This window comes from Rhamphochromis longiceps, linkage group LG11 (assembly GCF_057381845.1).
Source record: "Rhamphochromis longiceps isolate RC_006_pf linkage group LG11, R_longiceps_female_GT1.1, whole genome shotgun sequence".
In the NCBI taxonomy this organism is placed as follows: domain Eukaryota; kingdom Metazoa; phylum Chordata; class Actinopteri; order Cichliformes; family Cichlidae; genus Rhamphochromis; species Rhamphochromis longiceps.
The window spans coordinates 36,638,884-36,710,972 of NC_140567.1; the positions used below are offsets into that span (position 1 = coordinate 36,638,884).

The 72,089-nt window shown below is 39.8% G+C and overlaps 5 protein-coding genes across 5 annotated transcripts; all 5 read left to right on the forward strand.

The window, feature by feature from the left end:
- Positions 1 to 743: 743 nt before the first annotated feature.
- On the forward strand, positions 744 to 7,943 carry LOC146659898 (ferric reductase 1-like). The gene is made up of 8 exons (XM_085423871.1): positions 744 to 905; positions 1,596 to 1,711; positions 1,986 to 2,072; positions 3,606 to 3,697; positions 5,614 to 5,672; positions 5,790 to 5,927; positions 7,481 to 7,512; positions 7,598 to 7,943. The coding sequence occupies exons 1-8, from the start codon at positions 815 to 817 to the stop codon at positions 7,685 to 7,687; spliced, it is 705 nt and encodes a 234-aa protein (XP_085279997.1). The 5' UTR covers positions 744 to 814; the 3' UTR covers positions 7,688 to 7,943.
- Positions 7,944 to 12,268, forward strand: LOC146659899 (uncharacterized). Its single transcript, XM_085423870.1, has 2 exons — positions 7,944 to 9,773; positions 10,062 to 12,268. The coding sequence occupies exon 2, from the start codon at positions 10,557 to 10,559 to the stop codon at positions 11,781 to 11,783; it is 1,227 nt and encodes a 408-aa protein (XP_085279996.1). The 5' UTR covers positions 7,944 to 9,773; positions 10,062 to 10,556; the 3' UTR covers positions 11,784 to 12,268.
- A 7,685-nt stretch (positions 12,269 to 19,953) lies between these two features.
- On the forward strand, positions 19,954 to 27,184 carry LOC146659900 (ferric reductase 1-like). The gene is made up of 8 exons (XM_085421922.1): positions 19,954 to 20,115; positions 20,806 to 20,921; positions 21,196 to 21,282; positions 22,816 to 22,907; positions 24,824 to 24,882; positions 25,000 to 25,137; positions 26,692 to 26,723; positions 26,809 to 27,184. Exons 1-8 carry the CDS (start codon positions 20,025 to 20,027, stop codon positions 26,896 to 26,898), a joined length of 705 nt encoding a protein of 234 aa, XP_085278048.1. The 5' UTR covers positions 19,954 to 20,024; the 3' UTR covers positions 26,899 to 27,184.
- A 14,737-nt stretch (positions 27,185 to 41,921) lies between these two features.
- On the forward strand, positions 41,922 to 44,679 carry LOC146659901 (ferric reductase 1-like). The gene is made up of 5 exons (XM_085421923.1): positions 41,922 to 42,095; positions 42,700 to 42,758; positions 43,136 to 43,273; positions 44,217 to 44,248; positions 44,334 to 44,679. Exons 1-5 carry the CDS (start codon positions 41,971 to 41,973, stop codon positions 44,421 to 44,423), a joined length of 444 nt encoding a protein of 147 aa, XP_085278049.1. The 5' UTR covers positions 41,922 to 41,970; the 3' UTR covers positions 44,424 to 44,679.
- A 13,728-nt stretch (positions 44,680 to 58,407) lies between these two features.
- On the forward strand, positions 58,408 to 66,892 carry LOC146659902 (ferric reductase 1-like). The gene is made up of 8 exons (XM_085421924.1): positions 58,408 to 58,569; positions 59,260 to 59,375; positions 59,645 to 59,731; positions 61,265 to 61,356; positions 63,273 to 63,331; positions 63,449 to 63,586; positions 65,140 to 65,171; positions 65,257 to 66,892. The coding sequence occupies exons 1-8, from the start codon at positions 58,479 to 58,481 to the stop codon at positions 65,344 to 65,346; spliced, it is 705 nt and encodes a 234-aa protein (XP_085278050.1). The 5' UTR covers positions 58,408 to 58,478; the 3' UTR covers positions 65,347 to 66,892.
- Positions 66,893 to 72,089: the final 5,197 nt, after the last annotated feature.

The window sequence follows — 72,089 nt, forward strand, 5'->3', positions numbered from 1 at the left end:
TGACAATGACAATAAAGTTTCTGATTCTGATTCTGATTCTGTTTGCAGATGACATTTTGGTTTACTTATCAAAACCTACCGAATCACTTATGGAGCTCATGTCAGTGTTAAAGGAGTATGGGCTATACTCGGGATATAAATTGAATATACAAAAAACACAAGTTCTTAGTAGCTTTTATAGCCCTCCCCAGAATCTGCTCAACAAATACAAACTAAGCTGGGACAAAAGAACTATCAAATATCTGGGCATAAACTTATCAATGGATATAACTAGCTTGGAAGAAATCAACTACCCCCTACTTAAAAAAGATATCATGCTAAATATTAGCAGATGGTCTATCTAAGCATTTCTTCTAGAGTGGACATCATAAAAATGAATATGCTCCCAAAGATATTGTACTTATTCCAGTCTGTTTCTATAGAAAACCCTGATAGATACTTTGTAGAGTGGGATAGGACCCTCTCAAGATTTATATGGGCGGGTAAAAAGCCAAGAGTTAAGTTCAAAACACTTCAGCTTCCCAAAGATAAAGGAGGATTAGGCATCCCTTGCCTACAGGATTACTACAGGGCAACACAAATAAGAAATCTGGTGGGCTGGTGTAAACCCGGATACTGTTCAACAGAGAGACGAATCTGGCATTAATATCTGACATCACAACAGAGAGACGAATCTGGCAATGATATTTGACATCACAAATTTAAATGTTGGTATGGTTAAATGTTATCCTGTGTGACACTCACACATGCATACACATATACAAGTGTCTGTAAACTTTGATATATCTTTCCTACAGGATCAATAAGAATCCATATGGGTACCTTCACCAGCAATAAAAGGATCAATATTAATAATCCCCTTGTTGTTGGCAAAGATGATGTTCCTGATATCATCAAAGCTCATGGTAAGACCTTGCACAAAGTGATACGTGTAAAATAAAAATGTTTTTTAGTCCAAAATAATCTCAGCAAAGTCCTCTGTCATTTTTTGCTAAGCTGTTCACAGCTAAATGATTTGAAAGTCCTTGGAAGATAAATGCTACCAGGAAGGTCATTTCATTTGTACTTTTAGCACGATTAAAGTGTTTAATCTATAATACTGAGTAGACTTGCAGTCCTTTAAATTGAACTGCACATGTTTCACAGACACAAGTTACACAAACAAGGAACCAAAACAGTGGATGAGGTTGGACACATTAGATGGGTGGTCTCTTAACAATAACTGTCCTTTTTCATGAGACAAGGATATGCAAAACAATAATTTATAACAATCTTCAGATGTTTGAAAACTAATAGAATTTTGAAGATGTGAAAAACATTTCTGTGCCGCTTTTCTGCTAATGGTATACCTGTAATTATGGCAATGGACTCAGTTTCTTGGCCCAAGGTTGCTGTTTGGCTGCTCACTGTCTATATTACCTTTGCTCTGTTGACTCATTAGTTTAAATCCAGAATTTGACGACTACTGTCAAATGTTTCTGCTCTAAATTTTTAGTCAGTTGACAGACCACATGTTTACTCCAGGGGAAGAAATTCATCTTAACTCCTAAAACAAAGAGAAGTGGAGAGAATTTCAATATTTAACTGTGTTTCAGGATCACTCATGCTGATTGCCTGGATGACCACAGGATCACTCGGCATGATGGTTGCCCGATATCTAAAAAAAATGGCCAAGGGAAAAAAAATGTGCGACAAAGATCTCTGGTTTATGGTGAGACATCATAGACAAAACCATGTATTATCTTTTCAATGTGGAACCAAAGTTTTTGTAAACTAAACTAGGCTTGAAAATAACTTAAACTTGGTGTGTTTCCAGAATAAATTTCATGACTAAAAATATTAACTTCATAAGTAATTTCAGATATCCAATCCAATCCAAGATATAATAGACTTGTAAGACAGCTTGGTCCAAGCCTAATGTTATCTGGACAAATGTATTGGTTTAGCTGCCACAGTATCATGCTGTATTCTTTGTGTTCCTCCAGGTCCATGTTGGAGCAATGTGTCTGACGGTAGCAGCCACAATCATTGCTTTCATCCTTGTGTTCGTTCATTCTCAGGACTGGTCTGGGGTTAGTACACTGACTCTGCTAGATTCTAAGAATCTTAGTTAAGTTATGGTTTTGTACTATTCATTACAGCGACAATCAAATGATAAAACCGTGTTTCTCTGTAATAATATTTATTTTCTTATTTATTCCAACTAAATTTTATGTGTTGTTCACACAGAATTGGGGGTAATTGTTGAATACAAATTGTTGATTATATGAATGCAAATACCCTCCAAATTATGTTGCAACATTTAGATTTCATTTAATCCCAGTTTTTAAACCCTATATTTAAGTACAAATGTATTTATATAGCACTTTTCAAGATCATTTCTGCAAAGTGCTTCACAATCAAAATAGTTAAGTTAAAAAGAACTCCAAACGTTCCTCATTGAAGATTTAGTTGATATTGCGTGGACATCAAGAGTTTTAATTACATTAGGCACAAACAAGGACTTTGTTTTCTGTTTGAAGAAAATGATCAGCCATTCATTTTTTTAAATAGTCCAAACACCTATGCAAGACCTGTTGCTTAGAAAGTGCAAAGAGTGTGTTTATACACCACTTTGCATTTAATCCTTAGTTACTCTCTGGCTCTCGTCCATAACATTTTGCCTGTCGTGTCTCCCCATCACCTCCAACCAGTTGCAGCAGATGGCTGCATCACCTGAGCCTGGTTCTGCTGGAGGTTTCTAACAGAAAAGAAGGGAATATTTCCTTCCCACTATCACCAAAAGCTTGCTTCCACCAGTTGTAGTAGTGATGCAGAAACATTATGCCTTTTGACAACCAATCCACATATGAACAGGTTCAAGAAATAATTTGAGGGATAAATGGAATCTGTGGGCTGCATCCAGTTAGTTTCACTTTAGTTTTTTATAAAACAGTCATCTCATGGTGCTTTACATTAGAAGGATGAGCCAAGGGAGTTTAATATAATTCAACTTAATATGAATGCGATAACCATACCAACCAGGTATGGACCCCTCCAACCCTTGGCTTTGGTGTGCAGAAACAACTCCCGTGTAACAGTAGGACCCTCTGGCAAAACCAGACTGAAGGAGGACGATCATCTCCAGCTTTTGGTTGTGATGTGATTGTAGAAGAGAATAGCGACACCATGTAAAACCTAAAGGACAAAATGCAAACTATGGAGATGACAAAAAGTTGGTGCATATTTATAAGCCAATATTGCAAGTCATTAAGACAAAAGGCAAGTGGAGCAGAAGTGCCCCTCATGGGAGGTACATCTAGAAATGATTAAGTTCTCATGGTACTCTCAAAGGTACTCGTACTTTTCACTCTGGGGTTATTTGTGGAGGCTTTACCTTCACTTGGGTAGTAGAGCAAGTCATCTATCAAACAGAAGGTCCATAGATCAATCCTCAGCTCCTCCAGTCTGCAAGTTGCATCCACAGGCAAGATTAATATACCCCTTCAAAGTGTTTTTTTTTCTTTTCTCTTGATATTCATTAAGCACTCTTTAGTTGTGTGTTTCAGCTCTCAGACTGATATTTATGCCCCATGATTAGCACTGTTAATGTGTTTGGTATCCAGGGAGCACATCCAGTGTTGGGGTGCCTGGTTATGATCCTCTCACTCATCCAGCCTATCGGGGCCTTGCTGCGCTGCGGACCACAACATCACCTGTATGTATCCATCTGTGTGTGTTTAATTAATATACTATATCATGCCTATACACATTTAAGAATACTCTGTTCAAATATTATTTAAAAAAAAATTAAAAATGGCCTCACTTTTTTTTTCTCTACAATTATTTAACAAATTTTGAAAACACGATAAACCAAAGGAATGGGGCAGTACATGCTTAATGACTAAATGCACTGCTCACTCGGCAAAGTGAGGTTATAAAGTTATTTGATAACCCTAAGAGTTGTATTCATACTTCAGCCATAAAAGTTTTTAAAATTTCAAACTTTTGAACCCGATAATATCCTTTACATTAAATGTATGGTATGATACAGTAAGGGAGTTCAGGATTGGCAAAGAGCTTGGTTTGCTAAAATGGATAGCCTTCGATGAAGAATTTAGACCAGGAAAATTGGATCTTGGTTTTAAAAATTGGAATGAAAAGGGAATCACAGCAATTTGTTTATTAATCAAAAAAGGAGAAATTAAAAGTTTTGAAGAATTAAAACGGGAATACAACTTAAATAACAAGGATTTTTTCAGATACTTACAGGTGAGAGATTACTTTAATAAAAACATAAAAATAGAGGAAGACAAAATCCATCCTATTATAAAAATAAATATACTGGCATATAAAAGTGTTATTCCAAAAACAGTGTCTACCCTATACAAATGTTTGATGGAATCAAGACAGGAATCAACTGTATATGTTAAAGTAAAATGGGAAAGAGAGCTGAGTGAAGAAATCACTGAGAGGGTGTGGTATGAAACATGGAAAGAACATAAGAATACAACTCACTCATTGAGGTGGAGAGAATTCATCTGGAAAAATCAAATTCGCTATTTTATTACACCTAAGATTAAAAATAAACAAACCAATACACAACAACAATGTTGGAGGCTGTGTGGATGGGATGAACCAGACCATACACACATTTTCTGGAAGTGCAGAAAAATTCACACTTTCTGGGTTAAAATTCACTCGGCTCTCTGTGATATATTAGGTTATATTATTCCTAGAACCTGCCTTGTTTTGTATCTAGGGTACTTGGAAGGTACTGTAGATGTAAAGGATCGTTACCTGGCTAAGATTCTCCTTTTGGCAGCAAAGAAGGCCATCACCAAAAACTGGCTTAAGACAGAAACACCAGGAAAGCAGCAGTGGGTAGCAATTGTGGAGGACATTATGGAGATGGAGAACCTTACATATAAACTGAAATTAAAGGAAGAACGCTTTTTGAAGGACTGGGGAAAATGGTTGACGTACAACGGAAGGGGAAAAAACAGACTGAACTGAATGAAGATGAGCATACAAGAAGAAAAAAAAAAGTGAAATGAACGATGGAAATGTTTGACACCACAGGCATGTTTCCTTTTTTTTCTTTTGTTTTCCTTTATCTTATTTTTCTAATTATTATTCTATATGTATCTATATTTTTATACATATATATTTGTTTGTTTCTTTTTCTTTCTAATTTCACTGTCTTGAGTTTGTGACTCTCTTTGTATTCTGTTATTCTGAAGAAACTGTATGCGTAATGGACAGGTGAGTTGTTCAAATAAATAAAATAAAAAGTTAAAAAAAAAAAAATTTCAAACTTTTGCAAAGTGTAGCCTGCATGTGCTTTATCAGAGCACACTTTCACACTGAAACACCAAGTAGGAAACTAATTTGCACATGACTCGTGAAAGTTATTCCTTCCTCTTAGTAATAATGGTACTTTTAATAAATATAGCCTGGTTGTAGCTTTGGAGGCCAGACTCAGTAAATGAAATATTTTTTAAGTGAAATATAGATTTAGTAAAATTGTATGTTCAGTAATGATACTTGTTTTCATAAATTGGATGCAGGAGAAATCTTAGACAAGAACTTCAGAAGCTGATGATTTTATAGTTCTTCTCTTTTCTTTGATAGGAGGTATCTGTTCAACTGGACACATTTTTTAAATGCGGTGGTAATAAAATCTATAGCTGGTAAGCTTGTGTTTTACTTCATTCTACCATCTTGCATATATGCTAACATTTTCAATAGCAGACACACTGTCACCCATGCTGCTCGTCTTAAAATGCCTGCTTCTTTGTGTCACACAGTGGCAGCCATATTTACAGGCCTGGACAGGATTGACAGTGATGATGGGTGGCTATTGAAAGTGATGGGTGGCTTCTTTGCCTGGGAAGTTCTCTTCATCATCATTTTGGAGGTCCATGATTGGGTAGTTAAACACAGAGGTAAGCCTTTTTTTTTGCATTTCAGTGATGAAGGAAAAAATCATCACTACCCATATACACTTTAATGACAAAAACCAATCTAGACCCAACAGTCCATTTGCACGGTGAAGAGCCACCTGATCAGTTCAGCAGCATTTAGCTGACTGAGCGAAGAGTATAACCCCTGTACACCTCAGAATGTGGTTGGATGGGTAAAATAAACAGCACTGTATCACAAGATTTTCTGTGTATAACACAGCAGCATCAAATATTTGTCACGGTACGGCATGGCACACCGTGGAAGGAGTGGGGAAGGAGGACCCAGGCGCGGTGCTCTACGTATAGACAGTGTTTATTTACAGAGGGTGATATCAAACAACAATAAATCCCCGTGTTTCTCCCCAGACTCCCGTGTCGTGTCCTCCAAGTGCTCTCTGCTCCCGTGTCTGCACTCCCGGTGCTCGCTGCTCCTTAAGCCTTCCACGCTCCTCCTGCGGGAAACAATAGCGGCAGCAGTCAGGACACTGAACAATGGCAGGCATACACTACACGACCAAAACCTAAACTGGGTAACTAACGTGGAGTCCCAAGCAATGATCCCGCGTCAGTGGGAGCTCCAAGACTCTCTTAAGTAGCTCCCCCGACGAGGCCTGATCAGCAGCAGGTGTGTGGCTTCGGGTGTGGCCAGTCCCCTTGCAGGGCCACACCCTCCAGGCCTGACGCCGCCTATAAACAAGTGCTCAGCCACCCACACACACATATACACAAGCACAGGGAAGGGGGAGCAACACCAAAATACACAGCAATAATAATAATAATAATAATATAATACATGACTGCTCAGGGATCCTGGGTCGCCCAGTCCCAGGACCCTGACAATATTGGTATTTATGAATTGATGAGTGAAAACGCGTAAGAATGTCTCAATGGTAGTCTGCTGGAACAAAAGCTGTTACACTTTAACTGTGCTGAAGTACAGCGACAAAGGAATCTTTATCTTTCGATTTATTAAATGCATGAAAATACTCTGGGAATACTATACACGAAGGCTCAGCTCATGCACCACCAACCTAATGTTATCAGAGAGAACTTGCATTGAATTGTCTCAACTGAGACTATCCAATTTTGGACACGTGTAGTTTGACAATGCTGTGGCTCAATGTGTGGCTCAGTCACACAAATTATTAAAAAAAAATATGATCACAACCTCTTTGTGTCTACAAAAACTGGTTAATGTTTGGTGATTTTTAAAAAATGTTTTACCCCCCCGTGCCGCACACACTTTCCATGACCAATGGCAACTTGACATGCTAAATGTTTACATAGAGCTTCCAGCACATTGTTATCGTTCTGAAAGTTGTTGTTTTTTTGTTTTTTTTCAATCACCACAACTACTCAACTCGACTCAATTTTATTTAAATTGATTTCAAATTGTTCTTCTTCTGTTAAAGCTTAAAACTAATATCATAACTCAACCTGTATAAATAAAATGATTAAAAACATAGCTGACTGCTTTAGTTCACTTCAGTTAATGTGCCCTGCAATATTTCACTGTTCTTTGCTCTGGGTTTCAGATGATACTGCTGATCAAATGGAATCAGCATTGGTAAGCTGAAAGAAATATAAAAGCAAGCAATCACTGATTGCCACAAGATGGAGTATTTCTAATATAATTTTACTTTTTTTGTCAGGTCAAAGGTGACAGTTGCCTGATCGCTGTGTACCTTCTGGGAAACCTTTGCTTTTTGGTGGCACTTCTGGTTGGAATTGGAGAAAAATGAGCAGCAGCAGAATCTTCCAGAGTGTTTCCCTGTAGTTTTGTTGAATTTTATCATCAATTTTAACATACTTGATGAGAGACTGCACTGGAAATTCAGACCCACTGATGCATCAGTTGGCGAATCCTGGAAAGTTTCTCAGTAATGTCTTTAAAAAATATTACTTATGTTTTTTTTCTCTTTTGCTTTTAGTTGATAATTAAGGTGTACTTTCAATCAGCATTCAATTTCACTGGGCCAAGCATTACTGTCGTGTGTGTGTGTGTGTGTATAATATGTCTCACAGTTGCAAAGAAAGAAGTAGTTTCAGTCGCCTTTAGCCTCCACTCTGGCTGCCAGGTAAACCAGTTTCATTTTACAAGCTGGTTACATTTTTTAAGCCAAACAGCAATTTTGTATTAAAAAGTACTTTTAACAATTTTTCCTTTTACATTTTTAAATCAGGTCAACTCGACCCACATCATAATGGGAGGGTTAAAGCCCTTTTCACACATTAACATCTGTTAATATGACAGCATCTATGTATGAATCTGCACCTTTGTCACTTTCATTTGAAAAAAAAAAACTGTCATTGATTCAGCTCCTGAACTTCCCATTTAATGTACATTTTTTCATATATTTCTAATAATCTTGCTGTCAATAACAACTGACAATAAGACAACAAATTTTTAACTTCATTAAATTGAAAATTATGTATGTCAGTGTAGTAGTGTTAAATGCTTACCAGGTTCAGATGCAAATGAAGAAACTCCACTCAGGCAAGTCTGCTGGACCAGATGGAGTGAGTCCCCTCAAGGCCTGTGCCCCCCAGCTTTGTGGAGTCTTCCATAAACTGTTCATGCTGAGTCTGAAGAGGGTCCCAGTGCTGTGGAAGACATCAAGCCTCGTCCCTGTACCAAAGACGCCACGTCCCAGTGGCCCCCAGGATTACAGGCCTGTGACACTGACCTCCCACATCATGAAGACCCTGGAAAGGCTCATCCTGGACCAGATCTCACCCATTGTCAGACCACATCAGGATCCCATTCAATTTGCTTACCAGCCCCGTCTCACAGGACGCCATCATCTATCTGCTCAATCGTGTCTACATCCACCCGGACCAGCCGGCGAGCACTGTGAGGTTCATGTTTTTTTTACTTTTCCAGTGCTTGGTGATAAGCTAACAGCGATGCAGGGGGATGCTTCTCTAGTGTCCTGGATTGTTGATTACCTGACAGGAAGACCACAATATGTGCGTCTTCCACATTGTGTGTCTGACAAGGTAATCAGCAACACAGGAGCACCATAAGGGACCATCCTCTCCCCCTTCCTCTTCACCCTCTACACCACAGACTTCAGCCGCTGCACAGAGACCTGCATCTTCAGAAGTTTTGATGTAAATTTGTAAGTTTTGATGTAAGTAAATTTGCGGTCAATTTAGACTCAATTCAAAATCTCCTACTTGGGACGAACACTAAATGTAAATAGCTGACTTTCTAAATAAACCTATCCATCTTTGCAAGGTCAATTTTTGCTTTCACTAAATTCCAAATGTTTAGCCATAATTAGCTTAGCTGTCCTACTCTTGTTACTGCTCTTTCCTACTGCTGTTACAATCAAATGAACATCTCTGCAAAGATAAATTAGCTGAGACCTTAGGTTGATGGTAGTTACTAGCAAACACAGAAACGTACATACACTATATAGTACAGTTCTATGATAAATCACCAAATAGAACAATTTGTGGCAATGCAGACAAGCAGAGAAACAGTTTAATTCGTTGAATTTGTTCACTTGATCGGAGGTGTGTTTCCTGCAGATATACAACATCGGATCTCAATGATTTTAAATGAGTAAAAGCCCTTGTGCGTTTAACCGGATTATTTATACCTTTAACATTCCAGCTTATAAAACGAAGAGCAGATGACTTTGCGAGCTTGCCATTCAGGTACCAAAATGCAGGTGCAGAAAAAATATGTCCCAACCTCTGGAATAATAAATCTTTCGTGCTTGAATCGATACGGTCCAATATCGTCTTTTCAGAGCTAGCAATAGCTCTCATAATCTCACTCATGTCATGGGGTGGTGCCTCCGGTCTGTCCTCAGCATGGTCCTGTCAGGATCTGACGGCGCCCTGACCGGTCGACCTGCCTGTGTGTGTGTGTGTGTGTGTGTGTGTTCACCCAGGGATTGACGGAGGATTTACGGACACTAAGGAAGCACTTGGAGGAGAGACGGGCACTCACTCACTACCACGCACGGGCTTACACGGAAGGAGGGACGCACTATCACCATTGTTGCACATTTGAGCTGTTGTCACATTGCTGCACTGTAAATAAATGCACTGTCATTATTTCTGAGCTCCGCGCCTGAGTCCACTCTTTAACAACCGTGACAGGTCCGAGGCTTTTGCGGCCTGCTCTTTCCCCGATCTAGTTTTGCTCATATTTCGTACACCGTAGCCTTGAAGATGTAAAAAGTGCCTCAGAGCAGCACACGGGCGTGTTATCGTACTGTTGTTAAAAGTTCGTTAGTTTTGGAGCAATGGAATTATGAAACAAGTTAGTCCATTGAGGAGCCCTGTACAACACGTCTTCACATGGCTACCAGACACGCCCCCCGTCATTTTGTTATTATTCAATTCAGAACTGCCCAGACCAGACACAGTGACGTTTCACCAGAATCCCTTTGATCTCTGGTCTTCTTTATGACATCAGCACACGAAAACCTATAAATAGGGGAGAGGTTCTCACTCTTGTCAGTCTTTCAAAGAGAGTGGAAGAATTCACTAGGCAGGAAACTACTGGAAACTTGCGTTTCTGACACAGTTGACGGTATTTTTAAAAAATCTTTTAGTTGGTACAGAGATTTAGCATCAACTTCAATTTGAAATATGAGTCTGTCAAATCCTGTTGTATGCAACATGAGAGCCGAGAACGAAAAACTTAAACAGCAAATCAAAGAGCTGAAAAATGAGAATAAAACTCTCAAACAACAAAACTCTACCATACGTGACCTTAAAGTCGAGAACGCCGACCTTAAGGAGCAAAAAAGAGAGCTCATAAATGAGAACAAGATTCTCCAAAAAAACATTGAAGTTCTCTTCAAACGAAGTGGGTTCTCTAAAAACAAGAGGAAAAGAGACCTGCAACTAGAGAATGAAACAATTCACTTCAAAATTCAAGAGCTGGAATATTGGAACCAAATTCTAAAGGATTTAAACAGCTCCAAAACCAAAGAGATCCAGCAACAGAAAGAGGTGATGCAGGAAATGGAAGCAGAAATCAGAGAGTTGCAAAGCAGCAAGACAGGCTTGGTTATAAAAGTGGGAGACATGGAAAAGGACAACCAGTCTTTAAGAGAGGAAAATGATGTGACGGTAAAACGCATGTGTGAGCTGAAAAGGGACTTTGAAAAGGAAAAAGATGACATGCAACAGGAAATACAGGCTGTTAAAACTGAGCTCCATCAGGCAAACACAGCCTTTAAAGAGTTACAAGAGAGTGAAGAAAGAAAAAGGATCATGAATGAGGAAAACAAAACAACGGACAGTGAACAGCTCAGACAGACCCTGGAACGCCAATGCTTTGCACATGAAATTGACATATTGAGGCGGCATAACGAACTTCTTGAACAGGACCTCCAGGAGCTTTCCAAAAGGAGTGGTGATTCTCAAAAAGAACTGAAACCACACGATGAGGGTGTGAAAGGAGAATCACGGATCTCCAAAGCCACTGAGAAAGACTCCGAACATGATTTTGAAGTGACCAACAGAGAAAAGGAGTTGTTGTGCCATGAATTTGAGGAAATGAAAAGAGAGCTTGAAGAGGTCAAGAAAAATCTGTATGATTCACAGGAAGCCTTGAAAACAGAAGACATGGCGTTGCAAACCCAAGCTCAGACTCCCAAAGTTTCACAGGAAGAACATAACAATCTGATAAACAACTACGATGTCCAAGTTGACATACTCAAACAACAAAATAAGGCCTTGGAAAATACGGTTAGTGACCTTACCAAAAAGATGTGGAATGGACGGGAAGCGATGAGACAAATGGAAAAGAACTTTCAAGAACAAAGGAAGCTACTCGAAAATCTCCGAGGAGAATTCGAGGAAATTTAGCACAACTACGACTTTGGCCCTCCCTATTAAACCTGGTTAACGCAGGTTCAATAGGGCTATAACTTAGACAATGGAAGTTCATTTGATTTAATTGGCCCAAAATGAGTGACTGCACCCAGACACTCAGTAGCAAAAAAATTACAGAGATTCAAGAGAGAAAACTGTTTCTGCATAGACTCCTATAGTACTGCAAGTCGTGTCATCGCTTGGTGTCCTGCATAGAGTGCAGGTTTAAGGTATCTACGTATCTTTCAGAATTAGAAGCTATGCTGCGTCAGGGGTTATAACAGCTGTGCCCCCCCCCCAACCGGTCGAGGCAGATGGCCGCCCCTCACTGAGCCTGGTTCTGCCGAAAGTTTCTTCCTGTTAAAAGGGAGTTTTTCTTTCCCACCGTCACCAAGTCTAAGGAGCTTGGAGAAAAGCGCCTGGACTTCTTTAACTTAAAGAAGTCCAGGCGCTTTTCTTTCCAAGCTCCTTAGACTACTATGGCCTTGATGACTGATAACCTTCACAGACACTGTCATCAAGGGTTTGCTCACAGGGGATCATCTGATTGTTGGGGGGTTTTCTCTCTTATATTGTATGGTCTTTACCTTACAATATAAACAGCCGAGAAGCGGCTATTTTTGCGATCCGGTGCTTTAGAAATACATCTTAGCTGAACTGAACTCCATAACATCTGGACCGAAATGCCTACACACAACGGTAGGCATTTCAATCAAGAGCTCTGTCCAAAACGTTCAATGACAAGCATCAGCACCAGGATTGTTTTTTAGCTCACCAACAGTTCATGTTCCCTACCCATTTTTTATTGTAACTGCAACTTTGTAAGACTGGGTTGGGAGATGTTCTTGTGGTGAGCTTTTATTTACATAATTGGTTTCTTTAATAGTGAAATAAAATAAATTTGTATAACTGGAAACAGCGTTCTCCTGTGTGATTATCACATTGTATTCTTTAAACCATATAACAGAATATATAATATATATAATTTACTCATAGTCATATTAATATCTAATGTGATTGAGTTTCCTTATCTCTACTTATGTGCTGATGTGTTCACTGAGGCCATTGTATGGTCCATTTTGGCTGCATTTCCATGTTTTAAACATGAAATTTGCTTATTTAAAGGGTGTCTCATGTATCTCTTATGCAGAAATATGTGTTGCCTAGCTGGACAAATGTAGCACAGGTCTACTATTATTGGTCACGTGTGTTTTCCCCCCCAGCCATCATGTTCTGTTTGTGCTTAGTTATGTCCATGTCTTATCTCCTGTCCCCTTTTCCCTCTGTATGTATTCACAGTGTACGTGTTCCTCGTCGGTTCGTCATGCTAAGTCTGCGTGTCTTATTCCGTCATGTGTCATGTATCACTCCAAATCTCACTGACTTTAACTAATAATAACTGTTTGCTGAGTGTTGTGTCTAAAAGGTATTGCACAATCGCCTCTAGTAGAGGATCAGGTTTGTTTTCCACTGATAATGGATTTTAACATGACTGACCAATGATTGTGGAGCACGTCAATGTAGGATCTTATAAATACAACGAGCAAACTTAAATGTTTTAAAATGTTCAAAAAATTAATGTATTATATTTCTGAAGTATGACGGAAGGAAAAAGTTACATTTTTTTCATATTTTAAAAAAAAATCCATGGGTTTAATGGGTCCATCATCACTATATTGAGGGCCTTGTATAATAGCCCAACTGAAAAAGTAAAGATTAACGGTGAACTTTCAGATGCTTTCAAGCTTGAAAGGTCCACAAGACAAGGATGCCCACTGAGTCCACTCTTATTTGCTATTTTTATAGAGCCATTGGCTGAAAGGATTAGGCAGAATGGTAACATAAAAGGGATTAATATCACTGGAAGTGAGCAGAAATTGGCCTTGTTTGCAGATGAAATTTTGGTTTACTTATCAAAACCTACCGAATCACTTATGGAGCTCATGTCAGTGTTAAAGGAGTATGGGCTATACTCGGGATATAAATTGAATATACAAAAAACACAAGTTCTTAGTAGCTTTTATAGCCCTCCCCAGAATCTGCTCAACAAATACAAACTAAGCTGGGACAAAAGAACTATCAAATATCTGGGCATAAACTTATCAATGGATATAACTAGCTTGGAAGAAATCAACTACCCCCTACTTAAAAAAGATATCATGCTAAATATTAGCAGATGGTCTATCTAAGCATTTCTTCTAGAGTGGACATCATAAAAATGAATATGCTCCCAAAGATATTAAACTTATTCCAGTCTGTTTCTATAGAAAACCCTGATAGATACTTTGTAGAGTGGGATAGGACCCTCTCAAGATTTATATGGGCGGGTAAAAAGCCAAGAGTTAAGTTCAAAACACTTCAGCTTCCCAAAGATAAAGGAGGATTAGGCATCCCTTGCCTACAGGATTACTACAGGGCAACACAAATAAGAAATCTGGTGGGCTGGTGTAAACCCGGATACTGTTCAACAGAGACACGAATCTGGCATTGATATCTGACATCACAACAGAGAGACGAATCTGGCATTAATATTTGACATCACAACAGAGAGACGAATCTGGCATTGATATCTGACATCACAACAGAGAGACGAATCTGGCATTGATATTTGACATCACAACAGAGAGACGAATCTGGCATTAATATCTGACATCACAACAGAGAGACGAATCCTGCATTAATATCTGACATCACAACAGAGAGACGAATCTGGCATTGATATTTGACATCACAACAGAGAGACGAATCTGGCATTAATATTTGACATCACAACAGAGAGACGAATCTGGCATTGATATTTGACATCACAACAGAGAGACGAATCTGGCATTAATATTTGACATCACAACAGAGAGACGAATCTGGCATTGATATCTGATATCACAACAGAGAGACGAATCTGGCATTAATATCTGACATCACAACAGAGACACGAATCTGGCATTAATATCTGACATCACAACAGAGAGACGAATCTGGCATTGATATCTGACATCACAACAGAGAGACGAATCTGGCATTGATATCTGACATCACAACAGAGAGACGAATCTGGCATTAATATCTGACATCACAACAGAGAGACGAATCTGGCATTAATATCTGACATCACAACAGAGACACGAATCTGGCATTGATATCTGACATCACAACAGAGAGACGAATCTGGCATTGATATTTGACATCACAACAGAGAGACGAATCTGGCATTAATATTTGACATCACAACAGAGAGACGAATCTGGCATTGATATTTGACATCACAACAGAGAGACGAATCTGGCATTAATATCTGACATCACAACAGAGAGACAACTCTGGCATTAATATCTGACATCACAACAGAGAGACGAATCTGGCATTGATATCTGACATCACAACAGAGAGACGAATCTGGCATTAATATCTGACATCACAACAGAGAGACGAATCTGGCATTGATATCTGACATCACAACAGAGAGACGAATCTGGCATTAATATCTGACATCACAACAGAGAGACGAATCTGGCATTGATATCTGACATCACAACAGAGAGACGAATCTGGCATTAATATCTGACATCACAACAGAGAGACGAATCTGGCATTGATATCTGACATCACAACAGAGAGACGAATCTGGCATTAATATTTGACATCACAACAGAGAGACGAATCTGGCATTAATATTTGACATCACAACAGAGAGACGAATCTGGCATTGATATCTGACATCACAACAGAGAGACGAATCTGGCATTGACATTTGATATCACAACAGAGAGACTGGATGTCAATGTCAGAAAGATGACTGTGATGTCAGAACCCTCTAAATCTTGTAATTTACAGATGGTAAATGGCCTGTATTTGCATAGCGCTTTACTAGTCCCTAAGGACCCCAAAGCACTTTACACATCCAGTCATCCACCCATTCACACACTGGTGATGGCAGCTACATTGTAGCCACAGCCACCCTGGGGCGCACTGACAGAGATATTTAATTCCAAATGATTTGACTGCATCATTGCGTCTTTGAGTTATGACCCAAACTCTCTATCAACTTTGTGAATAAATTCACGTCCCCCTGTGACCTCATAATTACACCACAGTTCAGATGGCATGAATGAGTCATGAGGTCACACCAACAGTGACAACATCAGCAGTGACATCACTAAAGTTGCCAGGTGAGTCCATAAATAGAACCCGTGACGTGGAGCAGGTACCGCCGTTTTGGACAATGCCACGACGCAGGTATAGACGCAGACATGCGAGGTCTTCTCGCCCCGTTCGCAGACACAAGAGACCCCACAAGGCCTCGGGTGTCCGCAGACGTGGGAGAAGATACCGTCGCAGACATTAGACAATCTCAATAAACATGTAGGATGAACATCAAAACTTTGGTCCAATCAAGTTTTTTTTAGATAACATATGTTGTTGTTGTTCTGTGTGTGTTTGTTATCAATGTTGTGGAAAAAAGTTAAGCTTAGTAAGCCATCAAGCACTGATCACTCGTAGAAGAGCACCAATAGGAGACAGAACTAATTAGAAGGTGTTATTATTCAGTCTGTACATCGAATAGAAGGCACTAACCACAAGGTGATCTTCAATTCATCTCTGTGTGAATGTGAACGGGGCGAGAAGACCCCCACTAACTGCATGTCCCTAGACTGTGGGAGGAAGCTTGAGAGAACATCCAGACTCCACACAAAGACCCCGGCCTGATGAGGCTAGGGTCCTGAGTTCGATACCCTAAACTGAACGCAGGACAGAGGAAGGGATGGGTGATGTTCATGTGCGCCCAGGTGTATGATGTGGCTCTTTGTCTGTGACTGGTTGGCTGTCCCAGCCCTGGCCCTTCATGTATTTCAGTAATGTCCTTTTCTCCCGTCTCGTTTACATGTTTTTCCCTTGTGACCCATTCCTTCTGTCACGTGTGTTTCCCCCCCAGCCATCATGTTCTGTTTGTGCTTAGTTATGTCCATGTCTTATCTCCTGTCCCCTTTTCCCTCTGTATGTATTCACAGTGTACGTGTTCCTCGTCGGCTCGTCATGCTAAGTCTGCGTGTCTTATTCCATCATGTGTCATGTATCACTCCAAATCTCACTGACTTTAACTAATAATAACTGTTTGCTGAGTGTTATGTCTAAAAGGTATTGCACAATCGCCTCTAGTAGAGGATCAGGTTTGTTTTCCACTGATAATGGATTTTAACATGACTGACCAATGATTGTGGAGCACGTCAATGTAGGATCTTATAAATACAACGAGCAAACTTAAATGTTTTAAAATGTTCAAAAAATTAATGTATTATATTTCTGAAGTATGACGGAAGGAAAAAGTTAAATTTTTTTTCATATTTAAAAAAAAAATCCATGGGTTTAATGGGTCCATCATCACTATATTGAGGGCCTTGTATAATAGCCCAACTGCAAAAGTAAAGATTAACGGTGAACTTTCAGATGCTTTCAAGCTTGAAAGGTCCACAAGACAAGGATGCCCACTGAGTCCACTCTTATTTGCTATTTTTATAGAGCCATTGGCTGAAAGGATTAGGCAGAATGGTAACATAAAAGGGATTAATATCACTGGAAGTGAGCAGAAATTGGCCTTGTTTTTGAAGAGTAATACCAGCCGGCAGGTGTGGCAAGGCATCCAGCACCTAACCAACTATAAGATCAATCTCGGAGCTGCGGACGGTGACCTGGAGCTGGCAGAGGAGCTGAATATCTTCTTTGCCCGCTTTGAGACCAGGGTACCGGAGGTATTGGAGCCACAGCAGCAACACGCCACCCATAGCAGCACCACCCTCACCCTGGAAGAGCACGAGGTGAGGCGCATGCTGCAGGCTGTTAACCCGAGGAAGGCGGCGGGTCCTGATGGTGTGCCAGGTCGAATATTGAGGGATTGTGCAGGACAGCTGGCTGGGATCTTCACCAGGATTTTCAACAAATCCCTCGCACAGGCGACTGTCCCACTCTGCCTGAAGTCCTCCACCATAGTCCCCTTGCCTAAGAAGCCCCACATCACCGGCCTGAATGACTACAGACCGGTGGCACTCACCCCAGTGGTAATGAAATGCTTTGAGAAGCTGGTCCGCAGACACATCACAGCAGCCCTGCCCCGCAGCCTGGATCCACACCAGTTTGCCTACAGAGCAAACCGATCCACGGAAGACGCTGTAGCCACAGCACTCCATGCTGCATTAACTCACCTGGAAGAGCATGGTAGCTATGTGCGGATGCTCTTCGTGGATTACTGCTCAGCTTTTAACACCATCCTTCCACACAAACTGGTGGCCAAGCTACAAGACCTGGGGCTTCCAGACAGCACCTGCATGTGGATCAATAGCTTCCTCTCGGGCCGTAGACAGAGAGTCAGAGTTGGCCATCACACATCCTCAGCCCTGAGTCTCAGCACTGGCTCACCCCAGGGCTGTGTGCTCAGTCCACTGCTCTACTCTCTCTACACACACGACTGCACTCCTCGCCACCACAGCAACATCTTTGTGAAATTTGCAGATGACACCACAGTGGTGGGGCTCATTTCCAAGGGAGACGAGTCTACGTACAGAGACGAGGTGGAGCAGCTGACGTCATGGTGTAAGGCCAATAACCTCCTCCTCAACACTTCAAAAACCAAAGAACTCATAATAGACTTCAGAAGGAAAAAGGCAGAGATCCAACCACTATTCATAAATGGGGACTGTGTAGAAAGGGTGGCAAGCTTCCGCTTCCTGGGAGTCAATATAGAGGAGAACCTTTCCTGGAGTGTGAACACCTCCGAGCTGCTGAAAAAGGCCCAACAGAGACTGTACTTCCTGAGAATTCTCAGGAGGAATAACATCACACAGAGACTGCTGGTGTCCTTCTACAGAGCCACCATTGAGAGTGTTCTAACTTACTGCATATGCATCTGGTACACTAGCTGCACAGGGGCTCAGAGGAAAGCACTCCAAGGGATCATTAACACTGCCCAAAAGATCACTGGCTGCCCTCTCCCCACACTGGAAGTTCTACACAACGCCCACTGTTTTAAAAAGGCCCAAAACATCATAAAAGACACCTCACATCCTGGCCACTCCCTGTTCGAACTGTTGCCCTCAGGCAGACGGTACAGGGCAATCAGAGCAAGGACTAATAGACTCAAACACAGCTGTTATCCAACTGCAATAACACATCTGAATACTACAAAAAAATGTCCATCACGCCACTCTTGTGTTAATCTATGCACGGTCTGAAGCATGTGTGTGGGAATGTATGTGAATGTTTTACTGTTATATCTTATTAGTATTTTAAGTATTCTATCTATTTTATTTATTGAATTTTATTGTTTTATTTATATTTTGATATTGCTAGGGATGATGCAATGATCGGGGACCATTCTTCATTTCGTTGTTCTCATGACAATGACAATAAAGTTTCTGATTCTGATTCTGATTCTGTTTGCAGATGACATTTTGGTTTACTTATCAAAACCTACCGAATCACTTATGGAGCTCATGTCAGTGTTAAAGGAGTATGGGCTATACTCGGGATATAAATTGAATATACAAAAAACACAAGTTCTTAGTAGCTTTTATAGCCCTCCCCAGAATCTGCTCAACAAATACAAACTAAGCTGGGACAAAAGAACTATCAAATATCTGGGCATAAACTTATCAATGGATATAACTAGCTTGGAAGAAATCAACTACCCCCTACTTAAAAAAGATATCATGCTAAATATTAGCAGATGGTCTATCTAAGCATTTCTTCTAGAGTGGACATCATAAAAATGAATATGCTCCCAAAGATATTGTACTTATTCCAGTCTGTTTCTATAGAAAACCCTGATAGATACTTTGTAGAGTGGGATAGGACCCTCTCAAGATTTATATGGGCGGGTAAAAAGCCAAGAGTTAAGTTCAAAACACTTCAGCTTCCCAAAGATAAAGGAGGATTAGGCATCCCTTGCCTACAGGATTACTACAGGGCAACACAAATAAGAAATCTGGTGGGCTGGTGTAAACCCGGATACTGTTCAACAGAGAGACGAATCTGGCATTAATATCTGACATCACAACAGAGAGACGAATCTGGCATTGATATCTGACATCACAACAGAGAGACGAATCTGGCAATGATATTTGACATCACAAATTTAAATGTTGGTATGGTTAAATGTTATCCTGTGTGACACTCACACATGCATACACATATACAAGTGTCTGTAAACTTTGATATATCTTTCCTACAGGATCAATAAGAATCCATATGGGTACCTTCACCAGCAATAAAAGGATCAATATTAATAATCCCCTTGTTGTTGGCAAAGATGATGTTCCTGATATCATCAAAGCTCATGGTAAGACCTTGCACAAAGTGATACGTGTAAAATAAAAATGTTTTTTAGTCCAAAATAATCTCAGCAAAGTCCTCTGTCATTTTTTGCTAAGCTGTTCACAGCTAAATGATTTGAAAGTCCTTGGAAGATAAATGCTACCAGGAAGGTCATTTCATTTGTACTTTTAGCACGATTAAAGTGTTTAATCTATAATACTGAGTAGACTTGCAGTCCTTTAAATTGAACTGCACATGTTTCACAGACACAAGTTACACAAACAAGGAACCAAAACAGTGGATGAGGTTGGACACATTAGATGGGTGGTCTCTTAACAATAACTGTCCTTTTTCATGAGACAAGGATATGCAAAACAATAATTTATAACAATCTTCAGATGTTTGAAAACTAATAGAATTTTGAAGATGTGAAAAACATTTCTGTGCCGCTTTTCTGCTAATGGTATACCTGTAATTATGGCAATGGACTCAGTTTCTTGGCCCAAGGTTGCTGTTTGGCTGCTCACTGTCTATATTACCTTTGCTCTGTTGACTCATTAGTTTAAATCCAGAATTTGACGACTACTGTCAAATGTTTCTGCTCTAAATTTTTAGTCAGTTGACAGACCACATGTTTACTCCAGGGGAAGAAATTCATCTTAACTCCTAAAACAAAGAGAAGTGGAGAGAATTTCAATATTTAACTGTGTTTCAGGATCACTCATGCTGATTGCCTGGATGACCACAGGATCACTCGGCATGATGGTTGCCCGATATCTAAAAAAAATGGCCAAGGGAAAAAAAATGTGCGACAAAGATCTCTGGTTTATGGTGAGACATCATAGACAAAACCATGTATTATCTTTTCAATGTGGAACCAAAGTTTTTGTAAACTAAACTAGGCTTGAAAATAACTTAAACTTGGTGTGTTTCCAGAATAAATTTCATGACTAAAAATATTAACTTCATAAGTAATTTCAGATATCCAATCCAATCCAAGATATAATAGACTTGTAAGACAGCTTGGTCCAAGCCTAATGTTATCTGGACAAATGTATTGGTTTAGCTGCCACAGTATCATGCTGTATTCTTTGTGTTCCTCCAGGTCCATGTTGGAGCAATGTGTCTGACGGTAGCAGCCACAATCATTGCTTTCATCCTTGTGTTCGTTCATTCTCAGGACTGGTCTGGGGTTAGTACACTGACTCTGCTAGATTCTAAGAATCTTAGTTAAGTTATGGTTTTGTACTATTCATTACAGCGACAATCAAATGATAAAACCGTGTTTCTCTGTAATAATATTTATTTTCTTATTTATTCCAACTAAATTTTATGTGTTGTTCACACAGAATTGGGGGTAATTGTTGAATACAAATTGTTGATTATATGAATGCAAATACCCTCCAAATTATGTTGCAACATTTAGATTTCATTTAATCCCAGTTTTTAAACCCTATATTTAAGTACAAATGTATTTATATAGCACTTTTCAAGATCATTTCTGCAAAGTGCTTCACAATCAAAATAGTTAAGTTAAAAAGAACTCCAAACGTTCCTCATTGAAGATTTAGTTGATATTGCGTGGACATCAAGAGTTTTAATTACATTAGGCACAAACAAGGACTTTGTTTTCTGTTTGAAGAAAATGATCAGCCATTCATTTTTTTAAATAGTCCAAACACCTATGCAAGACCTGTTGCTTAGAAAGTGCAAAGAGTGTGTTTATACACCACTTTGCATTTAATCCTTAGTTACTCTCTGGCTCTCGTCCATAACATTTTGCCTGTCGTGTCTCCCCATCACCTCCAACCAGTTGCAGCAGATGGCTGCATCACCTGAGCCTGGTTCTGCTGGAGGTTTCTAACAGAAAAGAAGGGAATATTTCCTTCCCACTATCACCAAAAGCTTGCTTCCACCAGTTGTAGTAGTGATGCAGAAACATTATGCCTTTTGACAACCAATCCACATATGAACAGGTTCAAGAAATAATTTGAGGGATAAATGGAATCTGTGGGCTGCATCCAGTTAGTTTCACTTTAGTTTTTTATAAAACAGTCATCTCATGGTGCTTTACATTAGAAGGATGAGCCAAGGGAGTTTAATATAATTCAACTTAATATGAATGCGATAACCATACCAACCAGGTATGGACCCCTCCAACCCTTGGCTTTGGTGTGCAGAAACAACTCCCGTGTAACAGTAGGACCCTCTGGCAAAACCAGACTGAAGGAGGACGATCATCTCCAGCTTTTGGTTGTGATGTGATTGTAGAAGAGAATAGCGACACCATGTAAAACCTAAAGGACAAAATGCAAACTATGGAGATGACAAAAAGTTGGTGCATATTTATAAGCCAATATTGCAAGTCATTAAGACAAAAGGCAAGTGGAGCAGAAGTGCCCCTCATGGGAGGTACATCTAGAAATGATTAAGTTCTCATGGTACTCTCAAAGGTACTCGTACTTTTCACTCTGGGGTTATTTGTGGAGGCTTTACCTTCACTTGGGTAGTAGAGCAAGTCATCTATCAAACAGAAGGTCCATAGATCAATCCTCAGCTCCTCCAGTCTGCAAGTTGCATCCACAGGCAAGATTAATATACCCCTTCAAAGTGTTTTTTTTTCTTTTCTCTTGATATTCATTAAGCACTCTTTAGTTGTGTGTTTCAGCTCTCAGACTGATATTTATGCCCCATGATTAGCACTGTTAATGTGTTTGGTATCCAGGGAGCACATCCAGTGTTGGGGTGCCTGGTTATGATCCTCTCACTCATCCAGCCTATCGGGGCCTTGCTGCGCTGCGGACCACAACATCACCTGTATGTATCCATCTGTGTGTGTTTAATTAATATACTATATCATGCCTATACACATTTAAGAATACTCTGTTCAAATATTATTTAAAAAAAAATTAAAAATGGCCTCACTTTTTTTTTCTCTACAATTATTTAACAAATTTTGAAAACACGATAAACCAAAGGAATGGGGCAGTACATGCTTAATGACTAAATGCACTGCTCACTCGGCAAAGTGAGGTTATAAAGTTATTTGATAACCCTAAGAGTTGTATTCATACTTCAGCCATAAAAGTTTTTAAAATTTCAAACTTTTGAACCCGATAATATCCTTTACATTAAATGTATGGTATGATACAGTAAGGGAGTTCAGGATTGGCAAAGAGCTTGGTTTGCTAAAATGGATAGCCTTCGATGAAGAATTTAGACCAGGAAAATTGGATCTTGGTTTTAAAAATTGGAATGAAAAGGGAATCACAGCAATTTGTTTATTAATCAAAAAAGGAGAAATTAAAAGTTTTGAAGAATTAAAACGGGAATACAACTTAAATAACAAGGATTTTTTCAGATACTTACAGGTGAGAGATTACTTTAATAAAAACATAAAAATAGAGGAAGACAAAATCCATCCTATTATAAAAATAAATATACTGGCATATAAAAGTGTTATTCCAAAAACAGTGTCTACCCTATACAAATGTTTGATGGAATCAAGACAGGAATCAACTGTATATGTTAAAGTAAAATGGGAAAGAGAGCTGAGTGAAGAAATCACTGAGAGGGTGTGGTATGAAACATGGAAAGAACATAAGAATACAACTCACTCATTGAGGTGGAGAGAATTCATCTGGAAAAATCAAATTCGCTATTTTATTACACCTAAGATTAAAAATAAACAAACCAATACACAACAACAATGTTGGAGGCTGTGTGGATGGGATGAACCAGACCATACACACATTTTCTGGAAGTGCAGAAAAATTCACACTTTCTGGGTTAAAATTCACTCGGCTCTCTGTGATATATTAGGTTATATTATTCCTAGAACCTGCCTTGTTTTGTATCTAGGGTACTTGGAAGGTACTGTAGATGTAAAGGATCGTTACCTGGCTAAGATTCTCCTTTTGGCAGCAAAGAAGGCCATCACCAAAAACTGGCTTAAGACAGAAACACCAGGAAAGCAGCAGTGGGTAGCAATTGTGGAGGACATTATGGAGATGGAGAACCTTACATATAAACTGAAATTAAAGGAAGAACGCTTTTTGAAGGACTGGGGAAAATGGTTGACGTACAACGGAAGGGGAAAAAACAGACTGAACTGAATGAAGATGAGCATACAAGAAGAAAAAAAAAAGTGAAATGAACGATGGAAATGTTTGACACCACAGGCATGTTTCCTTTTTTTTCTTTTGTTTTCCTTTATCTTATTTTTCTAATTATTATTCTATATGTATCTATATTTTTATACATATATATTTGTTTGTTTCTTTTTCTTTCTAATTTCACTGTCTTGAGTTTGTGACTCTCTTTGTATTCTGTTATTCTGAAGAAACTGTATGCGTAATGGACAGGTGAGTTGTTCAAATAAATAAAATAAAAAGTTAAAAAAAAAAAAATTTCAAACTTTTGCAAAGTGTAGCCTGCATGTGCTTTATCAGAGCACACTTTCACACTGAAACACCAAGTAGGAAACTAATTTGCACATGACTCGTGAAAGTTATTCCTTCCTCTTAGTAATAATGGTACTTTTAATAAATATAGCCTGGTTGTAGCTTTGGAGGCCAGACTCAGTAAATGAAATATTTTTTAAGTGAAATATAGATTTAGTAAAATTGTATGTTCAGTAATGATACTTGTTTTCATAAATTGGATGCAGGAGAAATCTTAGACAAGAACTTCAGAAGCTGATGATTTTATAGTTCTTCTCTTTTCTTTGATAGGAGGTATCTGTTCAACTGGACACATTTTTTAAATGCGGTGGTAATAAAATCTATAGCTGGTAAGCTTGTGTTTTACTTCATTCTACCATCTTGCATATATGCTAACATTTTCAATAGCAGACACACTGTCACCCATGCTGCTCGTCTTAAAATGCCTGCTTCTTTGTGTCACACAGTGGCAGCCATATTTACAGGCCTGGACAGGATTGACAGTGATGATGGGTGGCTATTGAAAGTGATGGGTGGCTTCTTTGCCTGGGAAGTTCTCTTCATCATCATTTTGGAGGTCCATGATTGGGTAGTTAAACACAGAGGTAAGCCTTTTTTTTTGCATTTCAGTGATGAAGGAAAAAATCATCACTACCCATATACACTTTAATGACAAAAACCAATCTAGACCCAACAGTCCATTTGCACGGTGAAGAGCCACCTGATCAGTTCAGCAGCATTTAGCTGACTGAGCGAAGAGTATAACCCCTGTACACCTCAGAATGTGGTTGGATGGGTAAAATAAACAGCACTGTATCACAAGATTTTCTGTGTATAACACAGCAGCATCAAATATTTGTCACGGTACGGCATGGCACACCGTGGAAGGAGTGGGGAAGGAGGACCCAGGCGCGGTGCTCTACGTATAGACAGTGTTTATTTACAGAGGGTGATATCAAACAACAATAAATCCCCGTGTTTCTCCCCAGACTCCCGTGTCGTGTCCTCCAAGTGCTCTCTGCTCCCGTGTCTGCACTCCCGGTGCTCGCTGCTCCTTAAGCCTTCCACGCTCCTCCTGCGGGAAACAATAGCGGCAGCAGTCAGGACACTGAACAATGGCAGGCATACACTACACGCCCAAAACCTAAACTGGGTAACTAACGTGGAGTCCCAAGCAATGATCCCCGCGTCGGTGGGAGCTCCAAGACTCTCTTAAGTAGCTCCCCCGACGAGGCCTGATCAGCAGCAGGTGTGTGGCTTCGGGTGTGGCCAGTCCCCTTGCAGGGCCACACCCTCCAGGCCTGACGCCGCCTATAAACAAGTGCTCAGCCACCCACACACACATATACACAAGCACAGGGAAGGGGGAGCAACACCAAAATACACAGCAATAATAATAATAATAATAATATAATACATGACTGCTCAGGGATCCTGGGTCGCCCAGTCCCAGGACCCTGACAATATTGGTATTTATGAATTGATGAGTGAAAACGCGTAAGAATGTCTCAATGGTAGTCTGCTGGAACAAAAGCTGTTACACTTTAACTGTGCTGAAGTACAGCGACAAAGGAATCTTTATCTTTCGATTTATTAAATGCATGAAAATACTCTGGGAATACTATACACGAAGGCTCAGCTCATGCACCACCAACCTAATGTTATCAGAGAGAACTTGCATTGAATTGTCTCAACTGAGACTATCCAATTTTGGACACGTGTAGTTTGACAATGCTGTGGCTCAATGTGTGGCTCAGTCACACAAATTATTAAAAAAAAATATGATCACAACCTCTTTGTGTCTACAAAAACTGGTTAATGTTTGGTGATTTTTAAAAAATGTTTTACCCCCCCGTGCCGCACACACTTTCCATGACCAATGGCAACTTGACATGCTAAATGTTTACATAGAGCTTCCAGCACATTGTTATCGTTCTGAAAGTTGTTGTTTTTTTGTTTTTTTTCAATCACCACAACTACTCAACTCGACTCAATTTTATTTAAATTGATTTCAAATTGTTCTTCTTCTGTTAAAGCTTAAAACTAATATCATAACTCAACCTGTATAAATAAAATGATTAAAAACATAGCTGACTGCTTTAGTTCACTTCAGTTAATGTGCCCTGCAATATTTCACTGTTCTTTGCTCTGGGTTTCAGATGATACTGCTGATCAAATGGAATCAGCATTGGTAAGCTGAAAGAAATATAAAAGCAAGCAATCACTGATTGCCACAAGATGGAGTATTTCTAATATAATTTTACTTTTTTTGTCAGGTCAAAGGTGACAGTTGCCTGATCGCTGTGTACCTTCTGGGAAACCTTTGCTTTTTGGTGGCACTTCTGGTTGGAATTGGAGAAAAATGAGCAGCAGCAGAATCTTCCAGAGTGTTTCCCTGTAGTTTTGTTGAATTTTATCATCAATTTTAACATACTTGATGAGAGACTGCACTGGAAATTCAGACCCACTGATGCATCAGTTGGCGAATCCTGGAAAGTTTCTCAGTAATGTCTTTAAAAAATATTACTTATGTTTTTTTTCTCTTTTGCTTTTAGTTGATAATTAAGGTGTACTTTCAATCAGCATTCAATTTCACTGGGCCAAGCATTACTGTCGTGTGTGTGTGTGTGTGTGTGTATAATATGTCTCACAGTTGCAAAGAAAGAAGTAGTTTCAGTCGCCTTTAGCCTCCACTCTGGCTGCCAGGTAAACCAGTTTCATTTTACAAGCTGGTTACATTTTTTAAGCCAAACAGCAATTTTGTATTAAAAAGTACTTTTAACAATTTTTCCTTTTACATTTTTAAATCAGGTCAACTCGACCCACATCATAATGGGAGGGTTAAAGCCCTTTTCACACATTAACATCTGTTAATATGACAGCATCTATGTATGAATCTGCACCTTTGTCACTTTCATTTGAAAAAAAAAAACTGTCATTGATTCAGCTCCTGAACTTCCCATTTAATGTACATTTTTTCATATATTTCTAATAATCTTGCTGTCAATAACAACTGACAATAAGACAACAAATTTTTAACTTCATTAAATTGAAAATTATGTATGTCAGTGTAGTAGTGTTAAATGCTTACCAGGTTCAGATGCAAATGAAGAAACTCCACTCAGGCAAGTCTGCTGGACCAGATGGAGTGAGTCCCCTCAAGGCCTGTGCCCCCCAGCTTTGTGGAGTCTTCCATAAACTGTTCATGCTGAGTCTGAAGAGGGTCCCAGTGCTGTGGAAGACATCAAGCCTCGTCCCTGTACCAAAGACGCCACGTCCCAGTGGCCCCCAGGATTACAGGCCTGTGACACTGACCTCCCACATCATGAAGACCCTGGAAAGGCTCATCCTGGACCAGATCTCACCCATTGTCAGACCACATCAGGATCCCATTCAATTTGCTTACCAGCCCCGTCTCACAGGACGCCATCATCTATCTGCTCAATCGTGTCTACATCCACCCGGACCAGCCAGCGAGCACTGTGAGGTTCATGTTTTTTTTACTTTTCCAGTGCTTGGTGATAAGCTAACAGCGATGCAGGGGGATGCTTCTCTAGTGTCCTGGATTGTTGATTACCTGACAGGAAGACCACAATATGTGCGTCTTCCACATTGTGTGTCTGACAAGGTAATCAGCAACACAGGAGCACCATAAGGGACCATCCTCTCCCCCTTCCTCTTCACCCTCTACACCACAGACTTCAGCCGCTGCACAGAGACCTGCATCTTCAGAAGTTTTGATGTAAATTTGTAAGTTTTGATGTAAGTAAATTTGCGGTCAATTTAGACTCAATTCAAAATCTCCTACTTGGGACGAACACTAAATGTAAATAGCTGACTTTCTAAATAAACCTATCCATCTTTGCAAGGTCAATTTTTGCTTTCACTAAATTCCAAATGTTTAGCCATAATTAGCTTAGCTGTCCTACTCTTGTTACTGCTCTTTCCTACTGCTGTTACAATCAAATGAACATCTCTGCAAAGATAAATTAGCTGAGACCTTAGGTTGATGGTAGTTACTAGCAAACACAGAAACGTACATACACTATATAGTACAGTTCTATGATAAATCACCAAATAGAACAATTTGTGGCAATGCAGACAAGCAGAGAAACAGTTTAATTCGTTGAATTTGTTCACTTGATCGGAGGTGTGTTTCCTGCAGATATACAACATCGGATCTCAATGATTTTAAATGAGTAAAAGCCCTTGTGCGTTTAACCGGATTATTTATACCTTTAACATTCCAGCTTATAAAACGAAGAGCAGATGACTTTGCGAGCTTGCCATTCAGGTACCAAAATGCAGGTGCAGAAAAAATATGTCCCAACCTCTGGAATAATAAATCTTTCGTGCTTGAATCGATACGGTCCAATATCGTCTTTTCAGAGCTAGCAATAGCTCTCATAATCTCACTCATGTCATGGGGTGGTGCCTCCGGTCTGTCCTCAGCATGGTCCTGTCAGGATCTGACGGCGCCCTGACCGGTCGACCTGCCTGTGTGTGTGTGTGTGTGTGTGTGTGTGTGTGTGTTCACCCAGGGATTGACGGAGGATTTACGGACACTAAGGAAGCACTTGGAGGAGAGACGGGCACTCACTCACTACCACGCACGGGCTTACACGGAAGGAGGGACGCACTATCACCATTGTTGCACATTTGAGCTGTTGTCACATTGCTGCACTGTAAATAAATGCACTGTCATTATTTCTGAGCTCCGCGCCTGAGTCCACTCTTTAACAACCGTGACAGGTCCGAGGCTTTTGCGGCCTGCTCTTTCCCCGATCTAGTTTTGCTCATATGTCGTACACCGTAGCCTTGAAGATGTAAAAAGTGCCTCAGAGCAGCACACGGGCGTGTTATCGTACTGTTGTTAAAAGTTCGTTAGTTTTGGAGCAATGGAATTATGAAACAAGTTAGTCCATTGAGGAGCCCTGTACAACACGTCTTCACATGGCTACCAGACACGCCCCCCGTCATTTTGTTATTATTCAATTCAGAACTGCCCAGACCAGACACAGTGACGTTTCACCAGAATCCCTTTGATCTCTGGTCTTCTTTATGACATCAGCACACGAAAACCTATAAATAGGGGAGAGGTTCTCACTCTTGTCAGTCTTTCAAAGAGAGTGGAAGAATTCACTAGGCAGGAAACTACTGGAAACTTGCGTTTCTGACACAGTTGACGGTATTTTTAAAAAATCTTTTAGTTGGTACAGAGATTTAGCATCAACTTCAATTTGAAATATGAGTCTGTCAAATCCTGTTGTATGCAACATGAGAGCCGAGAACGAAAAACTTAAACAGCAAATCAAAGAGCTGAAAAATGAGAATAAAACTCTCAAACAACAAAACTCTACCATACGTGACCTTAAAGTCGAGAACGCCGACCTTAAGGAGCAAAAAAGAGAGCTCATAAATGAGAACAAGATTCTCCAAAAAAACATTGAAGTTCTCTTCAAACGAAGTGGGTTCTCTAAAAACAAGAGGAAAAGAGACCTGCAACTAGAGAATGAAACAATTCACTTCAAAATTCAAGAGCTGGAATATTGGAACCAAATTCTAAAGGATTTAAACAGCTCCAAAACCAAAGAGATCCAGCAACAGAAAGAGGTGATGCAGGAAATGGAAGCAGAAATCAGAGAGTTGCAAAGCAGCAAGACAGGCTTGGTTATAAAAGTGGGAGACATGGAAAAGGACAACCAGTCTTTAAGAGAGGAAAATGATGTGACGGTAAAACGCATGTGTGAGCTGAAAAGGGACTTTGAAAAGGAAAAAGATGACATGCAACAGGAAATACAGGCTGTTAAAACTGAGCTCCATCAGGCAAACACAGCCTTTAAAGAGTTACAAGAGAGTGAAGAAAGAAAAAGGATCATGAATGAGGAAAACAAAACAACGGACAGTGAACAGCTCAGACAGACCCTGGAACGCCAATGCTTTGCACATGAAATTGACATATTGAGGCGGCATAACGAACTTCTTGAACAGGACCTCCAGGAGCTTTCCAAAAGGAGTGGTGATTCTCAAAAAGAACTGAAACCACACGATGAGGGTGTGAAAGGAGAATCACGGATCTCCAAAGCCACTGAGAAAGACTCCGAACATGATTTTGAAGTGACCAACAGAGAAAAGGAGTTGTTGTGCCATGAATTTGAGGAAATGAAAAGAGAGCTTGAAGAGGTCAAGAAAAATCTGTATGATTCACAGGAAGCCTTGAAAACAGAAGACATGGCGTTGCAAACCCAAGCTCAGACTCCCAAAGTTTCACAGGAAGAACATAACAATCTGATAAACAACTACGATGTCCAAGTTGACATACTCAAACAACAAAATAAGGCCTTGGAAAATACGGTTAGTGACCTTACCAAAAAGATGTGGAATGGACGGGAAGCGATGAGACAAATGGAAAAGAACTTTCAAGAACAAAGGAAGCTACTCGAAAATCTCCGAGGAGAATTCGAGGAAATTTAGCACAACTACGACTTTGGCCCTCCCTATTAAACCTGGTTAACGCAGGTTCAATAGGGCTATAACTTAGACAATGGAAGTTCATTTGATTTAATTGGCCCAAAATGAGTGACTGCACCCAGACACTCAGTAGCAAAAAAATTACAGAGATTCAAGAGAGAAAACTGTTTCTGCATAGACTCCTATAGTACTGCAAGTCGTGTCATCGCTTGGTGTCCTGCATAGAGTGCAGGTTTAAGGTATCTACGTATCTTTCAGAATTAGAAGCTATGCTGCGTCAGGGGTTATAACAGCTGTGCCCCCCCCCCAACCGGTCGAGGCAGATGGCCGCCCCTCACTGAGCCTGGTTCTGCCGAAAGTTTCTTCCTGTTAAAAGGGAGTTTTTCTTTCCCACCGTCACCAAGTCTAAGGAGCTTGGAGAAAAGCGCCTGGACTTCTTTAACTTAAAGAAGTCCAGGCGCTTTTCTTTCCAAGCTCCTTAGACTACTATGGCCTTGATGACTGATAACCTTCACAGACACTGTCATCAAGGGTTTGCTCACAGGGGATCATCTGATTGTTGGGGGGTTTTCTCTCTTATATTGTATGGTCTTTACCTTACAATATAAACAGCCGAGAAGCGGCTATTTTTGCGATCCGGTGCTTTAGAAATACATCTTAGCTGAACTGAACTCCATAACATCTGGACCGAAATGCCTACACACAACGGTAGGCATTTCAATCAAGAGCTCTGTCCAAAACGTTCAATGACAAGCATCAGCACCAGGATTGTTTTTTAGCTCACCAACAGTTCATGTTCCCTACCCATTTTTTATTGTAACTGCAACTTTGTAAGACTGGGTTGGGAGATGTTCTTGTGGTGAGCTTTTATTTACATAATTGGTTTCTTTAATAGTGAAATAAAATAAATTTGTATAACTGGAAACAGCGTTCTCCTGTGTGATTATCACATTGTATTCTTTAAACCATATAACAGAATATATAATATATATAATTTACTCATAGTAATATTAATATCTAATGTGATTGAGTTTCCTTATCTCTACTTATGTGCTGATGTGTTCACTGAGGCCATTGTATGGTCCATTTTGGCTGCATTTCCATGTTTTAAACATGAAATTTGCTTATTTAAAGGGTGTCTCATGTATCTCTTATGCAGAAATATGTGTTGCCTAGCTGGACAAATGTAGCACAGGTCTACTATTATTGGTCACGTGTGTTTTCCCCCCCAGCCATCATGTTCTGTTTGTGCTTAGTTATGTCCATGTCTTATCTCCTGTCCCCTTTTCCCTCTGTATGTATTCACAGTGTACGTGTTCCTCGTCGGTTCGTCATGCTAAGTCTGCGTGTCTTATTCCGTCATGTGTCATGTATCACTCCAAATCTCACTGACTTTAACTAATAATAACTGTTTGCTGAGTGTTGTGTCTAAAAGGTATTGCACAATCGCCTCTAGTAGAGGATCAGGTTTGTTTTCCACTGATAATGGATTTTAACATGACTGACCAATGATTGTGGAGCACGTCAATGTAGGATCTTATAAATACAACGAGCAAACTTAAATGTTTTAAAATGTTCAAAAAATTAATGTATTATATTTCTGAAGTATGACGGAAGGAAAAAGTTACATTTTTTTCATATTTTAAAAAAAAATCCATGGGTTTAATGGGTCCATCATCACTATATTGAGGGCCTTGTATAATAGCCCAACTGAAAAAGTAAAGATTAACGGTGAACTTTCAGATGCTTTCAAGCTTGAAAGGTCCACAAGACAAGGATGCCCACTGAGTCCACTCTTATTTGCTATTTTTATAGAGCCATTGGCTGAAAGGATTAGGCAGAATGGTAACATAAAAGGGATTAATATCACTGGAAGTGAGCAGAAATTGGCCTTGTTTGCAGATGAAATTTTGGTTTACTTATCAAAACCTACCGAATCACTTATGGAGCTCATGTCAGTGTTAAAGGAGTATGGGCTATACTCGGGATATAAATTGAATATACAAAAAACACAAGTTCTTAGTAGCTTTTATAGCCCTCCCCAGAATCTGCTCAACAAATACAAACTAAGCTGGGACAAAAGAACTATCAAATATCTGGGCATAAACTTATCAATGGATATAACTAGCTTGGAAGAAATCAACTACCCCCTACTTAAAAAAGATATCATGCTAAATATTAGCAGATGGTCTATCTAAGCATTTCTTCTAGAGTGGACATCATAAAAATGAATATGCTCCCAAAGATATTGTACTTATTCCAGTCTGTTTCTATAGAAAACCCTGATAGATACTTTGTAGAGTGGGATAGGACCCTCTCAAGATTTATATGGGCGGGTAAAAAGCCAAGAGTTAAGTTCAAAACACTTCAGCTTCCCAAAGATAAAGGAGGATTAGGCATCCCTTGCCTACAGGATTACTACAGGGCAACACAAATAAGAAATCTGGTGGGCTGGTGTAAACCCGGATACTGTTCAACAGAGAGACGAATCTGGCATTGATATCTGACATCACAACAGAGAGACGAATTTGGCATTGATATTTGACATCACAACAGAGACACGAATCTGGCATTAATATTTGACATCACAACAGAGACACGAATCTGGCATTAATATTTGACATCACAACAGAGACACGAATCTGGCATTAATATTTGACATCACAACAGAGAGACGAATTTGGCATTGATATTTGACATCACAACAGAGAGACGAATTTGGCATTGATATTTGACATCACAACAGAGACACGAATCTGGCATTAATATTTGACATCACAACAGAGACACGAATCTGGCATTAATATTTGACATCACAACAGAGACACGAATCTGGCATTAATATTTGACATCACAACAGAGACACGAATCTGGCATTAATATTTGACATCACAACAGAGACACGAATCTTTCATTGATATTTGACATCACAACAGAGAGACGAATCTGGCATTGATATTTGACATCACAACAGAGAGACGAATCTTTCATTGATATTTGACATCACAACAGAGAGACGAATCTGGCATTAATATTTGACATCACAACAGAGACACGAATCTGGCATTAATATTTGACATCACAACAGAGACACGAATCTGGCATTAATATTTGACATCACAACAGAGACACGAATCTGGCATTAATATTTGACATCACAACAGAGACACGAATCTTTCATTGATATCTGACATCACAACAGAGAGACGAATCTGGCATTAATATTTGACATCACAACAGAGACACGAATCTTTCATTGATATTTGACATCACAACAGAGAGACGAATCTGGCATTGATATTTGACATCACAACAGAGAGACGAATCTGGCATTGATATTTGACATCACAACAGAGAGACGAATCTGGCATTAATATTTGACATCACAACAGAGAGACGAATCTGGCATTAATATCTGACATCACAACAGAGACACGAATCTTTCATTGATATCTGACATCACAACAGAGAGACGAATCTGGCATTAATATTTGACATCACAACAGAGAGACGAATCTGGCATTGATATTTGACATCACAACAGAGAGACGAATCTGGCATTAATATCTGACATCACAACAGAGAGACGAATCTGGCATTGATATCTGACATCACAACAGAGAGACGAATCTGGCATTAATATCTGACATCACAACAGAGAGACGAATTTGGCATTGATATTTGACATCACAACAGAGAGACGAATTTGGCATTGATATTTGACATCACAACAGAGAGACGAATTTGGCATTGATATTTGACATCACAACAGAGAGACGAATCTGGCATTAATATTTGACATCACAACAGAGAGACGAATTTGGCATTGATATTTGACATCACAACAGAGAGACGAATTTGGCATTGATATTTGACATCACAACAGAGAGACGAATTTGGCATTGATATTTGACATCACAACAGAGAGACGAATTTGGCATTAATATTTGACATCACAACAGAGAGACGAATTTGGCATTGATATTTGACATCACAACAGAGAGACGAATCTGGCAATAATATCTGACATCACAACAGAGAGACGAATCTGGCAATAATATCTGACATCACAACAGAGAGACGAATCTGGCATTAATATTTGACATCACAACAGAGAGACGAATTTGGCATTGATATTTGACATCACAACAGAGAGACGAATCTGGCATTAATATTTGACATCACAACAGAGAGACGAATTTGGCATTGATATTTGACATCACAACAGAGAGACGAATTTGGCATTAATATCTGACATCACAACAGAGAGACGAATTTGGCATTGATATTTGACATCACAACAGAGAGAAGAATTTGGCATTGATATTTGACATCACAACAGAGAGACGAATCTGGCATTAATATTTGACATCACAACAGAGAGACGAATTTGGCATTAATATTTGACATCACAACAGAGAGACGAATTTGGCATTGATATCTGACATCACAACAGAGACACGAATCTGGCATTAATATTTGACATCACAACAGAGAGACGAATTTGGCATTAATATTTGACATCACAACAGAGAGACGAATTTGGCATTAATATCTGACATCACAACAGAGAGACGAATTTGGCATTGATATTTGACATCACAACAGAGAGAAGAATTTGGCATTAATATTTGACATCACAACAGAGAGACGAATCTGGCATTGATATTTGACATCACAACAGAGAGACGAATTTGGCATTAATATTTGACATCACAACAGAGAGACGAATCTGGCATTGATATCTGACATCACAACAGAGAGACGAATCTGGCATTGATATTTGACATCACAACAGAGAGACGAATTTGGCATTGATATCTGACATCACAACAGAGAGACGAATCTGGCATTATTATTTGACATCACAACAGAGAGACGAATCTGGCATTATTATTTGACATCACAACAGAGAGACGAATCTGGCATTGATATCTGACATCACAACAGAGAGACGAATCTGGCATTGATATTTGACATCACAACAGAGAGACGAATCTGGCATTGATATTTGACATCACAACAGAGAGACGAATCTGGCATTAATATCTGACATCACAACAGAGAGATGAATCTGGCATTGATATTTGACATCACAACAGAGAGATGAATCTGGCATTGATATTTGACATCACAACAGAGAGATGAATCTGGCATTAATATCTGACATCACAACAGAGAGACGAATCTGGCATTAATATTTGACATCACAACAGAGAGATGAATCTGGCATTGATATTTGACATCACAACAGAGACACGAATCTGGCATTGATATTTGACATCACAACAGAGAGATGAATCTGGCATTGATATTTGACATCACAACAGAGAGACGAATTTGGCATTAATATCTGACATCACAACAGAGAGACGAATTTGGCATTAATATCTGACATCACAACAGAGAGACGAATTTGGCATTAATATTTGACATCACAACAGAGAGACGAATTTGGCATTGATATTTGACATCACAACAGAGAGACGAATCTGGCATTGATATTTGACATCACAACAGAGAGACGAATTTGGCATTAATATCTGACATCACAACAGAGAGACGAATTTGGCATTAATATCTGACATCACAACAGAGAGACGAATTTGGCATTAATATCTGACATCACAACAGAGAGACGAATTTGGCATTAATATTTGACATCACAACAGAGAGACGAATTTGGCATTGATATTTGACATCACAACAGAGAGACGAATCTGGCATTGATATTTGACATCACAACAGAGAGAAGAATCTGGCATTGATATTTGACATCACAACAGAGAGATGAATCTGGCATTGATATTTGACATCACAACAGAGAGACGAATTTGGCATTAATATCTGACATCACAACAGAGAGACGAATTTGGCATTAATATTTGACATCACAACAGAGAGACGAATTTGGCATTGATATTTGACATCACAACAGAGACACGAATCTGGCATTGATATTTGACATCACAACAGAGAGATGAATCTGGCATTGATATTTGACATCACAACAGAGAGACGAATTTGGCATTAATATCTGACATCACAACAGAGAGACGAATTTGGCATTAATATTTGACATCACAACAGAGAGACGAATTTGGCATTGATATTTGACATCACAACAGAGAGACGAATCTGGCATTGATATTTGACATCACAACAGAGAGAAGAATTTGGCATTGATATCTGACATCACAACAGAGAGACGAATTTGGCATTAATATCTGACATCACAACAGAGAGACGAATTTGGCATTGATATTTGACATCACAACAGAGAGAAGAATTTGGCATTGATATTTGACATCACAACAGAGAGACGAATCTGGCATTAATATTTGACATCACAACAGAGAGACGAATTTGGCATTAATATTTGACATCACAACAGAGAGACGAATTTGGCATTATTATTTGACATCACAACAGAGAGACGAATTTGGCATTAATATCTGACATCACAACAGAGACACGAATCTGGCATTATTATTTGACATCACAACAGAGAGACGAATTTGGCATTGATATTTGACATCACAACAGAGAGAAGAATTTGGCATTGATATTTGACATCACAACAGAGAGACGAATTTGGCATTGATATTTGACATCACAACAGAGAGAAGAATTTGGCATTGATATCTGACATCACAACAGAGAGACGAATTTGGCATTAATATCTGACATCACAACAGAGAGACGAATTTGGCATTGATATTTGACATCACAACAGAGAGACGAATCTGGCATTAATATTTGACATCACAACAGAGAGACGAATCTGGCATTAATATTTGACATCACAACAGAGAGACGAATCTGGCATTGATATTTGACATCACAACAGAGAGACGAATCTGGCATTATTATTTGACATCACAACAGAGAGACGAATCTGGCATTGATATCTGACATCACAACAGAGAGACGAATCTGGCATTAATATTTGACATCACAACAGAGAGACGAATTTGGCATTAATATCTGACATCACAACAGAGAGACGAATTTGGCATTGATATTTGACATCACAACAGAGAGAAGAATTTGGCATTAATATTTGACATCACAACAGAGAGACGAATTTGGCATTAATATTTGACATCACAACAGAGAGACGAATTTGGCATTGATATCTGACATCACAACAGAGACACGAATCTGGCATTAATATTTGACATCACAACAGAGAGACGAATTTGGCATTAATATTTGACATCACAACAGAGAGACGAATTTGGCATTAATATCTGACATCACAACAGAGAGACGAATTTGGCATTGATATTTGACATCACAACAGAGAGAAGAATTTGGCATTGATATTTGACATCACAACAGAGAGACGAATTTGGCATTGATATTTGACATCACAACAGAGAGACGAATTTGGCATTAATATTTGACATCACAACAGAGAGACGAATCTGGCATTGATATTTGACATCACAACAGAGAGACGAATCTGGCATTATTATTTGACATCACAACAGAGAGACGAATCTGGCATTGATATCTGACATCACAACAGAGAGACGAATCTGGCATTAATATTTGACATCACAACAGAGAGACGAATCTGGCATTGATATTTGACATCACAACAGAGAGACGAATCTGGCATTGATATTTGACATCACAACAGAGAGATGAATCTGGCATTAATATCTGACATCACAACAGAGAGACGAATCTGGCATTAATATTTGACATCACAACAGAGAGATGAATCTGGCATTGATATTTGACATCACAACAGAGAGATGAATCTGGCATTGATATTTGACATCACAACAGAGAGACGAATCTGGCATTAATATCTGACATCACAACAGAGAGATGAATCTGGCATTGATATTTGACATCACAACAGAGAGATGAATCTGGCATTGATATTTGACATCACAACAGAGACACGAATCTGGCATTGATATTTGACATCACAACAGAGAGATGAATCTGGCATTGATATTTGACATCACAACAGAGAGATGAATCTGGCATTGATATTTGACATCACAACAGAGAGATGAATCTGGCATTGATATTTGACATCACAACAGAGAGACGAATCTGGCATTAATATCTGACATCACAACAGAGAGATGAATCTGGCATTGATATTTGACATCACAACAGAGAGACGAATCTGGCATTAATATCTGACATCACAACAGAGAGATGAATCTGGCATTGATATTTGACATCACAACAGAGAGATGAATCTGGCATTGATATTTGACATCACAACAGAGACACGAATCTGGCATTGATATTTGACATCACAACAGAGAGACGAATCTGGCATTAATATCTGACATCACAACAGAGAGACGAATTTGGCATTAATATCTGACATCACAACAGAGAGACGAATCTGGCATTAATATCTGACATCACAACAGAGAGACGAATTTGGCATTAATATCTGACATCACAACAGAGAGACGAATTTGGCATTAATATCTGACATCACAACAGAGAGACGAATTTGGCATTAATATCTGACATCACAACAGAGAGACGAATCTGGCATTGATATCTGACATCACAACAGAGAGACGAATCTGGCATTGATATTTGACATCACAACAGAGAGACGAATCTGGCATTAATATCTGACATCACAACAGAGAGACGAATCTGGCATTAATATCTGACATCACAACAGAGAGACGAATTTGGCATTGATATCTGACATCACAACAGAGAGAAGAATTTGGCATTGATATTTGACATCACAACAGAGAGACGAATCTGGCATTGATATCTGACATCACAACAGAGAGACGAATTTGGCATTAATATCTGACATCACAACAGAGAGACGAATCTGGCATTGATATCTGACATCACAACAGAGAGACGAATCTGGCATTGATATTTGACATCACAACAGAGAGACGAATCTGGCATTAATATCTGACATCACAACAGAGAGACGAATTTGGCATTGATATCTGACATCACAACAGAGAGAAGAATTTGGCATTGATATTTGACATCACAACAGAGAGACGAATCTGGCATTAATATCTGACATCACAACAGAGAGACGAATTTGGCATTGATATCTGACATCACAACAGAGAGACGAATTTGGCATTGATATTTGACATCACAACAGAGAGACGAATCTGGCATTAATATCTGACATCACAACAGAGAGACGAATTTGGCATTGATATCTGACATCACAACAGAGAGACGAATTTGGCATTAATATTTGACATCACAACAGAGAGACGAATTTGGCATTAATATTTGACATCACAACAGAGAGACGAATCTGGCATTAATATCTGACATCACAACAGAGAGACGAATTTGGCATTAATATTTGACATCACAACAGAGAGACGAATTTGGCATTAATATTTGACATCACAACAGAGAGACGAATTTGGCATTAATATTTGACATAACAACAGAGAGACGAATCTGGCATTAATATCTGACATCACAACAGAGAGACGAATCTGGCATTGATATCTGACATCACAACAGAGAGACGAATCTGGCATTGATATCTGACATCACAACAGAGAGACGAATCTGGCATTGATATCTGACATCACAACAGAGAGACGAATCTGGCATTGATATTTGACATCACAACAGAGAGACTGGATGTCAATGTCAGAAAGATGACTGTGATGTCAGAACCCTCTAAATCTTGTAATTTACAGATGGTAAATGGCCTGTATTTGCATAGCGCTTTACTAGTCCCTAAGGACCCCAAAGCACTTTACACATCCAGTCATCCACCCATTCACACACTGGTGATGGCAGCTACATTGTAGCCACAGCCACCCTGGGGCGCACTGACAGAGATATTTAATTCCAAATGATTTGACTGCATCATTGCGTCTTTGAGTTATGACCCAAACTCTCTATCAACTTTGTGAATAAATTCACGTCCCCCTGTGACCTCATAATTACACCACAGTTCAGATGGCATGAATGAGTCATGAGGTCACACCAACAGTGACAACATCAGCAGTGACATCACTAAAGTTGCCAGGTGAGTCCATAAATAGAACCCGTGACGTGGAGCAGGTACCGCCGTTTTGGACAATGCCACGACGCAGGTATAGACGCAGACATGCGAGGTCTTCTCGCCCCGTTCGCAGACACAAGAGACCCCACAAGGCCTCGGGTGTCCGCAGACGTGGGAGAAGATACCGTCGCAGACATTAGACAATCTCAATAAACATGTAGGATGAACATCAAAACTTTGGTCCAATCAAGTTTTTTTTAGATAACATATGTTGTTGTTGTTCTGTGTGTGTTTGTTATCAATGTTGTGGAAAAAAGTTAAGCTTAGTAAGCCATCAAGCACTGATTACTCGTAGAAGAGCACCAATAGGAGATAGAACTAATTAGAAGGTGTTATTATTCAGTCTGTACATCGAATAGAAGGCACTAACCACAAGGTGATCTTCAATTCATCTCTGTGTGAATGTGAACGGGGCGAGAAGACCCCCACTAACTGCATGTCCCTAGACTGTGGGAGGAAGCTCGAGAGAACATCCAGACTCCACACAAAGACCCCGGCCTGATGAGGCTAGGGTCCTGAGTTCGATACCCTAAACTGAACGCAGGACAGAGGAAGGGATGGGTGATGTTCATGTGTGCCCAGGTGTATGATGTGGCTCTTTGTCTGTGACTGGTTGGCTGTCCCAGCCCTGGCCCTTCATGTATTTCAGTAATGTCCTTTTCTCCCGTCTCGTTTCCATGTTTTTCCCTTGTGACCCATTCCTTCTGTCACGTGTGTTTCCCCCCCAGCCATCATGTTCTGCTTGTGCTTAGTTATGTCCATGTCTTATCTCCTCCAGTCTGCAAGTTGCATCCACAGGCAAGATTAATATACCCCTTCAAAGTGTTTTTTTTTCTTTTCTCTTGATATTCATTAAGCACTCTTTAGTTGTGTGTTTCAGCTCTCAGACTGATATTTATGCCCCATGATTAGCACTGTTAATGTGTTTGGTATCCAGGGAGCACATCCAGTGTTGGGGTGCCTGGTTATGATCCTCTCACTCATCCAGCCTATCGGGGCCTTGCTGCGCTGCGGACCACAACATCACCTGTATGTATCCATCTGTGTGTGTTTAATTAATATACTATATCATGCCTATACACATTTAAGAATACTCTGTTCAAATATTATTTAAAAAAAAATTAAAAATGGCCTCACTTTTTTTTTCTCTACAATTATTTAACAAATTTTGAAAACACGATAAACCAAAGGAATGGGGCAGTACATGCTTAATGACTAAATGCACTGCTCACGCGGCAAAGTGAGGTTATAAAGTTATTTGATAACCCTAAGAGTTGTATTCATACTTCAGCCATAAAAGTTTTTAAAATTTCAAACTTTTGCAAAGTGTAGCCTGCATGTGCTTTATCAGAGCACACTTTCACACTGAAACACCAAGTAGGAAACTAATTTGCACATGACTCGTGAAAGTTATTCCTTCCTCTTAGTAATAATGGTGCTTTTAATAAATATAGCCTGGTTGTAGCTTTGGAGGCCAGACTCAGTAAATGAAATATTTTTTAAGTGAAATATAGATTTAGTAAAATTGTATGTTCAGTAATGATACTTGTTTTCATAAATTGGATGCAGGAGAAATCTTAGACAAGAACTTCAGAAGCTGATGATTTTATAGTTCTTCTCTTTTCTTTGATAGGAGGTATCTGTTCAACTGGACACATTTTTTAAATGCGGTGGTAATAAAATCTATAGCTGGTAAGCTTGTGTTTTACTTCATTCTACCATCTTGCATATATGAATAGAATAGAATAGAATTCAACTTTATTGTCATTGCACATGCACAGGTACAGGGCAACGAAATGCAGTTTGCATCCATCCAGAAGTGCTTAGTGATATAGATATATTACAATATATATTAGCAATAATATAGATATGTAAGTATATTACAGAAATGGGTCTATTATGTTATAATGTACACGGTATGAAGTATGTTGTGAATATTCTATAACTACAAGTATGTACAGGCTGTAGTGAGTACAAGCTATGTACAGGATATGCTAACATTTTCAATAGCAGACACACTGTCACCCATGCTGCTCGTCTTAAAATGCCTGCTTCTTTGTGTCACACAGTGGCAGCCATATTTACAGGCCTGGACAGGATTGACAGTGATGATGGGTGGCTATTGAAAGTGATGGGTGGCTTCTTTGCCTGGGAAGTTCTCTTCATCATCATTTTGGAGGTCCATGATTGGGTAGTTAAACACAGAGGTAAGCCTTTTTTTTTGCATTTCAGTGATGAAGGAAAAAATCATCACTACCCATATACACTTTAATGACAAAAACCAATCTAGACCCAACAGTCCATTTGCACGGTGAAGAGCCACCTGATCAGTTCAGCAGCATTTAGCTGACTGAGCGAAGAGTATAACCCCTGTACACCTCAGAATGTGGTTGGATGGGTAAAATAAACAGCACTGTATCACAAGATTTTCTGTGTATAACACAGCAGCATCAAATATTGGTATTTATGAATTGATGAGTGAAAACGCGTAAGAATGTCTCAATGGTAGTCTGCTGGAACAAAAGCTGTTACACTTTAACTGTGCTGAAGTACAGCGACAAAGGAATCTTTATCTTTCGATTTATTAAATGCATGAAAATACTCTGGGAATACTATACACGAAGGCTCAGCTCATGCACCACCAACCTAATGTTATCAGAGAGAACTTGCATTGAAATGTCTCAACTGAGACTATCCAATTTTGGACACGTGTAGTTTGACAATGCTGTGGCTCAATGTGTGGCTCAGTCACACAAATTATTAAAAAAAAATATGATCACAACCTCTTTGTGTCTACAAAAACTGGTTAATGTTTGGTGATTTTTTAAAAATGTTTTACCCCCCCGTGCCGCACACACTTTCCATGACCAATGGCAACTTGACATGCTAAATGTTTACATAGAGCTTCCAGCACATTGTTATCGTTCTGAAAGTTGTTGTTTTTTTGTTTTTTTTCAATCACCACAACTACTCAACTCGACTCAATTTTATTTAAATTGATTTCAAATTGTTCTTCTTCTGTTAAAGCTTAAAACTAATATCATAACTCAACCTGTATAAATAAAATGATTAAAAACATAGCTGACTGCTTTAGTTCACTTCAGTTAATGTGCCCTGCAATATTTCACTGTTCTTTGCTCTGGGTTTCAGATGATACTGCTGATCAAATGGAATCAGCATTGGTAAGCTGAAAGAAATATAAAAGCAAGCAATCACTGATTGCCACAAGATGGAGTATTTCTAATATAATTTTACTTTTTTTGTCAGGTCAAAGGTGACAGTTGCCTGATCGCTGTGTACCTTCTGGGAAACCTTTGCTTTTTGGTGGCACTTCTGGTTGGAATTGGAGAAAAATGAGCAGCAGCAGAATCTTCCAGAGTGTTTCCCTGTAGTTTTGTTGAATTTTATCATCAATTTTAACATACTTGATGAGAGACTGCACTGGAAATTCAGACCCACTGATGCATCAGTTGGCGAATCCTGGAAAGTTTCTCAGTAATGTCTTTAAAAAATATTACTTATGTTTTTTTTCTCTTTTGCTTTTAGTTGATAATTAAGGTGTACTTTCAATCAGCATTCAATTTCACTGGGCCAAGCATTACTGTCGTGTGTGTGTGTGTGTGTATAATATGTCTCACAGTTGCAAAGAAAGAAGTAGTTTCAGTCGCCTTTAGCCTCCACTCTGGCTGCCAGGTAAACCAGTTTCATTTTACAAGCTGGTTACATTTTTTAAGCCAAACAGCAATTTTGTATTAAAAAGTACTTTTAACAATTTTTCCTTTTACATTTTTAAATCAGGTCAACTCGACCCACATCATAATGGGAGGGTTAAAGCCCTTTTCACACATTAACATCTGTTAATATGACAGCATCTATGTATGAATCTGCACCTTTGTCACTTTCATTTGAAAAAAAAAAACTGTCATTGATTCAGCTCCTGAACTTCCCATTTAATGTACATTTTTTCATATATTTCTAATAATCTTGCTGTCAATAACAACTGACAATAAGACAACAAATTTTTAACTTCATTAAATTGAAAATTATGTATGTCAGTGTAGTAGTGTTAAATGCTTACCAGGTTCAGATGCAAATGAAGAAACTCCACTCAGGCAAGTCTGCTGGACCAGATGGAGTGAGTCCCCTCAAGGCCTGTGCCCCCCAGCTTTGTGGAGTCTTCCATAAACTGTTCATGCTGAGTCTGAAGAGGGTCCCAGTGCTGTGGAAGACATCAAGCCTCGTCCCTGTACCAAAGACGCCACGTCCCAGTGGCCCCCAGGATTACAGGCCTGTGACACTGACCTCCCACATCATGAAGACCCTGGAAAGGCTCATCCTGGACCAGATCTCACCCATTGTCAGACCACATCAGGATCCCATTCAATTTGCTTACCAGCCCCGTCTCACAGGACGCCATCATCTATCTGCTCAATCGTGTCTACATCCACCCGGACCAGCCGGCGAGCACCGTGAGGTTCATGTTTTTTTTACTTTTCCAGTGCTTGGTGATAAGCTAACAGCGATGCAGGGGGATGCTTCTCTAGTGTCCTGGATTGTTGATTACCTGACAGGAAGACCACAATATGTGCGTCTTCCACATTGTGTGTCTGACAAGGTAATCAGCAACACAGGAGCACCATAAGGGACCATCCTCTCCCCCTTCCTCTTCACCCTCTACACCACAGACTTCAGCTGCTGCACAGAGACCTGCATCTTCAGAAGTTTTGATGTAAATAAATTTGCGGTCAATTTAGACTCAATTCAAAATCTCCTACTTGGGACGAACACTAAATGTAAATAGCTGACTTTCTAAATAAACCTATCCATCTTTGCAAGGTCAATTTTTGCTTTCACTAAATTCCAAATGTTTAGCCATAATTAGCTTAGCTGTCCTACTCTTGTTACTGCTCTTTCCTACTGCTGTTACAATCAAATGAACATCTCTGCAAAGATAAATTAGCTGAGACCTTAGGTTGATGGTAGTTACTAGCAAACACAGAAACTTACATACACTATATAGTACAGTTCTATGATACATCACCAAATAGAACAATTTGTGGCAATGCAGACAAGCAGAGAAACAGTTTAATTCGTTGAATTTGTTCACTTGATCGGAGGTGTGTTTCCTGCAGATATACAACATCGGATCTCAATGATTTTAAATGAGTAAAAGCCCTTGTGCGTTTAACCGGATTATTTATACCTTTAACATTCCAGCTTATAAAACGAAGAGCAGATGACTTTGCGAGCTTGCCATTCAGGTACCAAAATGCAGGTGCAGAAAAAATATGTCCCAACCTCTGGAATAATAAATCTTTCGTGCTTGAATCGATACGGTCCAATATCGTCTTTTCAGAGCTAGCAATAGCTCTCATAATCTCACTCATGTCATGGGGTGGTGCCTCCGGTCTGTCCTCAGCATGGTCCTGTCAGGATCTGACGGCGCCCTGACCGGTCGACCTGCCAGTGTGTGTGTGTGTGTGTGTGTGTGTGTGTGTTCACCCAGGGATTGACGGAGGATTTACGGACACTAAGGAAGCACTTGGAGGAGAGACGGGCACTCACTACTAGGGCTGGGTATCGTCACTGATTTCTAGAATCGATTCAATTCCGATTCACAAGGTCCCGAATCGATTCGATCCACGATTCGATTTAATTCGATTCGATTCGATTTAAATCTGGGAAATTTTGACAGTCGGAAATATTATAATTCAGATCAGTACATTTACATATTTTTGTATCAATAAAAAGGAAGCTGACACACGCAAGACTTTATCAAAGGTGTAAGCATCACAGCAGATGCCTTTGTGTCAAAGTAGCTGAAGATAAAACACAGAAAAACATGAAGGTGGTTTTCCTGGCCTGGGATTTTATAAAAATATTCTGCAGTACATCAAAAACGAAAGAAAACCATTAATCAACATATGAACATTACCTCTGAAGTTACAGAGGTTTTATTAGAGACACGGTTAAGCGTTTTGCATTTTGAATAATTTTAAAAAGTTTAAATTTGTTCAGTATTGAACAGCAGAAATGAGGTTTTCTTTTCGGAAGAATGTAAAAGGGAAAAAAACAGCGGCCGACAGCGCTGTAAACAACGGTAGACTTGTGCATAACAAGCAAGCGAATAATGAAGAAAGGGAAACTGTTCTTGAAGTACACAGAGAGAGAGAGAGAGGGCGAGAGAGAGACAGAGAGAGAGACAGAGAGAGAGAGAGAGAGAGAGAGGGCGAGAGAGAGAGACAGAGAGACAGAGAGAGAGAGCTGTGCATCGCGGTGGAAGCAAAACAGTAAAAGTCAGAGTGAATTCATGACGATGTTTATGTGAATCTTCTTTTGCTGCTGGTTCGGTCAATATTGTTTGGAAAGAGATCAAACTAACAGCTTTAGAATCAGCGCATAAAGGGCGTGAACACAAAGCGCGGACCCGCCGACAGATCAGAATCAGTGAGCTGTCGGCTTTCAGCCCCGACCGTGTCCGTGCCGTCGGGTGAGAAAGGCGACATCTAAATGATTCTGATCCGCGGGTCGTGCTGTGTGTTTAAGTCTTTGTGCAGAATCCGTGTTCCTGCTCTCATTTACTGTCTTAGCTGTTTGGTGGTTCTTGAAATTTTGTGAGATGTCACCAGAGATTCTGGCATTTCGGGCAAAATAAATTTATATTAAAAAAATCGATTCAGGATTTTAATTAATCGATTTTACGTTATCCAAGCCATAATCGATCTTAATCAATGAATCGATTATAAAAACCCACCCCTACTCACTACCACGCACGGGCTTACACGGAAGGAGGGACGCACTATCACCATTGTTGCACATTTGAGCTGTTGTCACCTTGCTGCACTGTAAATAAATGCACTGTCATTATTTCTGAGCTCCGCGCCTGAGTCCACTCTTTAACAACCGTGACAGGTCCGAGGCTTTTGCGGCCTGCTCTTTCCCCGATCTAGTTTTGCTCATATGTCGTACACCGTAGCCTTGAAGATGTAAAAAAGTGCCTCAGAGCAGCACACGGGCGTGTTATCGTACTGTTGTTAAAAGTTCGTTAGTTTTGGAGCAATGGAATTATGAAACAAGTTAGTCCATTGAGGAGCCCTGTACAACACGTCTTCACATGGCTACCAGACACGCCCCCCGTCATTTTGTTATTATTCAATTCAGAACTGCCCAGACCAGACACAGTGACGTTTCACCAGAATCCCTTTGATCTCTGGTCTTCTTTATGACATCAGCACACGAAAACCTATAAATAGGGGAGAGGTTCTCACTCTTGTCAGTCTTTCAAAGAGAGTGGAAGAATTCACTAGGCAGGAAAACACTTAAACTACTCGAAACTTGCGTTTCTGACACAGTTGACGGTATTTTTAAAAAATCTTTTAGTTGGTACAGAGATTTAGCATCAACTTCAATTTGAAATATGAGTCTGTCAAATCCTGTTGTATGCAACATGAGAGCCGAGAACGAAAAACTTAAACAGCAAATCAAAGAGCTGAAAAATGAGAATAAAACTCTCAAACAACAAAACTCTACCATACGTGACCTTAAAGTCGAGAACGCCGACCTTAAGGAGCAAAAAAGAGAGCTCATAAATGAGAACAAGATTCTCCAAAAAAACATTGAAGTTCTCTTCAAACGAAGTGGGTTCTCTAAAAACAAGAGGAAAAGAGACCTGCAACTAGAGAATGAAACAATTCACTTCAAAATTCAAGAGCTGGAATATTGGAACCAAATTCTAAAGGATTTAAACAGCTCCAAAACCAAAGAGATCCAGCAACAGAAAGAGGTGATGCAGGAAATGGAGGCAGAAATCAGAGAGTTGCAAAGCAGCAAGACAGGCTTGGTTATAAAAGTGGGAGACATGGAAAAGGACAACCAGTCTTTAAGAGAGGAAAATGATGTGATGGTAAAACGCATGTGTGAGCTGAAAAGGGACTTTGAAAAGGAAAAAGATGACATGCAACAGGAAATACAGGCTGTTAAAACTGAGCTCCATCAGGCAAACACAGCCTTTAAAGAGTTACAAGAGAGTGAAGAAAGAAAAAGGATCATGAATGAGGAAAACAAAACAACGGACAGTGAACAGCTCAGACAGACCCTGGAACGCCAATGCTTTGCACATGAAATTGACATATTGAGGCGGCATAACGAACTTCTTGAACAGGACCTCCAGGAGCTTTCCAAAAGGAGTGGTGATTCTCAAAAAGAACTGAAACCACACGATGAGGGTGTGAAAGGAGAATCACGGATCTCCAAAGCCACTGAGAAAGACTCCGAACATGATTTTGAAGTGACCAACAGAGAAAAGGAGTTGTTGTGCCATGAATTTGAGGAAATGAAAAGAGAGCTTGAAGAGGTCAAGAAAAATCAGTATGATTCACAGGAAGCCTTGAAAACAGAAGACATGGCGTTGCAAACCCAAGCTCAGACTCCCAAAGTTTCACAGGAAGCACATAACAATCTGATAAACAACTACGATGTCCAAGTTGACATACTCAAACAACAAAATAAGGCCTTAGAAAATACGGTTAGTGACCTTACCAAAAAGATGTGGAATGGACGGGAAGCGATGAGACAAATGGAAAAGAACTTTCAAGAACAAAGGAAGCTACTCGAAAATCTCCGAGGAGAATTCGAGGAAATTTAGCACAACTACGACTTTGGCCCTCCCTATTAAACCTGGTTAACGCAGGTTCAATAGGGCTATAACTTAGACAATGGAAGTTCATTTGATTTAATTGGCCCAAAATGAGTGACTGCACCCAGACACTCAGTAGCAAAAAAATTACAGAGATTCAAGAGAGAAAACTGTTTCTGCATAGACTCCTATAGTACTGCAAGTCGTGTCATCGCTTGGTGTCCTGCATAGAGTGCAGGTTTAAGGTATCTACGTATCTTTCAGAATTAGAAGCTATGCTGCGTCAGGGGTTATAACAGCTGTGCCCCCCCCCCCAACCGGTCGAGGCAGATGGCCGCCCCTCACTGAGCCTGGTTCTGCCGAAAGTTTCTTCCTGTTAAAAGGGAGTTTTTCTTTCCCACCGTCACCAAGTCTAAGGAGCTTGGAGAAAAGCGCCTGGACTTCTTTAACTTAAAGAAGTCCAGGCGCTTTTCTTTCCAAGCTCCTTAGACTACTATGGCCTTGATGACTGATAACCTTCACAGACACTGTCATCAAGGGTTTGCTCACAGGGGATCATCTGATTGTTGGGGGGTTTTCTCTCTTATATTGTATGGTCTTTACCTTACAATATAAACAGCCGAGAAGCGGCTATTTTTGCGATCCGGTGCTTTAGAAATACATCTTAGCTGAACTGAACTCCATAACATCTGGACCGAAATGCCTACACACAACGGTAGGCATTTCAATCAAGAGCTCTGTCCAAAACGTTCAATGACAAGCATCAGCACCAGGATTGTTTTTTAGCTCACCAACAGTTCATGTTCCCTACCCATTTTTTATTGTAACTGCAACTTTGTAAGACTGGGTTGGGAGATGTTCTTGTGGTGAGCTTTTATTTACATAATTGGTTTCTTTAATAGTGAAATAAAATAAATTTGTATAACTGGAAACAGCGTTCTCCTGTGTGATTATCACATTGTATTCTTTAAACCATATAACAGAATATATAATATATATAATTTACTCATAGTAATATTAATATCTAATGTGATTGAGTTTCCTTATCTCTACTTATGTGCTGATGTGTTCACTGAGGCCATTGTATGGTCCATTTTGGCTGCATTTCCATGTTTTAAACATGAAATTTGCTTATTTAAAGGGTGTCTCATGTATCTCTTATGCAGAAATATGTGTTGCCTAGCTGGACAAATGTAGCACAGGTCTACTATTATTGGTCACGTGTGTTTTCCCCCCCAGCCATCATGTTCTGTTTGTGCTTAGTTATGTCCATGTCTTATCTCCTGTCCCCTTTTCCCTCTGTATGTATTCACAGTGTACGTGTTCCTCGTCGGCTCGTCATGCTAAGTCTGCGTGTCTTATTCCGTCATGTGTCATGTATCACTCCAAATCTCACTGACTTTAACTAATAATAACTGTTTGCTGAGTGTTATGTCTAAAAGGTATTGCACAATCGCCTCTAGTAGAGGATCAGGTTTGTTTTCCACTGATAATGGATTTTAACATGACTGACCAATGATTGTGGAGCACGTCAATGTAGGATCTTATAAATACAACGAGCAAACTTAAATGTTTTAAAATGTTCAAAAAATTAATGTATTATATTTCTGAAGTATGACGGAAGGAAAAAGTTACATTTTTTTCATATTTTAAAAAAAAATCCATGGGTTTAATGGGTCCATCATCACTATATTGAGGGCCTTGTATAATAGCCCAACTGAAAAAGTAAAGATTAACGGTGAACTTTCAGATGCTTTCAAGCTTGAAAGGTCCACAAGACAAGGATGCCCACTGAGTCCACTCTTATTTGCTATTTTTATAGAGCCATTGGCTGAAAGGATTAGGCAGAATGGTAACATAAAAGGGATTAATATCACTGGAAGTGAGCAGAAATTGGCCTTGTTTGCAGATGACATTTTGGTTTACTTATCAAAACCTACCGAATCACTTATGGAGCTCATGTCAGTGTTAAAGGAGTATGGGCTATACTCGGGATATAAATTGAATATACAAAAAACACAAGTTCTTAGTAGCTTTTATAGCCCTCCCCAGAATCTGCTCAACAAATACAAACTAAGCTGGGACAAAAGAACTATCAAATATCTGGGCATAAACTTATCAATGGATATAACTAGCTTGGAAGAAATCAACTACCCCCTACTTAAAAAAGATATCATGCTAAATATTAGCAGATGGTCTATCTAAGCATTTCTTCTAGAGTGGACATCATAAAAATGAATATGCTCCCAAAGATATTAAACTTATTCCAGTCTGTTTCTATAGAAAACCCTGATAGATACTTTGTAGAGTGGGATAGGACCCTCTCAAGATTTATATGGGCGGGTAAAAAGCCAAGAGTTAAGTTCAAAACACTTCAGCTTCCCAAAGATAAAGGAGGATTAGGCATCCCTTGCCTACAGGATTACTACAGGGCAACACAAATAAGAAATCTGGTGGGCTGGTGTAAACCCGGATACTGTTCAACAGAGAGACGAATCTGGCATTGATATCTGACATCACAACAGAGAGACGAATCTGGCATTGATATCTGACATCACAACAGAGAGACGAATCTGGCATTGATATCTGACATCACAACAGAGAGACGAATCTGGCATTAATATCTGACATCACAACAGAGAGACGAATCTGGCATTAATATTTGACATCACAACAGAGAGACGAATCTGGCATTAATATCTGACATCACAACAGGGAGACAAATCTGGCATTAATATTTGACATCACAACAGAGAGACGAATCTGGCATTGATATCTGACATCACAACAGAGAGACGAATCTGGCATTGATATCTGACATCACAACAGAGAGACGAATCTGGCATTGATATCTGACATCACAACAGAGAGACGAATCTGGCATTGATATCTGACATCACAACAGAGAGACGAATCTGGCATTGATATTTGACATCACAACAGAGAGACGAATCTGGCATTAATATCTGACATCACAACAGAGAGACGAATCTGGCATTGATATCTGACATCACAACAGAGAGACGAATCTGGCATTGATATCTGACATCACAACAGAGAGACGAATCTGGCATTAATATCTGACATCACAACAGAGAGACGAATCTGGCATTGATATTTGACATCACAACAGAGAGACGAATCTGGCATTGATATCTGACATCACAACAGAGAGACGAATCTGGCATTGATATTTGACATCACAACAGAGAGACGAATCTGGCATTGATATCTGACATCACAACAGAGAGACGAATCTGGCATTGATATCTGACATCACAACAGAGAGACGAATCTGGCATTGATATCTGACATCACAACAGAGAGACGAATCTGGCATTGATATTTGACATCACAACAGAGAGACGAATCTGGCATTGATATCTGACATCACAACAGAGAGACGAATCTGGCATTGATATCTGACATCACAACAGAGAGACGAATCTGGCATTGATATCTGACATCACAACAGAGAGACGAATCTGGCATTGATATCTGACATCACAACAGAGAGACGAATCTGGCATTGATATCTGACATCACAACAGAGAGACGAATCTGGCATTGATATCTGACATCACAACAGAGAGACGAATCTGGCATTAATATCTGACATCACAACAGAGAGACGAATCTGGCATTGATATTTGACATCACAACAGAGAGACGAATCTGGCATTGATATCTGACATCACAACAGAGAGACGAATCTGGCATTGATATCTGACATCACAACAGAGAGACGAATCTGGCATTGATATTTGACATCACAACAGAGAGACGAATCTGGCATTAATATCTGACATCACAACAGAGAGACGAATCTGGCATTGATATCTGACATCACAACAGAGAGACGAATCTGGCATTGATATTTGACATCACAACAGAGAGACGAATCTGGCATTGATATTTGACATCACAACAGAGAGACGAATCTGGCATTAATATCTGACATCACAACAGAGAGACGAATCTGGCATTGATATTTGACATCACAACAGAGAGACGAATCTGGCATTGATATCTGACATCACAACAGAGAGACGAATCTGGCATTGATATCTGACATCACAACAGAGAGACGAATCTGGCATTGATATCTGACATCACAACAGAGAGACGAATCTGGCATTAATATCTGACATCACAACAGAGAGACGAATCTGGCATTAATATCTGACATCACAACAGAGAGACGAATCTGGCATTAATATCTGACATCACAACAGAGAGACGAATCTGGCATTGATATCTGACATCACAACAGAGAGACTGGATGTCAATGTCAGAAAGATGACTGTGATGTCAGAACCCTCTAAATCTTGTAATTTACAGATGGTAAATGGCCTGTATTTGCATAGCGCTTTACTAGTCCCTAAGGACCCCGAAGCACTTTACACATCCAGTCATCCACCCATTCACACACTGGTGATGGCAGCTACATTGTAGCCACAGCCACCCTGGGGCGCACTGACAGAGATATTTAATTCCAAATGATTTGACTGCATCATTGCGTCTTTGAGTTATGACCCAAACTCTCTATCAACTTTGTGAATAAATTCACGTCCCCCTGTGACCTCATAATTACACCACAGTTCAGATGGCATGAATGAGTCATGAGGTCACACCAACAGTGACAACATCAGCAGTGACATCACTAAAGTTGCCAGGTGAGTCCATAAATAGAACCCGTGACGTGGAGCAGGTACCGCCGTTTTGGACAATGCCACGACGCAGGTATAGACGCAGACATGCGAGGTCTTCTCGCCCCGTTCGCAGACACAAGAGACCCCACAAGGCCTCGGGTGTCCGCAGACGTGGGAGAAGATACCGTCGCAGACATTAGACAATCTCAATAAACATGTAGGATGAACATCAAAACTTTGGTCCAATCAAGTTTTTTTTAGATAACATATGTTGTTGTTGTTCTGTGTGTGTTTGTTATCAATGTTGTGGAAAAAAGTTAAGCTTAGTAAGCCATCAAGCACTGATCACTCGTAGAAGAGCACCAATAGGAGACAGAACTAATTAGAAGGTGTTATTATTCAGTCTGTACATCGAATAGAAGGCACTAACCACAAGGTGATCTTCAATTCATCTCTGTGTGAATGTGAACGGGGCGAGAAGACCCCCACTAACTGCATGTCCCTAGACTGTGGGAGGAAGCTTGAGAGAACATCCAGACTCCACACAAAGACCCCGGCCTGATGAGGCTAGGGTCCTGAGTTCGATACCCTAAACTGAACGCAGGACAGAGGAAGGGATGGGTGATGTTCATGTGCGCCCAGGTGTATGATGTGGCTCTTTGTCTGTGACTGGTTGGCTGTCCCAGCCCTGGCCCTTCATGTATTTCAGTAATGTCCTTTTCTCCCGTCTCGTTTACATGTTTTTCCCTTGTGACCCATTCCTTCTGTCACGTGTGTTTCCCCCCCAGCCATCATGTTCTGTTTGTGCTTAGTTATGTCCATGTCTTATCTCCTGTCCCCTTTTCCCTCTGTATGTATTCACAGTGTACGTGTTCCTCGTCGGCTCGTCATGCTAAGTCTGCGTGTCTTATTCCATCATGTGTCATGTATCACTCCAAATCTCACTGACTTTAACTAATAATAACTGTTTGCTGAGTGTTATGTCTAAAAGGTATTGCACAATCGCCTCTAGTAGAGGATCAGGTTTGTTTTCCACTGATAATGGATTTTAACATGACTGACCAATGATTGTGGAGCACGTCAATGTAGGATCTTATAAATACAACGAGCAAACTTAAATGTTTTAAAATGTTCAAAAAATTAATGTATTATATTTCTGAAGTATGACGGAAGGAAAAAGTTAAATTTTTTTTCATATTTAAAAAAAAAATCCATGGGTTTAATGGGTCCATCATCACTATATTGAGGGCCTTGTATAATAGCCCAACTGCAAAAGTAAAGATTAACGGTGAACTTTCAGATGCTTTCAAGCTTGAAAGGTCCACAAGACAAGGATGCCCACTGAGTCCACTCTTATTTGCTATTTTTATAGAGCCATTGGCTGAAAGGATTAGGCAGAATGGTAACATAAAAGGGATTAATATCACTGGAAGTGAGCAGAAATTGGCCTTGTTTTTGAAGAGTAATACCAGCCGGCAGGTGTGGCAAGGCATCCAGCACCTAACCAACTATAAGATCAATCTCGGAGCTGCGGACGGTGACCTGGAGCTGGCAGAGGAGCTGAATATCTTCTTTGCCCGCTTTGAGACCAGGGTACCGGAGGTATTGGAGCCACAGCAGCAACACGCCACCCATAGCAGCACCACCCTCACCCTGGAAGAGCACGAGGTGAGGCGCATGCTGCAGGCTGTTAACCCGAGGAAGGCGGCGGGTCCTGATGGTGTGCCAGGTCGAATATTGAGGGATTGTGCAGGACAGCTGGCTGGGATCTTCACCAGGATTTTCAACAAATCCCTCGCACAGGCGACTGTCCCACTCTGCCTGAAGTCCTCCACCATAGTCCCCTTGCCTAAGAAGCCCCACATCACCGGCCTGAATGACTACAGACCGGTGGCACTCACCCCAGTGGTAATGAAATGCTTTGAGAAGCTGGTCCGCAGACACATCACAGCAGCCCTGCCCCGCAGCCTGGATCCACACCAGTTTGCCTACAGAGCAAACCGATCCACGGAAGACGCTGTAGCCACAGCACTCCATGCTGCATTAACTCACCTGGAAGAGCATGGTAGCTATGTGCGGATGCTCTTCGTGGATTACTGCTCAGCTTTTAACACCATCCTTCCACACAAACTGGTGGCCAAGCTACAAGACCTGGGGCTTCCAGACAGCACCTGCATGTGGATCAATAGCTTCCTCTCGGGCCGTAGACAGAGAGTCAGAGTTGGCCATCACACATCCTCAGCCCTGAGTCTCAGCACTGGCTCACCCCAGGGCTGTGTGCTCAGTCCACTGCTCTACTCTCTCTACACACACGACTGCACTCCTCGCCACCACAGCAACATCTTTGTGAAATTTGCAGATGACACCACAGTGGTGGGGCTCATTTCCAAGGGAGACGAGTCTACGTACAGAGACGAGGTGGAGCAGCTGACGTCATGGTGTAAGGCCAATAACCTCCTCCTCAACACTTCAAAAACCAAAGAACTCATAATAGACTTCAGAAGGAAAAAGGCAGAGATCCAACCACTATTCATAAATGGGGACTGTGTAGAAAGGGTGGCAAGCTTCCGCTTCCTGGGAGTCAATATAGAGGAGAACCTTTCCTGGAGTGTGAACACCTCCGAGCTGCTGAAAAAGGCCCAACAGAGACTGTACTTCCTGAGAATTCTCAGGAGGAATAACATCACACAGAGACTGCTGGTGTCCTTCTACAGAGCCACCATTGAGAGTGTTCTAACTTACTGCATATGCATCTGGTACACTAGCTGCACAGGGGCTCAGAGGAAAGCACTCCAAGGGATCATTAACACTGCCCAAAAGATCACTGGCTGCCCTCTCCCCACACTGGAAGTTCTACACAACGCCCACTGTTTTAAAAAGGCCCAAAACATCATAAAAGACACCTCACATCCTGGCCACTCCCTGTTCGAACTGTTGCCCTCAGGCAGACGGTACAGGGCAATCAGAGCAAGGACTAATAGACTCAAACACAGCTGTTATCCAACTGCAATAACACATCTGAATACTACAAAAAAATGTCCATCACGCCACTCTTGTGTTAATCTATGCACGGTCTGAAGCATGTGTGTGGGAATGTATGTGAATGTTTTACTGTTATATCTTATTAGTATTTTAAGTATTCTATCTATTTTATTTATTGAATTTTATTGTTTTATTTATATTTTGATATTGCTAGGGATGATGCAATGATCGGGGACCATTCTTCATTTCGTTGTTCTCATGACAATGACAATAAAGTTTCTGATTCTGATTCTGTTTGCAGATGACATTTTGGTTTACTTATCAAAACCTACCGAATCACTTATGGAGCTCATGTCAGTGTTAAAGGAGTATGGGCTATACTCGGGATATAAATTGAATATACAAAAAACACAAGTTCTTAGTAGCTTTTATAGCCCTCCCCAGAATCTGCTCAACAAATACAAACTAAGCTGGGACAAAAGAACTATCAAATATCTGGGCATAAACTTATCAATGGATATAACTAGCTTGGAAGAAATCAACTACCCCCTACTTAAAAAAGATATCATGCTAAATATTAGCAGATGGTCTATCTAAGCATTTCTTCTAGAGTGGACATCATAAAAATGAATATGCTCCCAAAGATATTGTACTTATTCCAGTCTGTTTCTATAGAAAACCCTGATAGATACTTTGTAGAGTGGGATAGGACCCTCTCAAGATTTATATGGGCGGGTAAAAAGCCAAGAGTTAAGTTCAAAACACTTCAGCTTCCCAAAGATAAAGGAGGATTAGGCATCCCTTGCCTACAGGATTACTACAGGGCAACACAAATAAGAAATCTGGTGGGCTGGTGTAAACCCGGATACTGTTCAACAGAGAGACGAATCTGGCATTAATATCTGACATCACAACAGAGAGATGAATCTGGCATTAATATCTGACATCACAACAGAGAGACGAATCTGGCATTGATATCTGACATCACAACAGAGAGACGAATCTGGCAATGATATTTGACATCACAAATTTAAATGTTGGTATGGTTAAATGTTATCCTGTGTGACACTCACACATGCATACACATATACAAGTGTCTGTAAACTTTGATATATCTTTCCTACAGGATCAATAAGAATCCATATGGGTACCTTCACCAGCAATAAAAGGATCAATATTAATAATCCCCTTGTTGTTGGCAAAGATGATGTTCCTGATATCATCAAAGCTCATGGTAAGACCTTGCACAAAGTGATACGTGTAAAATAAAAATGTTTTTTAGTCCAAAATAATCTCAGCAAAGTCCTCTGTCATTTTTTGCTAAGCTGTTCACAGCTAAATGATTTGAAAGTCCTTGGAAGATAAATGCTACCAGGAAGGTCATTTCATTTGTACTTTTAGCACGATTAAAGTGTTTAATCTATAATACTGAGTAGACTTGCAGTCCTTTAAATTGAACTGCACATGTTTCACAGACACAAGTTACACAAACAAGGAACCAAAACAGTGGATGAGGTTGGACACATTAGATGGGTGGTCTCTTAACAATAACTGTCCTTTTTCATGAGATAAGGATATGCAAAACAATAATTTATAACAATCTTCAGATGTTTGAAAACTAATAGAATTTTGAAGATGTGAAAAACATTTCTGTGCCGCTTTTCTGCTAATGGTATACCTGTAATTATGGCAATGGACTCAGTTTCTTGGCCCAAGGTTGCTGTTTGGCTGCTCACTGTCTATATTACCTTTGCTCTGTTGACTCATTAGTTTAAATCCAGAATTTGACGACTACTGTCAAATGTTTCTGCTCTAAATTTTTAGTCAGTTGACAGACCACATGTTTACTCCAGGGGAAGAAATTCATCTTAACTCCTAAAACAAAGAGAAGTGGAGAGAATTTCAATATTTAACTGTGTTTCAGGATCACTCATGCTGATTGCCTGGATGACCACAGGATCACTCGGCATGATGGTTGCCCGATATCTAAAAAAAATGGCCAAGGGAAAAAAAATGTGCGACAAAGATCTCTGGTTTATGGTGAGACATCATAGACAAAACCATGTATTATCTTTTCAATGTGGAACCAAAGTTTTTGTAAACTAAACTAGGCTTGAAAATAACTTAAACTTGGTGTGTTTCCAGAATAAATTTCATGACTAAAAATATTAACTTCATAAGTAATTTCAGATATCCAATCCAAGATATAATAGACTTGTAAGACAGCTTGGTCCAAGCCTAATGTTATCTGGACAAATGTATTGGTTTAGCTGCCACAGTATCATGCTGTATTCTTTGTGTTCCTCCAGGTCCATGTTGGAGCAATGTGTCTGACGGTAGCAGCCACAATCATTGCTTTCATCCTTGTGTTCGTTCATTCTCAGGACTGGTCTGGGGTTAGTACACTGACTCTGCTAGATTCTAAGAATCTTAGTTAAGTTATGGTTTTGTACTATTCATTACAGCGACAATCAAATGATAAAACCGTGTTTCTCTGTAATAATATTTATTTTCTTATTTATTCCAACTAAATTTTATGTGTTGTTCACACAGAATTGGGGGTAATTGTTGAATACAAATTGTTGATTATATGAATGCAAATACCCTCCAAATTATGTTGCAACATTTAGATTTCATTTAATCCCAGTTTTTAAACCCTATATTTAAGTACAAATGTATTTATATAGCACTTTTCAAGATCATTTCTGCAAAGTGCTTCACAATCAAAATAGTTAAGTTAAAAAGAACTCCAAACGTTCCTCATTGAAGATTTAGTTGATATTGCGTGGACATCAAGAGTTTTAATTACATTAGGCACAAACAAGGACTTTGTTTTCTGTTTGAAGAAAATGATCAGCCATTCATTTTTTTAAATAGTCCAAACACCTATGCAAGACCTGTTGCTTAGAAAGTGCAAAGAGTGTGTTTATACACCACTTTGCATTTAATCCTTAGTTACTCTCTGGCTCTCGTCCATAACATTTTGCCTGTCGTGTCTCCCCATCACCTCCAACCAGTTGCAGCAGATGGCTGCATCACCTGAGCCTGGTTCTGCTGGAGGTTTCTAACAGAAAAGAAGGGAATATTTCCTTCCCACTATCACCAAAAGCTTGCTTCCACCAGTTGTAGTAGTGATGCAGAAACATTATGCCTTTTGACAACCAATCCACATATGAACAGGTTCAAGAAATAATTTGAGGGATAAATGGAATCTGTGGGCTGCATCCAGTTAGTTTCACTTTAGTTTTTTATAAAACAGTCATCTCATGGTGCTTTACATTAGAAGGATGAGCCAAGGGAGTTTAATATAATTCAACTTAATATGAATGCGATAACCATACCAACCAGGTATGGACCCCTCCAACCCTTGGCTTTGGTGTGCAGAAACAACTCCCGTGTAACAGTAGGACCCTCTGGCAAAACCAGACTGAAGGAGGACGATCATCTCCAGCTTTTGGTTGTGATGTGATTGTAGAAGAGAATAGCGACACCATGTAAAACCTAAAGGACAAAATGCAAACTATGGAGATGACAAAAAGTTGGTGCATATTTATAAGCCAATATTGCAAGTCATTAAGACAAAAGGCAAGTGGAGCAGAAGTGCCCCTCATGGGAGGTACATCTAGAAATGATTAAGTTCTCATGGTACTCTCAAAGGTACTCGTACTTTTCACTCTGGGGTTATTTGTGGAGGCTTTACCTTCACTTGGGTAGTAGAGCAAGTCATCTATCAAACAGAAGGTCCATAGATCAATCCTCAGCTCCTCCAGTCTGCAAGTTGCATCCACAGGCAAGATTAATATACCCCTTCAAAGTGTTTTTTTTTCTTTTCTCTTGATATTCATTAAGCACTCTTTAGTTGTGTGTTTCAGCTCTCAGACTGATATTTATGCCCCATGATTAGCACTGTTAATGTGTTTGGTATCCAGGGAGCACATCCAGTGTTGGGGTGCCTGGTTATGATCCTCTCACTCATCCAGCCTATCGGGGCCTTGCTGCGCTGCGGACCACAACATCACCTGTATGTATCCATCTGTGTGTGTTTAATTAATATACTATATCATGCCTATACACATTTAAGAATACTCTGTTCAAATATTATTTAAAAAAAAATTAAAAATGGCCTCACTTTTTTTTTCTCTACAATTATTTAACAAATTTTGAAAACACGATAAACCAAAGGAATGGGGCAGTACATGCTTAATGACTAAATGCACTGCTCACTCGGCAAAGTGAGGTTATAAAGTTATTTGATAACCCTAAGAGTTGTATTCATACTTCAGCCATAAAAGTTTTTAAAATTTCAAACTTTTGAACCCGATAATATCCTTTACATTAAATGTATGGTATGATACAGTAAGGGAGTTCAGGATTGGCAAAGAGCTTGGTTTGCTAAAATGGATAGCCTTCGATGAAGAATTTAGACCAGGAAAATTGGATCTTGGTTTTAAAAATTGGAATGAAAAGGGAATCACAGCAATTTGTTTATTAATCAAAAAAGGAGAAATTAAAAGTTTTGAAGAATTAAAACGGGAATACAACTTAAATAACAAGGATTTTTTCAGATACTTACAGGTGAGAGATTACTTTAATAAAAACATAAAAATAGAGGAAGACAAAATCCATCCTATTATAAAAATAAATATACTGGCATATAAAAGTGTTATTCCAAAAACAGTGTCTACCCTATACAAATGTTTGATGGAATCAAGACAGGAATCAACTGTATATGTTAAAGTAAAATGGGAAAGAGAGCTGAGTGAAGAAATCACTGAGAGGGTGTGGTATGAAACATGGAAAGAACATAAGAATACAACTCACTCATTGAGGTGGAGAGAATTCATCTGGAAAAATCAAATTCGCTATTTTATTACACCTAAGATTAAAAATAAACAAACCAATACACAACAACAATGTTGGAGGCTGTGTGGATGGGATGAACCAGACCATACACACATTTTCTGGAAGTGCAGAAAAATTCACACTTTCTGGGTTAAAATTCACTCGGCTCTCTGTGATATATTAGGTTATATTATTCCTAGAACCTGCCTTGTTTTGTATCTAGGGTACTTGGAAGGTACTGTAGATGTAAAGGATCGTTACCTGGCTAAGATTCTCCTTTTGGCAGCAAAGAAGGCCATCACCAAAAACTGGCTTAAGACAGAAACACCAGGAAAGCAGCAGTGGGTAGCAATTGTGGAGGACATTATGGAGATGGAGAACCTTACATATAAACTGAAATTAAAGGAAGAACGCTTTTTGAAGGACTGGGGAAAATGGTTGACGTACAACGGAAGGGGAAAAAACAGACTGAACTGAATGAAGATGAGCATACAAGAAGAAAAAAAAAAGTGAAATGAACGATGGAAATGTTTGACACCACAGGCATGTTTCCTTTTTTTTCTTTTGTTTTCCTTTATCTTATTTTTCTAATTATTATTCTATATGTATCTATATTTTTATACATATATATTTGTTTGTTTCTTTTTCTTTCTAATTTCACTGTCTTGAGTTTGTGACTCTCTTTGTATTCTGTTATTCTGAAGAAACTGTATGCGTAATGGACAGGTGAGTTGTTCAAATAAATAAAATAAAAAGTTAAAAAAAAAAAAATTTCAAACTTTTGCAAAGTGTAGCCTGCATGTGCTTTATCAGAGCACACTTTCACACTGAAACACCAAGTAGGAAACTAATTTGCACATGACTCGTGAAAGTTATTCCTTCCTCTTAGTAATAATGGTACTTTTAATAAATATAGCCTGGTTGTAGCTTTGGAGGCCAGACTCAGTAAATGAAATATTTTTTAAGTGAAATATAGATTTAGTAAAATTGTATGTTCAGTAATGATACTTGTTTTCATAAATTGGATGCAGGAGAAATCTTAGACAAGAACTTCAGAAGCTGATGATTTTATAGTTCTTCTCTTTTCTTTGATAGGAGGTATCTGTTCAACTGGACACATTTTTTAAATGCGGTGGTAATAAAATCTATAGCTGGTAAGCTTGTGTTTTACTTCATTCTACCATCTTGCATATATGCTAACATTTTCAATAGCAGACACACTGTCACCCATGCTGCTCGTCTTAAAATGCCTGCTTCTTTGTGTCACACAGTGGCAGCCATATTTACAGGCCTGGACAGGATTGACAGTGATGATGGGTGGCTATTGAAAGTGATGGGTGGCTTCTTTGCCTGGGAAGTTCTCTTCATCATCATTTTGGAGGTCCATGATTGGGTAGTTAAACACAGAGGTAAGCCTTTTTTTTTGCATTTCAGTGATGAAGGAAAAAATCATCACTACCCATATACACTTTAATGACAAAAACCAATCTAGACCCAACAGTCCATTTGCACGGTGAAGAGCCACCTGATCAGTTCAGCAGCATTTAGCTGACTGAGCGAAGAGTATAACCCCTGTACACCTCAGAATGTGGTTGGATGGGTAAAATAAACAGCACTGTATCACAAGATTTTCTGTGTATAACACAGCAGCATCAAATATTTGTCACGGTACGGCATGGCACACCGTGGAAGGAGTGGGGAAGGAGGACCCAGGCGCGGTGCTCTACGTATAGACAGTGTTTATTTACAGAGGGTGATATCAAACAACAATAAATCCCCGTGTTTCTCCCCAGACTCCCGTGTCGTGTCCTCCAAGTGCTCTCTGCTCCCGTGTCTGCACTCCCGGTGCTCGCTGCTCCTTAAGCCTTCCACGCTCCTCCTGCGGGAAACAATAGCGGCAGCAGTCAGGACACTGAACAATGGCAGGCATACACTACACGACCAAAACCTAAACTGGGTAACTAACGTGGAGTCCCAAGCAATGATCCCGCGTCGGTGGGAGCTCCAAGACTCTCTTAAGTAGCTCCCCCGACGAGGCCTGATCAGCAGCAGGTGTGTGGCTTCGGGTGTGGCCAGTCCCCTTGCAGGGCCACACCCTCCAGGCCTGACGCCGCCTATAAACAAGTGCTCAGCCACCCACACACACATATACACAAGCACAGGGAAGGGGGAGCAACACCAAAATACACAGAAATAATAATAATAATAATAATATAATACATGACTGCTCAGGGATCCTGGGTCGCCCAGTCCCAGGACCCTGACAATATTGGTATTTATGAATTGATGAGTGAAAACGCGTAAGAATGTCTCAATGGTAGTCTGCTGGAACAAAAGCTGTTACACTTTAACTGTGCTGAAGTACAGCGACAAAGGAATCTTTATCTTTCGATTTATTAAATGCATGAAAATACTCTGGGAATACTATACACGAAGGCTCAGCTCATGCACCACCAACCTAATGTTATCAGAGAGAACTTGCATTGAATTGTCTCAACTGAGACTATCCAATTTTGGACACGTGTAGTTTGACAATGCTGTGGCTCAATGTGTGGCTCAGTCACACAAATTATTAAAAAAAAATATGATCACAACCTCTTTGTGTCTACAAAAACTGGTTAATGTTTGGTGATTTTTAAAAAATGTTTTACCCCCCCGTGCCGCACACACTTTCCATGACCAATGGCAACTTGACATGCTAAATGTTTACATAGAGCTTCCAGCACATTGTTATCGTTCTGAAAGTTGTTGTTTTTTTGTTTTTTTTCAATCACCACAACTACTCAACTCGACTCAATTTTATTTAAATTGATTTCAAATTGTTCTTCTTCTGTTAAAGCTTAAAACTAATATCATAACTCAACCTGTATAAATAAAATGATTAAAAACATAGCTGACTGCTTTAGTTCACTTCAGTTAATGTGCCCTGCAATATTTCACTGTTCTTTGCTCTGGGTTTCAGATGATACTGCTGATCAAATGGAATCAGCATTGGTAAGCTGAAAGAAATATAAAAGCAAGCAATCACTGATTGCCACAAGATGGAGTATTTCTAATATAATTTTACTTTTTTTGTCAGGTCAAAGGTGACAGTTGCCTGATCGCTGTGTACCTTCTGGGAAACCTTTGCTTTTTGGTGGCACTTCTGGTTGGAATTGGAGAAAAATGAGCAGCAGCAGAATCTTCCAGAGTGTTTCCCTGTAGTTTTGTTGAATTTTATCATCAATTTTAACATACTTGATGAGAGACTGCACTGGAAATTCAGACCCACTGATGCATCAGTTGGCGAATCCTGGAAAGTTTCTCAGTAATGTCTTTAAAAAATATTACTTATGTTTTTTTTCTCTTTTGCTTTTAGTTGATAATTAAGGTGTACTTTCAATCAGCATTCAATTTCACTGGGCCAAGCATTACTGTCGTGTGTGTGTGTGTGTGTGTGTGTATAATATGTCTCACAGTTGCAAAGAAAGAAGTAGTTTCAGTCGCCTTTAGCCTCCACTCTGGCTGCCAGGTAAACCAGTTTCATTTTACAAGCTGGTTACATTTTTTAAGCCAAACAGCAATTTTGTATTAAAAAGTACTTTTAACAATTTTTCCTTTTACATTTTTAAATCAGGTCAACTCGACCCACATCATAATGGGAGGGTTAAAGCCCTTTTCACACATTAACATCTGTTAATATGACAGCATCTATGTATGAATCTGCACCTTTGTCACTTTCATTTGAAAAAAAAAAACTGTCATTGATTCAGCTCCTGAACTTCCCATTTAATGTACATTTTTTCATATATTTCTAATAATCTTGCTGTCAATAACAACTGACAATAAGACAACAAATTTTTAACTTCATTAAATTGAAAATTATGTATGTCAGTGTAGTAGTGTTAAATGCTTACCAGGTTCAGATGCAAATGAAGAAACTCCACTCAGGCAAGTCTGCTGGACCAGATGGAGTGAGTCCCCTCAAGGCCTGTGCCCCCCAGCTTTGTGGAGTCTTCCATAAACTGTTCATGCTGAGTCTGAAGAGGGTCCCAGTGCTGTGGAAGACATCAAGCCTCGTCCCTGTACCAAAGACGCCACGTCCCAGTGGCCCCCAGGATTACAGGCCTGTGACACTGACCTCCCACATCATGAAGACCCTGGAAAGGCTCATCCTGGACCAGATCTCACCCATTGTCAGACCACATCAGGATCCCATTCAATTTGCTTACCAGCCCCGTCTCACAGGACGCCATCATCTATCTGCTCAATCGTGTCTACATCCACCCGGACCAGCCGGCGAGCACTGTGAGGTTCATGTTTTTTTTACTTTTCCAGTGCTTGGTGATAAGCTAACAGCGATGCAGGGGGATGCTTCTCTAGTGTCCTGGATTGTTGATTACCTGACAGGAAGACCACAATATGTGCGTCTTCCACATTGTGTGTCTGACAAGGTAATCAGCAACACAGGAGCACCATAAGGGACCATCCTCTCCCCCTTCCTCTTCACCCTCTACACCACAGACTTCAGCTGCTGCACAGAGACCTGCATCTTCAGAAGTTTTGATGTAAATTTGTAAGTTTTGATGTAAGTAAATTTGCGGTCAATTTAGACTCAATTCAAAATCTCCTACTTGGGACGAACACTAAATGTAAATAGCTGACTTTCTAAATAAACCTATCCATCTTTGCAAGGTCAATTTTTGCTTTCACTAAATTCCAAATGTTTAGCCATAATTAGCTTAGCTGTCCTACTCTTGTTACTGCTCTTTCCTACTGCTGTTACAATCAAATGAACATCTCTGCAAAGATAAATTAGCTGAGACCTTAGGTTGATGGTAGTTACTAGCAAACACAGAAACGTACATACACTATATAGTACAGTTCTATGATACATCACCAAATAGAACAATTTGTGGCAATGCAGACAAGCAGAGAAACAGTTTAATTCGTTGAATTTGTTCACTTGATCGGAGGTGTGTTTCCTGCAGATATACAACATCGGATCTCAATGATTTTAAATGAGTAAAAGCCCTTGTGCGTTTAACCGGATTATTTATACCTTTAACATTCCAGCTTATAAAACGAAGAGCAGATGACTTTGCGAGCTTGCCATTCAGGTACCAAAATGCAGGTGCAGAAAAAATATGTCCCAACCTCTGGAATAATAAATCTTTCGTGCTTGAATCGATACGGTCCAATATCGTCTTTTCAGAGCTAGCAATAGCTCTCATAATCTCACTCATGTCAAGGGGTGGTGCCTCCGGTCTGTCCTCAGCATGGTCCTGTCAGGATCTGACGGCGCCCTGACCGGTCGACCTGCCTGTGTGTGTGTGTGTGTGTGTGTGTGTGTGTGTGTGTGTTCACCCAGGGATTGACGGAGGATTTACGGACACTAAGGAAGCACTTGGAGGAGAGACGGGCACTCACTCACTACCACGCACGGGCTTACACGGAAGGAGGGACGCACTATCACCATTGTTGCACATTTGAGCTGTTGTCACATTGCTGCACTGTAAATAAATGCACTGTCATTATTTCTGAGCTCCGCGCCTGAGTCCACTCTTTAACAACCGTGACAGGTCCGAGGCTTTTGCGGCCTGCTCTTTCCCCGATCTAGTTTTGCTCATATTTCGTACACCGTAGCCTTGAAGATGTAAAAAGTGCCTCAGAGCAGCACACGGGCGTGTTATCGTACTGTTGTTAAAAGTTCGTTAGTTTTGGAGCAATGGAATTATGAAACAAGTTAGTCCATTGAGGAGCCCTGTACAACACGTCTTCACATGGCTACCAGACACGCCCCCCGTCATTTTGTTATTATTCAATTCAGAACTGCCCAGACCAGACACAGTGACGTTTCACCAGAATCCCTTTGATCTCTGGTCTTCTTTATGACATCAGCACACGAAAACCTATAAATAGGGGAGAGGTTCTCACTCTTGTCAGTCTTTCAAAGAGAGTGGAAGAATTCACTAGGCAGGAAACTACTGGAAACTTGCGTTTCTGACACAGTTGACGGTATTTTTAAAAAATCTTTTAGTTGGTACAGAGATTTAGCATCAACTTCAATTTGAAATATGAGTCTGTCAAATCCTGTTGTATGCAACATGAGAGCCGAGAACGAAAAACTTAAACAGCAAATCAAAGAGCTGAAAAATGAGAATAAAACTCTCAAACAACAAAACTCTACCATACGTGACCTTAAAGTCGAGAACGCCGACCTTAAGGAGCAAAAAAGAGAGCTCATAAATGAGAACAAGATTCTCCAAAAAAACATTGAAGTTCTCTTCAAACGAAGTGGGTTCTCTAAAAACAAGAGGAAAAGAGACCTGCAACTAGAGAATGAAACAATTCACTTCAAAATTCAAGAGCTGGAATATTGGAACCAAATTCTAAAGGATTTAAACAGCTCCAAAACCAAAGAGATCCAGCAACAGAAAGAGGTGATGCAGGAAATGGAAGCAGAAATCAGAGAGTTGCAAAGCAGCAAGACAGGCTTGGTTATAAAAGTGGGAGACATGGAAAAGGACAACCAGTCTTTAAGAGAGGAAAATGATGTGACGGTAAAACGCATGTGTGAGCTGAAAAGGGACTTTGAAAAGGAAAAAGATGACATGCAACAGGAAATACAGGCTGTTAAAACTGAGCTCCATCAGGCAAACACAGCCTTTAAAGAGTTACAAGAGAGTGAAGAAAGAAAAAGGATCATGAATGAGGAAAACAAAACAACGGACAGTGAACAGCTCAGACAGACCCTGGAACGCCAATGCTTTGCACATGAAATTGACATATTGAGGCGGCATAACGAACTTCTTGAACAGGACCTCCAGGAGCTTTCCAAAAGGAGTGGTGATTCTCAAAAAGAACTGAAACCACACGATGAGGGTGTGAAAGGAGAATCACGGATCTCCAAAGCCACTGAGAAAGACTCCGAACATGATTTTGAAGTGACCAACAGAGAAAAGGAGTTGTTGTGCCATGAATTTGAGGAAATGAAAAGAGAGCTTGAAGAGGTCAAGAAAAATCTGTATGATTCACAGGAAGCCTTGAAAACAGAAGACATGGCGTTGCAAACCCAAGCTCAGACTCCCAAAGTTTCACAGGAAGAACATAACAATCTGATAAACAACTACGATGTCCAAGTTGACATACTCAAACAACAAAATAAGGCCTTGGAAAATACGGTTAGTGACCTTACCAAAAAGATGTGGAATGGACGGGAAGCGATGAGACAAATGGAAAAGAACTTTCAAGAACAAAGGAAGCTACTCGAAAATCTCCGAGGAGAATTCGAGGAAATTTAGCACAACTACGACTTTGGCCCTCCCTATTAAACCTGGTTAACGCAGGTTCAATAGGGCTATAACTTAGACAATGGAAGTTCATTTGATTTAATTGGCCCAAAATGAGTGACTGCACCCAGACACTCAGTAGCAAAAAAATTACAGAGATTCAAGAGAGAAAACTGTTTCTGCATAGACTCCTATAGTACTGCAAGTCGTGTCATCGCTTGGTGTCCTGCATAGAGTGCAGGTTTAAGGTATCTACGTATCTTTCAGAATTAGAAGCTATGCTGCGTCAGGGGTTATAACAGCTGTGCCCCCCCCCCAACCGGTCGAGGCAGATGGCCGCCCCTCACTGAGCCTGGTTCTGCCGAAAGTTTCTTCCTGTTAAAAGGGAGTTTTTCTTTCCCACCGTCACCAAGTCTAAGGAGCTTGGAGAAAAGCGCCTGGACTTCTTTAACTTAAAGAAGTCCAGGCGCTTTTCTTTCCAAGCTCCTTAGACTACTATGGCCTTGATGACTGATAACCTTCACAGACACTGTCATCAAGGGTTTGCTCACAGGGGATCATCTGATTGTTGGGGGGTTTTCTCTCTTATATTGTATGGTCTTTACCTTACAATATAAACAGCCGAGAAGCGGCTATTTTTGCGATCCGGTGCTTTAGAAATACATCTTAGCTGAACTGAACTCCATAACATCTGGACCGAAATGCCTACACACAACGGTAGGCATTTCAATCAAGAGCTCTGTCCAAAACGTTCAATGACAAGCATCAGCACCAGGATTGTTTTTTAGCTCACCAACAGTTCATGTTCCCTACCCATTTTTTATTGTAACTGCAACTTTGTAAGACTGGGTTGGGAGATGTTCTTGTGGTGAGCTTTTATTTACATAATTGGTTTCTTTAATAGTGAAATAAAATAAATTTGTATAACTGGAAACAGCGTTCTCCTGTGTGATTATCACATTGTATTCTTTAAACCATATAACAGAATATATAATATATATAATTTACTCATAGTAATATTAATATCTAATGTGATTGAGTTTCCTTATCTCTACTTATGTGCTGATGTGTTCACTGAGGCCATTGTATGGTCCATTTTGGCTGCATTTCCATGTTTTAAACATGAAATTTGCTTATTTAAAGGGTGTCTCATGTATCTCTTATGCAGAAATATGTGTTGCCTAGCTGGACAAATGTAGCACAGGTCTACTATTATTGGTCACGTGTGTTTTCCCCCCCAGCCATCATGTTCTGTTTGTGCTTAGTTATGTCCATGTCTTATCTCCTGTCCCCTTTTCCCTCTGTATGTATTCACAGTGTACGTGTTCCTCGTCGGTTCGTCATGCTAAGTCTGCGTGTCTTATTCCGTCATGTGTCATGTATCACTCCAAATCTCACTGACTTTAACTAATAATAACTGTTTGCTGAGTGTTGTGTCTAAAAGGTATTGCACAATCGCCTCTAGTAGAGGATCAGGTTTGTTTTCCACTGATAATGGATTTTAACATGACTGACCAATGATTGTGGAGCACGTCAATGTAGGATCTTATAAATACAACGAGCAAACTTAAATGTTTTAAAATGTTCAAAAAATTAATGTATTATATTTCTGAAGTATGACGGAAGGAAAAAGTTACATTTTTTTCATATTTTAAAAAAAAATCCATGGGTTTAATGGGTCCATCATCACTATATTGAGGGCCTTGTATAATAGCCCAACTGAAAAAGTAAAGATTAACGGTGAACTTTCAGATGCTTTCAAGCTTGAAAGGTCCACAAGACAAGGATGCCCACTGAGTCCACTCTTATTTGCTATTTTTATAGAGCCATTGGCTGAAAGGATTAGGCAGAATGGTAACATAAAAGGGATTAATATCACTGGAAGTGAGCAGAAATTGGCCTTGTTTGCAGATGAAATTTTGGTTTACTTATCAAAACCTACCGAATCACTTATGGAGCTCATGTCAGTGTTAAAGGAGTATGGGCTATACTCGGGATATAAATTGAATATACAAAAAACACAAGTTCTTAGTAGCTTTTATAGCCCTCCCCAGAATCTGCTCAACAAATACAAACTAAGCTGGGACAAAAGAACTATCAAATATCTGGGCATAAACTTATCAATGGATATAACTAGCTTGGAAGAAATCAACTACCCCCTACTTAAAAAAGATATCATGCTAAATATTAGCAGATGGTCTATCTAAGCATTTCTTCTAGAGTGGACATCATAAAAATGAATATGCTCCCAAAGATATTAAACTTATTCCAGTCTGTTTCTATAGAAAACCCTGATAGATACTTTGTAGAGTGGGATAGGACCCTCTCAAGATTTATATGGGCGGGTAAAAAGCCAAGAGTTAAGTTCAAAACACTTCAGCTTCCCAAAGATAAAGGAGGATTAGGCATCCCTTGCCTACAGGATTACTACAGGGCAACACAAATAAGAAATCTGGTGGGCTGGTGTAAACCCGGATACTGTTCAACAGAGAGACGAATCTGGCATTGATATCTGACATCACAACAGAGAGACGAATTTGGCATTGATATTTGACATCACAACAGAGACACGAATCTGGCATTAATATTTGACATCACAACAGAGACACGAATCTGGCATTAATATTTGACATCACAACAG

Bases quoted from the DNA above. Each gene is read 5' to 3' on its own strand.
- LOC146659898 (XM_085423871.1), top strand. From the start codon at position 815: ATGGGTACCTTCACCAGCAATAAAAGGATCAATATTAATAATCCCCTT. The intron at 3,698-5,613 runs GTATGTATCCAT...TTTCTTTGATAG, and splicing joins TGCGGACCACAACATCACCT to GAGGTATCTGTTCAACTGGA. The intron at 5,673-5,789 runs GTAAGCTTGTGT...TGTGTCACACAG, and splicing joins GGTAATAAAATCTATAGCTG to TGGCAGCCATATTTACAGGC.
- LOC146659899 (XM_085423870.1), top strand. From the start codon at position 10,557: ATGAGTCTGTCAAATCCTGTTGTATGCAACATGAGAGCCGAGAACGAA.
- LOC146659900 (XM_085421922.1), top strand. From the start codon at position 20,025: ATGGGTACCTTCACCAGCAATAAAAGGATCAATATTAATAATCCCCTT. The intron at 22,908-24,823 runs GTATGTATCCAT...TTTCTTTGATAG, and splicing joins TGCGGACCACAACATCACCT to GAGGTATCTGTTCAACTGGA. The intron at 25,138-26,691 runs GTAAGCCTTTTT...TCTGGGTTTCAG, and splicing joins TTGGGTAGTTAAACACAGAG to ATGATACTGCTGATCAAATG.
- LOC146659901 (XM_085421923.1), top strand. From the start codon at position 41,971: ATGATTAGCACTGTTAATGTGTTTGGTATCCAGGGAGCACATCCAGTG. The intron at 42,096-42,699 runs GTATGTATCCAT...TTTCTTTGATAG, and splicing joins TGCGGACCACAACATCACCT to GAGGTATCTGTTCAACTGGA. The intron at 44,249-44,333 runs GTAAGCTGAAAG...TTTTTTTGTCAG, and splicing joins ATCAAATGGAATCAGCATTG to GTCAAAGGTGACAGTTGCCT.
- LOC146659902 (XM_085421924.1), top strand. From the start codon at position 58,479: ATGGGTACCTTCACCAGCAATAAAAGGATCAATATTAATAATCCCCTT. The intron at 59,376-59,644 runs GTGAGACATCAT...GTGTTCCTCCAG, and splicing joins ACAAAGATCTCTGGTTTATG to GTCCATGTTGGAGCAATGTG. The intron at 65,172-65,256 runs GTAAGCTGAAAG...TTTTTTTGTCAG, and splicing joins ATCAAATGGAATCAGCATTG to GTCAAAGGTGACAGTTGCCT.